This window comes from Leopardus geoffroyi, chromosome B1 (genome assembly GCF_018350155.1).
Source record: "Leopardus geoffroyi isolate Oge1 chromosome B1, O.geoffroyi_Oge1_pat1.0, whole genome shotgun sequence".
In the NCBI taxonomy this organism is placed as follows: domain Eukaryota; kingdom Metazoa; phylum Chordata; class Mammalia; order Carnivora; family Felidae; genus Leopardus; species Leopardus geoffroyi.
In genome coordinates, this window is record NC_059327.1 from 1,904,800 (window position 1) to 1,976,888 (window position 72,089).

At 42.7% G+C, this 72,089-nt stretch overlaps 1 long non-coding RNA gene across 1 annotated transcript; it reads left to right on the forward strand.

Annotated features, from left to right (window-relative positions):
* The first annotated feature begins 13,202 nt into the window (after window positions 1–13,202).
* On the forward strand, window positions 13,203–28,651 carry LOC123584179. Its single transcript, XR_006705218.1, has 4 exons — window positions 13,203–13,550; window positions 14,979–15,171; window positions 15,941–17,287; window positions 27,243–28,651. It is a non-coding gene; the product is annotated as an uncharacterized LOC123584179 (long non-coding RNA).
* The last annotated feature ends 43,438 nt before the right edge of the window (window positions 28,652–72,089 follow it).

A 72,089-nucleotide genomic window follows, 5' to 3' on the forward strand; every position in this document is an offset into this window, starting at 1 on the left:
TGGTGTCTGCGACATGCGTTAGCGTGCCTTTGATACTATAGTCAGTATAGTTCAGTGGCCATAGTTCAGTGGCCATAGTTCAGTGGCTCAAGGGAGAAATTTCTTTTTTTTTTTTTTTTTTAAGTTTATGTATTTATTTTGAGAGAGAGAGGGAGAGACAGAATCCCAAGCAGGCTCAGCGCTGTCAGCACAGAGCCCGACGCGGGGCTCGAACTCACGGACCACGAGATCATGATGGGAGCCAAGATCAAGTGTTGGACGTTTAACTGACGGAACCACCCAGGTGCACCTCAACAGAGTAATTTCGAACCCGAAGAAATACTTTAATAGTCTGTCAGTTTTATTTCCATTTCTATTATGCTCCTGTATCTTTTCTGATATTTAAAATTTGTTTTCACCCTCCCCTTGTTCTTTGAACATCTCCAGCCGACCCCACCTGTGCCTCATGGGGTTACCTGGCATGTCCCGGGAGGGACAGCAAAGTAAAATCAACGATTTTGCTTATCGGCATCATCTTTATTTTCTACCCCAGGAAACGGGGGCTCAGGGGAGGTTAGGAAATGCCGAAGCACAATCACAGGGTTTCAGGTGGACGTTCCGCACGTCAAGGGATATTCTTCTGTCCTGGGGTCTCCGGCCCGAGCACCACGCTGACCCTCTGCGTTCAGGCTCGGTTCAGTGACTCCAGCCTCTGCCACCTTCTGAGCACCTTCCCGCCCCTGCCCGCCACCTGCCAGCCCTCCCATTGGTTGCACGCTCTTCCTCTGCCAGCGCTTTGGGGAGAAACCAGACTAGGGTTGTTCTCAGATGCCCTCAGTCCACGGTCTTGTTCTGAAAGTATCCACATCAGGCAGTAGGTGACTTCCGTTTTGATTACGAGTCCGTATCCCGTCTGACCCTAAAGGAAAAGACTGACCGGAGAGCATTACAATTAATACCTTCCCTTTATCAAAAGACACCACTCAAGAAGTAAAGAAGAGCAGGGCAGAAGGTACTTGCTGTCAACACTACCCAGATAAGGCATAAATCCAGAGTATGACAAGAACTGCTACAAATCAGTCAGGACGTTGTCCTCATCACCATCCCTACTGTCCTCACGGTCGGCACGCCCAGAGAGCGGGCAGGGGAGCTGAAGAGGGACCGCACAGAAAGGGTATCCCAAACACACCCCGTCGGGGGTGCACGGCGCTCCTGGGGGTACCACTGCATCTTCAGAGACGCAAACACATGGGGACGTCTTCCAGAATATCTCTGAGCGGGAGATAGATCTATTACCTATAATAGTATATAGATATATTTCCTATATAATATATAGATATCTTACCTATATACCAGGGGTATATTCAGACCCTGAGTTGGTGTGGCTGGAGCATGACGTGCAGGCAACACGAGGGACTGTTCTCTGAATGGGTTTCACGAGAACGCTTCGCTTTCAGCCCGTCAGACCCAGACCCAGACGGACTCAGGCTGCTTCTCCCTCGGATGCCACGCGCAGGGAGGGCATCACATCGGACCGTAACTTCCCAGGTGAAGGGAGTAGTATTTGGTCCTTGCGGTTTCTCGTCATGTGTAAATAGAGCCATTTATCCGGGTGGAGAAAAGCCTTTGTGGATGGCTTTGACCTACGGGGCTAATGAAAGGAAAAGAGGGAGGGAAAGAGAGAGAACTTATTTTTATGATGCGCCGGCTCCTACTATTATTCGTGACTCCTTTGATGAAGTTGCACAATGTAATTTTCACACTAGATAAAAAGGGTGGTGGGGTTATGAGAAAAATAAGATTGTGATGAGTGCTGATCTTCTGAAGATGATCATAATAAGACGAAAAGCAGACAGATGCCAGCCTGGCGTGGATTCCATTATTGCATCCAGAGGTGCTATGTGTGTTCACGGTGAGAGATTTTACTAAGTCCGATAGTTTACCCTGGAAATTGATGCCCCTTTTTGGGGGGGAGGTAATGCTTTATTCTCTGGGAACATTGGAGAACATGGTGTGTGTAAAGAAACAACGGATTTATAAAGAAAAGAGCAAAAGCAAACAGAATGCCTACCTTGTAAAGTAAGTTAAGCACTTCCATTTCCACTAGTGGCTTCTAATATTTGTTCATCAGAACATTCATTTCTGGGTTGGGAACACGAGGTCAGCCCCTGAGACCGGACATCGGCTGGCGGTGGGTTTCGGTTACGGACACGCATAGGTATAAACAGGGGGCAAAAGAGAATGGGCGCAAGAATCCGTGTAATAAAGTGGATTTTCCAGTGTTTTCTCTTTTTCTGGCCACGCTAGAAAACTTAGCATGATGAATTCATCTTGAAAATAAAATGCGCCTATATTGATAGTTTTATATTTGGGAACAAATCCACACCATCCAATCAATCCTTGTGTGTGTGTGTGTTTATTTTTTTTTTTATAAGATAACTGAGACACAGCATGGGTGTTTGAGTTCCTGGTAACCACACCACCTCTTTTCTGGCAGAGCTGGGGCCAGTTTGTGTCTTATTTTCTTAGTTCAATATTCCGATGTGTCTAAATTTGTTAGATGCATGACTACATTACGTTTTTGCAAGTTGATGGCTTAGAAGTTGATGTTGCAGGAGTGCATTCGAGTCCTGCAAGGTTGCAGCTTTGTGTTGGTAGTTGCCTCTCGGGAACTCACTGAACTTCCCGGAAGCCTGGGGGGAGCCCTGGCCTGATGCTGTGACCCTGCCTTGATCTCACCTACCTGTTTCATCCCCTTAATGTGTCACGGGACATATACACCCTAGCATTTTAGATTTTACCTGCTCCAAAAGAAACTACCAATTACAATACTCAAATGACTGCAACCCTCTGAAATTAAGGTTTCAAAAGAGAAGAAGGCAACTGACATAAGCCCCAAATTAATAAAAATAATACTAGAAGGGGTAGTGGTAATAATAACAGTGATAGTAATAGAACAAGAATTCCCTTGGTTTATGAGTCAGACACTGCTCTCACCACTGCCTCGGCCTTTTGCCAACCACGTTGGGGGGGGGGGTGCGTAGCTGTCATGTCATTGTACAGATGAGAACATTGAGGGCAGAGCATGTAAACACATTGGCAAAGTCACATATTTAGCTTCGGCAGAGGCAGGTTTCTACCCGAGGCATTTTGATGGCAGAATATGCTACACGTATCCCAAAATATCAAATCTGTTAGGTCCTCATTAAAGTGAGTCTGACTCCACAGGATAAAATATGGCTAAATTTGCAACCACAGCGTTGATAGCATGTCCCGTCTGGTCCACGCACGTCCTCGCCCCTGCCCGGGTACATTAGTTCTCCCCAGACTCCTTTGTGGAAAGGACTGACTGCGTTTTGTTGGCGTTCTTTCCTCCCAATTCCAGAGTAGACATATTTTGGAATGACGAATAAATGTGGAGTAAGGCAGCTTACCGGACGAGAGAGGGAAAGCGTGGACAAAACCAGAGAAGGATACCAATAGACATTTCACACAAATAATAACTTCCGAGAAGCCTCCTGAAACTTAGGACCCACGCATGGGTCGTTTTCAAGCATGTCTTCTTAAGAACAGTTTGGGATAGAAATAAAATGATTTTAGAATATTCATAAGACTTGCAAATTAAATATAGTCCCTCTCAAAGAAAAATTAACATTTGTTTTTCACACGGGCACCTGCTAATTTGAAATTCCATTGTAAAATAAAATGCCTTTTTTCCCCCTACGGAATTGGGACCCCTGAAGGATCTGCACGTGTACAGGGGCTTTAGTTTTGACTTTTGGAAAGCAGCTCTCCTTGGGAATTAATTTCCAGAGAGGGGAATCTCTTTTCTATGATGAATTCCAGAGAGACAGACATTTGGCTCCAAACTTTTAAAAGTTATTAGATGAATCGACAGCCGCACGGTACACGCTGTGAGACTTAACCCTCTGGCGTAGCATCCAGGCTACGGGCCCCGGGGCTGTGTGCCATTGCACCAGGCGTGCGTTATGCAAAAGTTCTGGCCTGCTGGGGACATCACGAGGCCTCCCCTGACCCTGGACAGTCAGGTTGATCCTCACACACTCAACGTGTCCAACTAGGAAATAAGACATTGATATCTGCCCATCCTTATCTGGCAGTGCGGTTGCAAGGACCCGGCGTTATGGTGTCTCGGAAAGGCTTATTAAATGCATCAATGACCAAATGTTTGTTGTCGTCAAGCGATAAGAAATTGGACTTTAAATCGCAGCCATGCTGTGTTCATTGCCCCTAATGTTTACCACTCAGAATATACACTCAGCGGCAGGGCATACATGTAGGGGTTGCTCTCAGACTTTGCCGAGTGTAACCAGAATCCGTCCCCAAATCAGCTGGTGGAGTCGCGCTACGACTCATCCGAGTATTTTGTCTGTGCCTTTCTTTTCTGATGTGAGACTTACTCTGAGTTTCTTGTTTGCAGTCCTCCGAGAGAACAATACTAGACAGTTGTCCAAAACATCCCTTGCCACGGCCTGAGAGCAAAAGCCTCTAGACGAAGAAGTCTGGGCATGCGTGTAGGTTTAGCAGGGAAGGTATGGTGGAAATCAAAGGTGGCCAGGCTGCTTCCCGATGCCCTGGAGATCCAGGAGAACCAAACAACACATCTGCTTGTACTTTTGGTTGGCTACAGGACACATCCTATCTTCCTAGAAGAGGCTGTGTGTGCGTCTCCCCCACCGGGCAGGACGGACTGGAGGCTGGTGCCCCTTACGCACCTGTCTCCTCCCAAGCTTTGTTCCAAACGGTGTTGCTGTGAAAACCACCCATTAAATGATTTTGCTCTAAAATATTGATACGACGATCTTCGATGCAGACATGTAGACATTCAGAAATCCCCCCAACATTAGAATAGGGAAAAGCTACCTCACTGGTCAGTAGATGGCGAACTTGCTACACGGGAGAGGAGCTTCGTTTTTTCTGATAGACCCTTCACTGAATTTTTGTTGCAAAATGTTTTAAGAGCTGCTTTAAATTGGCAGTATATTTAGTTTATTGTAAAGCTGACCCTTCCCTCTGAGACACGTGTGCATTCATATCAAAGTTCCTGTCTTTCAGGTACTGTAGGCAAGGGCCCTAATTCGTGTAAACAAAGGGCACCCTTTCAACCGACAGCGTGTAGCAGGGTTTTAATTCTTATTTTCTTTCAAAATATGCTCCCCAGCAGTTACCACACATAACAGCTCCACCTGAAAGAAATACATATGGTCGCTGGAAATAAAATGGAGAGCCCGTGTCCATGCTATCATTCCCTCATGCTTACGTGTTACTGCTTTAATATTTTGTGACCATTGGGCGCCTGGGTGGCTCAGTTGGTTGAGCGTCTGACTCGATTTCAGCTCAGGTCATGATCTCACGGTTCGTGGGATTGAGCCCCGCGTTGGGCTCTGTGCTGACAGCGTGGAGCCTGCTTGAGATTCTCTCTCTCCCTTTCTCTCTGCCTCTCTCTTGCTCGTGCTCTATCCCTGTCTCTCTCTCTCTCTCAAAAATAAATACACAAAAAATTAAAAACAAAAAAACCCCAAACCTTTAAAAGAAGTCACAGCAGAGAAGTGGAGAATCGCAGTGAATAGGGAGCTAAGTAAATATCCCCTCTCGTGGGACATTGAATAAACACTCCGAGTGAAGCCAAAGGTCCAGCTTATCTATTTTAGAGCCACCCCAGAGCACAGGGGCGTGACAAGATTTTGTCACAATCGCGGGTCACGGACGCAGGAAGGACTCAGCATGATGCCCGCCCCGTGTCCACCGTGGGTGGCGGTGGCTTCTCTGTTCACTGCTTGCCACTTTCCCTCTGTTGCGGCTGGAATGCTGACATGGTTTCTTTCTGTTGTTTTTGCTTGGTTTTCTTTTTTTCTCTGTGGTTTTGGTTTTCATTTCTTGGTGTTTCGTTCATGTGCTCTTGGCGGGAATTTTTACAAGATGGTGTAGCTATTATGGCAAACATTATGGAGGCTCCCCCAAAAAACAAAAATAGAACTATCATGTGATCCAGCAAGCCCACTCTGGAAGCATTCACTAATCACAATAGTCAAGCTATGGAAGCAACCCAAATGTCCATCGACAGATGTATCGATAAAGAAAATGTGGTTTATCTGCACAGTAGAGTATCATTAAGCCTTAAATAAAGAAGGAAGTTCTACCATTTGCGACGACGTGGACGAACTTGGAGGACGTTATGCTCAGTGAGATAAATCAGTGACAGAAGGACAAACGCTATGTGATCTCCCTTATATGTGGAATCTAAAATAGCCTCAGAGAAGCAGAGACAACGGTGCTTGAGGACAGGGGAAATGGGAATAAAGAGATGTTGTGCAGTAGATATAAAGTTTCAGTTTTGCAAGGTGAATAAATTCCAAATTGTCTCTACAGAGCAGTGCCTAGGGCAGCGAGGTTTAGTACGCTAAAATTTTGTTAGGAGCGTAGATCTCACGTTCGGAGTACTTAAAATAACTCAACCAACCCAATAAAAGAGGCAAAAGGAAACTTTCCGAGGTCATGGATGTGTCTGTCGTGTTGATGGTGGTGCTGAACTCACGGGTCTTTGTATACGTCCAGTCTCATCAAATGGCACACATTAAATACGGACAGATTTCGTATATCAATTATACGTCAATGAAGCTGCTTAAAAAATTGACCTTTTCGATCACGTATCTGGTGCCAGGGGCTCTCCATGTGAATTCTTTGTGCTTTCTCATAGCATGACGGTTTCCAGATAGTTGAACTGACGTAGAGCCTAGCTTCGCTCCTGGAGGCCTGGAGGGTGGGGATAGGCTGCGTATGACCTGGCCGTGGGAGTCCTGGGATCTCCCGTCTCCCATAATCAATTGGCAAAGAAAAAGCATTAAGTCCGGCCCCGGCTCAAGGGGAGGAAAATTAGACCTCTCTTCCTGGGGGAAGGCGTAGGAAAGGATCTCCAGCCATCTCGGATCTACCGAAAGAAGTACAAAAAGGAAAATTCAATGAGTTCATAGGGACATTAGGATTCCAGGGTAGAGCCTTTCAGCTTAATGCATTTGATAGTATAATTTTATATGGAAAATGGATGGAAAGGTTTTCCTGTGCTGCAGGTGCTGAAATCACGATGTGTTATAGCTGGAGGAAGGCTTTACAGGGACATACCGTTATCGCATGCGCATCCAAAGTTTGCAGGCTCTAGAACCAGATTTAATCAGCCACAGGCCTGCAGGAGGCATTCACCTCCTTCTCCTCTGCCTGGCTTCACTTTCTTACTGATAATAAAGAATTGTATTGCCTCCCAGGTTATGCAAATTGCTGTCTGTCCTTTTGTGAAATAAAGTGGCTGGTTTTGAAGGTGCATGCGTACGGTGTCATCGCAAATCTGTATCTGTTTCCATTCATTAATTTTAATCGTAAGGATGTTTTTGTCACAATATAATCTGACTGCGTCCTTCCTTCGTTTGTGAAAAAAACACTTCTATAAGGTTAGAAGCGTCCATCATCATCTCAGATCAAAGATCAATTACACAAAAATCCATAGAGTGGTTCGAGTGTGCTACACTTGTCCATAATTAATGACATGTCTCGTTTCTAACTCCCTTATGGGCCTTCCGGTAGAGGCCCGTCTAAGCAGAGTCTTATCTGTCTCCCTCTTGTCTTAATCTAGAATGTGATCTGTTTTTAAACATCAGGTATCTACTTGAGATGACGTTTATATTTTACACAGTCTTTTTCCCCCCCTAAGTGAGGACTTAAGAGTAACATTTTTTTTCCCTATCCGGTAAAATCCACATCCTTGTGAGCTTTGTTTTCAGGGGATATCATTTTAAATGACGTTGAGAACTTGCGGTTTCTTTTGATCGTCAATGCTGAGTGTCCTATGGAGTCCTTAAGCATTTGAATGTAATGGCCAATTATGGTAAACTACAGGTAAAAGAAAACACCTTTTAAAATATATCAAAAAAACATACACTCCTAGGACACGGAGAGCTCATTCTAAACTCTGCCGTTCTTTATTTTGGGACCACGGCACAGTGTAATTTGAGCGATTCGTGCAGGCTCATTCATTCAGTGAGAATGCATGTCGGTCACAGGGCTGGTCCACTGGAAGTCCCCACACTCTATATCTTTTATAAAAATATCTCAAATGTTTGGGAAGGAATTGGTAAAGCCAAACAAAAACTCAAGAGGCCACAAATAGAGTCGCAACGTTTTGTTTCAAGTTTTGTTTTCTATACGGTGTACTTTGGGTTCAAAATCTGGACAGTGTGCAAACCAATGAAGGAACGGCCTCAACTTTTGTGGATCGTGACTGGGTGTACAGCCCCAGACCTCAAAATGACCATGCACAGGCTTGAACCTATAAGCTTCTGGGCCATGCGACCTCATGTTCCCTCACACGAATGTCTTACGGTGAAATGACATCTACTTTCCCATGCATGTTCCAAAGTGATATCAAAATATGTCTGGTGAAAGTTAAAGAGTCGATTTACTGAACTAGCTAACGATCTCCTTCTCTGTGCCCTTCTTCCTCATTTAAACTATCGGAACGGATCAATGTAGGTTTAAGAAAATGTAAGGATGGGCATATGAATCAGTAGGAATATTGTAACATTTGCATCATGGAGATGCTTTCAAAGTTCATTTTATCAGAGTATGTCATGCGGGTCAGGGACCTTGCACCTGCTACCGGGTGACACCGGCTGTCACATCAGGAGATAGCCATCAAGAGCTAAGGACCAGGGACCTGGCCAGTGTGTTTTCACTCTGCGCTTGAACATGAACAAGTAGCTGCAAGTGTGTAATGTGACCAGTCAGCACGGGGGCCACACCCGTGGAAGGACTTGCCCCATGCAGGGGAAATGAAGGTTTGCGGAGGGGCGGATCCCCCCAAAGCCACCTGAACAACCCGCCGGCGGGCCGTGGCTCCCACTGCCTGGCCCACGCCCCCGGGACCGCAGGTGCTACAACACATCTCGGATCCCCACTTACTCGCCTCCCCGGCGGTTCAGTGAGGTCTGGCGTGCTTAATTCGGATACTGAGCCATCCCCGGGCATTTTCTCAGGTCTTTGCTCACGATACGGCCTCAACTTGTGAAAGCGTTAAGCGTTGTGAGGGTGTTGATTGTATCCATTGGGGAAGGCGTGGTCCGGCGCGAAGCTACTAATTTGGGGAACACGCAGGGCTTTTGAAAAAATTGAGCGACACGTTAATAATCACCATCCATTGAGCCCTTACTGAATCCCCTGCCCGGTGCTGACAGATTTATGGGCGCTGATCTCCTTTCATCTATGTGACAACCTCTCGAGTTGCGAACGTCCGTGAATCTCATCGTGCAGTTGGTGGGGGAGACGCACAAGAGCCAGAGCTCGGGTTTAATGCAGGACCCGTCAGCCTCAAGCGGTCTTACTGCTTGGGACCCCCTCACCAAAGTGTTCAGAAGTGGTCAGCTTGCTGCCATCTCATCACCTCTTCGGGGCACCCTGTTTCCGCAGACTCCCAGAAACCCGAACTCCTGTGCTTTGCTTTCTTTGGAACCGAGTAATGAGAATTTGGCAGGAGGCAGTCTCGGGCTGGAGAGAGAGCCCTCACCACAGTGACGGCCTCCACTGTATACGTGGGGGCATAAAACTGCGGGTCCGTGGATGCACAATCTTCTGGCCACATCTTCCAGTGAAAACAGTATCTGAGAGCTATTTTTCCCTTTGCTATTTTTTCTTTCTTTCTTTCTTTCTTTCTTTCTTTCTTTCTTTCTTTCTAATTTAAGGACTCATTTAATTTTAATTTTTTAAAACCCGTTTCATTTTCTCTTGCATGACAGAAGCAGGGAAGGAGACAATTTTAGCTGGAAATGATTATTCATTTGGATGTGAAAAAATGGAAATATGTTTACTCAATTCTAATAATGTGTGATCTCTAAATAGTGAAAAAAAATGCACTCTTGTTGCTATAGCAACTAGACATTTTCTTCAGTGTCTCTATTTTTTTTTTTTTTTTTTTTACGCTGGATTCAAACGCAATGGCAATTTTTATATTATGCTTACCGCTCGCAACGTTTCCCCTCCAATCCACCTTGCGTAGCTTTGCTCCAAAGGTCGGTGGGGTGACAGATACCACTCTGAGACGTCATAAGACCTCCTGGGATATGTATGAATGTATGGCCATGTGCGAATATGAAGACCTCCACGACATTAAGTAAAATGGTACGACAGGGTGGGACCCTCCAAAGTGATTTTTACCCAGTCACATTTAAGGCAATGGCAAGAAAATTGAGGGAGCTCTAAGGATTTGGGGTCAAGATTTTTTTTTAAAACTGTGGAGGAGGTCTTCAAGCATGAGGGGATCTGTATCATGTGAAAGAAATGTCCCCTCGCATTATTTTATTCTTTTTCTTCTATTTAAAATTCCTGATGGAACTGGCCACACGACCGGAAGAGATGACTCTTACCCCTCCTGCAATCTGATGTTCCCAGTGCCGAAGACCCCTCCGTGGACTGATGCATTCCTTTTAAGACGTCATGGGGTCTCTAGCCTGCGTCCGACGTGTTGGTCATCCTGAGACCACAGAAGCGAGCAACACTGTTGAGGTGACCACTCCTGAGAAGCTGCTGGGCTCTGCCCTTACCCTACCCTTACCCTTACCCTTACTCTTACTCTTACCCTTACCCTTACCCGCCAGCTGGAGCCCCCGAGCAGAGATTTGCTGAAAGTTCCAGCGATGTAAGTGTTTACCTAATAGGAATTGGTTATCGGCAACCTTTCCGCCCTGTGTCTCTCCGTTGATGACGGTTAGGTCACCGCTGGATGAAGGACAAACCCTGGGGATTACTGTGGCGCCGCGTCACGTGTATAACGGGAGGGAAATCAACCCCCGGATTCACAGAGCCCACCGGTGGTGGAGGCTGGCACCCAGGCCATGCTGTTTCTGACACACCAGCTGGCCTCCGCCAGGATGCCACACAGCTGAGCCCTGGACGCCGCTGAGGATCCGGTCTGCTTCCGTGTTCCTCAGTCCCAACCAAACCCTTCCCCCTCTGAGCCAAGGCTTGGAATAGACGGGATATGTTCTGAGCACTGCCCCGCATGCTGTTTGGCTCCTGAGCGCTCTAATGAGACACGCTTGATACACGAACAACCCGAGACACAGGGCAAAAGCAGTTCTCCAAGTGCGGCCTGTGGGTGGCCAACACTCTCATTTAGAGCCCGGGGTCTCTTGAGTCGGCGTCCTAGCGACTCAGAACCCTTGGCCTGCCTTCTCTTCAGGCCTCTTCCCATCTTGTAGCAGTTTCCACCAGGTTGGTCCTACTAACCGGAACTGATGGCATCTTCTCTCGCACCTGCTGGGATGATGACCGATGGGGATCCTGAAACCAACTCCGTCCACATCTGGCACTTCCTGCCCTGCGTCTACTTGCCCTCTTGACTCCTGCGTCGCGATGTGTCTGCTGCAACGTTTCACTCAACAGGAACACAAGCTATAAAAGCCCTCTTAACATAATAATTCAAAGAATCCTCCTTTGTCTCCAGGAACTCCTTTATGCCTTGCATCCTCTAGAGACTCCGGAAACTTCTCGGGACGGACTTCTGTAATAGCTGTGTCGAGCTCCCAGGTGAGGACGGTGGGCCTACGCACCTGAGCGTGGGTGGCCCGGGAGAATCTGAGTCCTTCTCATCTTAGAACTGCGTCCAGAAAGCTGTGATGCGTGGCTCTGCACGGAGTCTGGCGTGGCCGGGACACCTTACCCCGTGCAGCCTGCTGGGCAAAGGTCAGGACCCAGAGGTCACACGTAAGATGCCTGCTGGGGCCTGACTCCTCCGTCTGGCCCCGCGGGGCCAATCCAACCATCTCCTCCGCCCTCACTGGTTGACCCACATCATTCTCTCTGCTGGATTTTTTCCATCTCCCCAACCTAGAAACGCTGGCGTGCGGGCCCCCCAGGCGCTGACTTGGCTGCTTCTCTCTTCCTTCTGCGTCCGTGCCTCAGGTCTGTTGGAATTCAAGGACACCGGGCAAGGGGAGACCATGACACCACTCAGGCATCGAACTGGGAAGGACCATCTGAGTACTCGACGCAAAGGGAGCAGAGTAGATCCTTAGGCTGACGTCGTGTCAGCCCAGACCCCAGAGTCCACGAGACCTCAGGCTGAAGGTGCAGTGCGGACCCAATATCAGGGGGACCTCCAAGAAAACTAGAGAAATAAACAAAGGCCACCCAGACTAGAGCAAACTGAGGCTATTTCTGCCGAACTTGCCAGGGCCGAGGAATCACCGCTCGTGCCAGCGGAGACCCAGGCGGGCAGAGGATGGGGAGAGCTTCCCGGTGAAGAGGGACAGTCGGACGCATTTTTACTGCAGTCTGTCGGCCGGGGACGCCGAAAAAGGGTGTCCTCTGTCATCGGTTTGGGGATGTGTCTGGCTTTCTCTGAGTCGTCCTGAATTGTCGGTGGGGGCAAAAACAGAGGGAAGCTGGCTGTCACACACCAGGCTTTGGTGTTTCCAGGCTGGTTGCACAAATGGGGTGGGTCAGAGATCCATTGCCACATGTGGCCTGGCCACCGACCTTGTGTCAGTCAGTCTTTCCATCTCTTCCAGAATCCAGACTCACTTCCAATGTCCTCGCCACTCCCCTACTCAACTTCTCGACAGTAACGCGCTCAAAATTTAACCCCTGACTTGACGCTATCCTTTGAGACTTGTCCCTTTCCCAACCCTTTCTCTGCTCAGATGCCACCTCCCCCGACAGAGCTGCTTCGATCATGTTTCCCAAAGTGGTGCCCCCTTCCCCGCGTCTCGGTCCCCAGCACCCATCTGTACCCAAAATGCTGGTGTTCACCTCCAGCGTGACTTTCTTCATTGAAGATGCTCGCACGGTTGTCTCCCGATAGCATGGCACAGTTCGGTTTGTCCAAAGTCAGACTCCTGACGCCCCTCCACCCCGACAATCCAGCCATCTTTCTGCGTCTGTCCGCCCATCTGACGGTCACCCACCCCCACCTGTGGTTGTCCTGTCCACGGTCTGACTTCATCTGCACTGCCAGGGGCCGAGAGCTCTGTCCGAACAGTAAACACAAGGAAGTAAAAACCAAATAAATCCACCGTGCTGTCTGTTGAATGTGTGTCTTTCGCAACAAAGATGTAGAATGAAACAGAGAAATTAGACTGAGTTTATGCGTAGCTTTTGCTTTCAATTAATCTGAATGCTCCAGGGGGTTGCGATGTGACAGGAGGTCGAGCTGAGACGTGATGGGTCAAGTGCAGACAGCCGTAGTGTATAGACAGACGGACAGGCAGTCAGGCCCACTGGTGTGAAATGCTAGAGCGTTACTGCCTGGGGACCCAACAGGCTGTGGGCCAAATTGGGAAGAGGAGTATCCTGGCTCACTTGTGTTTCTTCCCTGTGGTTGGCATTTCTGGCTGCTCGGTCTTTGCTTTCGTCGCTCAAGAGCATGAAACCCTGGCTCCCACCTCGTTCGTCTTCACCCCACATTCCTTAGGATTGGAAAGACACGGACCCTCCCGCAGACTCACTGCTATGGTTGTTACAGTGATAACTGACTTATCAGCGAGCGTGTGGATAATGTGGAACTCAAGGTAGAAAGCTGGGTGATGGTAGCCGGCGAGGGGGGCAGCGATCTGGTAAAAGAGGGCTCCCCTGACTCCTCACTTCTTACAGGCTGAATCCAGGCTTTGGAGGGGGCAGCAGGGCGTGGGAGGGGAACCCCACGGGGCAGCTGGTGGGGGCCCTGGAGGCACAGCATCCCAGCGGTGAGCGCCATCCCCTCCATGGTTGACCGGATGGCCGGGCCTTCTCCATTGTGACCATACACTTGACACCCTTGGAAATATTTAAAAATAAAGGCTTGTTGATGTTTACCTTAGAGTACCCCTTGCGATCCATCAAAAAACTGGAAAGGTGCCCTAAGTACTCATTTTGTGGAAGTTAAACGTGAAAATGTTTTTTATTCTTCTTCTTTTTTTTTTTTTTTTCAACGTTTATTTATTTTTGGGACAGAGAGAGACAGAGCATGAGCAGGGGAGGGGCAGAGAGAGAGGGAGACACAGAATCGGAAACAGGCTCCAGGCTCTGAGCCATCAGCCCAGAGCCCGACGCGGGGCTCGAACTCCCGGACCGCGAGATCGTGACCTGGCTGAAGTCAGACGCTTAACCGACTGCGCCACCCAGGCGCCCCAATTTATTCTTCTTATTTAAAGGGAATGTCTTTGTCCCTTTATGTGAGTTGGCAATCTACAAATCTTATGTGCTTTTTCTGTAATCCTACACAGAGTTAAATCCCCAGTTCCTGATAAAAATCTCTATACCTAGAAACTTAGGTGAAAAACCCCATTTGAAACCATTAACCTTGCCTGAAATGGATATATTTAAGGAACAGCAGAACAGGTATCTTAGAAGAAAAGCTAATGAGTATTGGCTAAAAATTGATTTCAAACCCTTTTCGCTCTTTTTGCACGTTTTATGGCTGTAATAAAGTATGTGAGATAGAAAATATGCCTGAGAAATTTACATTCCTAAGGAATTAATTTTAATTCTTAGTATATCTGAGAAAAGGACAATTGCGTTGATTTTTTCCCCCTTGATTTTGGTTTCTTTTTAAAGTTCTTTCTTCCAAGGAATGAATGATTGTTTCCTTCTGATGAACAAAGCCACAAAGTTATATTCACTGCCTGGGTCAATGAGATTTTTTCACACGTGGTGTTTACATAACATTCGAGTCTCTGCCTTTTTGTTATGTGGCCGATATTTTTTTTTCTCAATAGTTCTGGAACTTTCAGCAAGTGGAGAGCAAAGCTGACTGAGGAAGGAGAGAGAAAGCAATGGAGATGGAGAGAGAGGGAGAGAGAGAGAGAACAGAAGGAGGAGGAGGGAGAGAGAGAGAGGAGAGAGAGAGAGAGAGGAGAGAGGGAGAAAAAAGAAGGAGGAGAGAGGGAGGGAGGGAGTGAAAGAGAGATGAATGAATGAAGGAGAGCATTAAAGACTTGGCCACTCTGAATCCCTTGCAGAAACCAGAAGTACCGTGGCCCCAGTTTGTGGAAATGTCCAGCTGGAACAGCATGGTGCAGACAGACTTCCAGAAGCCACAGAGGACAGATACACTCCCAGGAGACCTGAAGGACCCTAACAGAGTGCCTGAAGGCCAACATCTCTCAACCATAAGCCCCAATCCAACCATCAGAGGAACACATCTGCTAGAAGGTTTGCATGTTTCAAGGGCAAACATTCTTGGTAAATGGAGTAAGAATTTAGAAGGGGGCTGGGCTGATGGATTTTGTCTGTCCTGTTCTAGCAGTGAGGGAACAGTGTCCCCTTACGCTAGGGAAAGGAGGGGAAGAGAGAAGACATGAGTCTGGTGGTCCCCAGGTGAGACTGTTGTGTGCACAACTGGGTCTGTGAGCTCAGAGCAGTCGCTGTGGGGCTCTGTGTCCCGTACCCTCCGTCTCAGGTGGCGTTCAGAACCAGGGAGCCGAGGAAGGTCCCTGAGGTCATGGACATCAGTAGAAGACAGAGGGGTTCTGAGGAAGAAAGTGAAGAATAGAAACACTAAACGATAAGAAAAGAAATCTCACAAAATGTGGATTCAAAAAGGAATCAGTGTGTCGAGGATAACGTAAAAGATACTATCTCTAGGGGCGTCCGGGGGGGCTCAGTCACTTAAGTGTCCGACCCTCGATCTCAGCTCAGGTCATGATCTCACGGTTTGTGGGATCGAGCCCTGAGTCAGGCTCTGCGCTGAGAGGGTGGAGATTGCTCTGGATTCTCTCTCTCCCTCACTGTCTGCCCTTCCCCTGCTCACTCTCTCTCTCTCTGTTGCAACAGAAATAGTCATTTTAAAAAAAGGAAGGTACTTCTCGTGATCAGTTAAAAAATTAGTTTCACCAACAGACAAAACCTTCGCTCACGTTCAAGTCTAACATGTCAGCCGGATCCATTTCCGACGGAGACGTAGATGGCGGCCTCCATCCAGGAGCACCGACCACCAGACGCTTTCTTTCTACCACACAAGAAATGGCTTTTTCACTCAACAAAACAATCTGGGACGGAGTTTCTACCGTTAACTGCGTCATGCGACCCTGTCATTGTTTCCACGTCTTATCCCACCAAACCACTCAGGCCCCTCAAGGGCGCCGACTGTGGACTTGGTCCCTGTGTCCCTGGGTGTCCGCCCTCCCACCAACCCTGGAACGTGGAAAACCAGCCACACGCTCGGTCAGTGGGTAAACTTAAGTTGAAAACAAAGTAAGCTTAAAATCTCTTTAAAAGAAAAAGTTGAAAACGTTTTGAGGTTTGTCTCAAATGTGCAGATCAGAAGCCATCTCACGTCTGAGAACCTTCCTGTTCCGTCCTTTGTTTCCACTGGTTTAAGGCAAAGGATGTGGAGAGTCCCTGTCTCTTGCCTTGAATTTATCTATTTCATTTCTAATTAGAATATAGAGACTCACAAAGATTGACATTTCTCAGAAATTCAAAGTAAGAACGTGTTTCAGAGGTCGCCCGGGCTCACTCCCAGCTGGGTCCCTGGGTAACACTTGAATAATTTCTACAAAATATGAATCAGCCCCAGCTATGGGCCTCTCTTCACACGCTTCTATGCACCTCATTTGGCATTCAGGAAAATTTGAAATGATTAGAAAGTTCTTAGCCATCTTCAACCAGTTATTTTGATCTTTTTAACTCTTCCAGCGACTTAGATACAGGCATGATCTTCAAGATTTTTACTGAAGGCATTTTCTTTTCTTTCTGGGTGATTTGGGCAAGAACCTTTCACTTCCAACTTCTATATGCTGCACCCTCGGCGTTTGAAGCTCTCCAAACCTTAGTCAAGGCACGAAGCACAGACTTACCACCTCGTGTGGAAACGCGGGAGATTCAACACAAGAGAACTGAGATGTCAGAGATGCAAGGTGGCCTTTTTGTAGGAGCTGGACCTCCAGATGGCATCGGAATGTTGGAGCTTCAGTACTCTTACGAGGCACGGAGACTGAAAAGAAAGATTTGATTTTAAATCCTGAATACCCTGGCTTCCGACAGCCTTCCAAGTCTCGATAAAGGAATCGCCTGAGCAAGCAGGAGACAGAGATGGGTGTTGGAGTGTCTTTCTCGGCAGACCACAGGCTGTGTCTGAACAAATGCTCTGATTTCATGTAAACAAGTGGTTTAATGGGCTTTATGTTACTTTGTATCACAAATAGAAAGAAATTCAGAGGGCAAAGAGGCACAAGATAGCCTGTTAAAGACACTGTGTAAATCAATATTCCCATGAGACACCACTGAGTGCTTTTGAATCAACAGCCAACGTGGACAGAAGGCCAAGGTAAGGAACACCTAGGATTTTTTTTTGTTTGCTTTTTTGTTTGTTGTTTTTTTGAAGAGGGGCCTATAAATATGACAGCTTAATTTCACACAAAAAAGAGGACCTATAAATGTGGCAGCTCAATTTTAAAAAGTTAATGTACTCATTCAAATTTACATCAAAGGAAAGCTGGAAAAATATTCTAAAAAGAATATCTAATAGATAAACTCATAGAATAGTGTTTCTCATTAGGTAGGGACTATTTTTCGTGTTTCACATAGAATATCAAGCATTTAATGGTTTTTATGTCCTCTGTAAGAGCCACTCATTGAGCCATTGAGATAACCAATAGGCAATCTATTCCCTTCACTGTCTTCACTCCATAAAGTTGAACTTTCATGGGTTTGCTTAAATTAGTCTGGGGGAAAACCAGGGATGATCAGAAACTGGCAGGAGTGGAGATGTCACCTCACAGGTGCCCAGGTTTCGACCCTCCTGATGTGTCCTTCTCAGTTCAAACCTGTATTTGTAAATTTTTACTCTGATATAATTTGAAATGCATCAAAAGTTACAATAATAGTAAAACAAAGTCATATATTTAAAAAGATGTTTTTAACGTGTATTCATTTTTGAGAGGCAGAGAGAGACAGAGCATGAGCGGGGAAGGGGCAGAGAGAGAGGGAGACACAGAATCTGAAACAGGCTCCAGGCTCCGAGCTGTCAGCACAGAGCCCGACGCGGGGCTCGAACTCACGAGCTGTGAGATCATGACCTGAGCCGAAGCCAGATGCCCAACCGACTGAGCCACCCGGGCGCCCCCAGAAAATTCATATAATTTTAACCAGATTCATATTGACATATTTGCTTTCTCTCTTCCATCCTTTTCTCTCCTGCTCCTTATACACACGCACACACACACATGCACATGCACACACACGCAAACACGCATGCACACACACATTCAGCACACATACATATATACGCATGAACACAATACACTCAACATATACGTGTGCATGTATACATACCTGTGTGCACATATACACACTCGTGTGCACAAACACACACGTGCACATGCAAGCACACCCACATACACATAGGGGCACACACATTTTCTGAACATCTTGAGAAAAAATCGGGAACGAGAAGTGCTTTGTCACTGACATTTTTCAGTGTGACTTTCCTAAGAACAAGGGCATGACTTTCTGTGACCAAAGCACCACCATCAGAATATGGGAAGTTACTTTGATATAAGGCAGTTGACTCTTCCCTTTGATTCAATCATCTCAAAAATGGCGTTTGTGGCGATGACCCTGACCCTTACCTCCATGCTCCAGGCTCAGGGTCTAACTCCCTTTTAATTTAGGAAATGTCCTAAGCTTTCCTTGTCTTTGTCCTTCTTCATGATGATACTTTCGAGGGGTATAGATCATTAATTTGCAAAATGTGCTACAATTTAGATTAGTCTGAAATTTCCTCAGGTATATACAGAGATGATGAATTTTGGCCAGAAACCACCAACGTGGCATTGAATACTTCTTCATGCAACCCGTAAGGAGGGACAGACACTGTGTCCTTTTGTCTCAGTATATGAGATAGTGACTTTGATATCTTACTGAGGTGGTAAAAATATAATGTAATAATTTACCCCTTTTGATTAATAAGTAATTTGTGGAAAGGTAATTTGAAATGATGTAAGTATCCTGTTTGTTTTCAAATTTTTAGCTACTAATTTCAGACTTCACTGATGATCTTTTAAATCTATCATTCTTCCATATTTATTACATGACAATATCAGTATGGGATACTGGTTTTATATTTTATTCTGCTTCTATTTTGTATCTATCTTACTCAACAGGATAATCTTTTACTGTTATTATTTATTCAGTGTTCATATTTTCCCATATACGGCCACTGGGGACTGCTTCAGGCTAGTGCCCTGGTCTTTTTGACATGTCCCCAAGTTTACTGAAATTTTCCTCATTTTCTGGCACAAGATGTCGAAAGCTCATATTCTTAATGTTTCCATTTCAAGAATGAACCATTTTCCAAGAAACTGACTCCCTTTAGTGGAAAAGGCAATTTATATGCCAAGATCATGGGGTTAGAATGGCCAATGGCTGCTAAAAAGTCATGGATTTCAGGCTGTCTCGATGGACAGAGATAGAGTGATATGCGCGTGCAATGTGTGTGTGCATTTTCTGTACCCATCTCTGCCTGTCTACATATCAATCCGTCATCAATACCTATCATCTATTATCTATCTATCTACTATCTGTCTATCCATCTATCCATCTTTCGTATACCTATTATCATTATCTATCTAACTTACCAGTAACACTGGAGTATGTATGAATATCTCCAATTGTAATTTCATTCCAGTCTTGAAGGGTAAATTTGAGGATTCTATTTTTCTGTATCGATTCCCAGTCCCCCAGCAGGAAAAAAGAAAGGAAACAATACTACAGCCTCTTATTCTCTTCATTGACAATACTGGAGATATCTCGTCTCAGTCCTAGAATACAAAAAGGTAGTTTTAGAGTTACTAACCCATATTACAATGAAAGGCAAGATAATTCAAGTTCTCCTTAGAATAAGGTCAAGATTCAAGATTCTTTGTCCGGCTTTGGTGCTAGTGTGGCGCTGGCATCATAAAGGGGTTGGGAGTATTTCCTCCTCTTTCATTTTATGGGGTTGTTTTGTTTGCTTAGAATTGATATTATTTTCTCTTTTTAAAGGTATTTTAGACTTCAATAAAATCTTCAGGCCTGGAATTTTAATTGTTAATGGATTTTTTATTGCAAATTCTAGAATTGTAGTGGACAGGTTATCGATTTCCCTCGAGTGAATTTGGTGATGCAGGTCTATCAAGAAATTGGCCCATCTCACCTAAGGTGTGGAATTTATAGGCATAGTTATTCCCATGCTAGCACAAAGTAAAACTTTTTGTTTTTTCTTAGTATGGCTAAAAGTTTATCAGTTTTATTGCTCTTCTCAAATAACCGACGTTTTCATTGATTTTTCTGTCTTTTCATTTTTTCCTAAAATCATTGTCTCTTGCTGTAACCTTTATTTTCTTCCATCTACTTGTACGGGGTTTACGTTGCCCTTCTTTTTCTAGTTTCTTTAAGTTAACATTTAGATAAATGATTTGACAGCCTTATTCTTTTCTAATAAAGACACCGAATGCTGTAATTTCCCTACAGCCACTGGTTTGCCTGGGTCCTGCATATTCTGACGTGATGATTTTTCATTTACATTCCACTCATGGTAATTTTTGTTGTTGTGGAGACCTTCTCTCTGTCCTGTGAGTTATTTAAAATTGTCTACTTAATCCCCAAATATTTGGGGATTGTTCAGATAGTTTATATCATTGATTTTTACTTTAATGCCATTATGGTTTGGGCATGTTTTGTATAATTTTTTTTCTTTCAAATCTAAGAGGTTTTCCTTATGGCCCACAGTATGGCCAATCTTCTTAAGTCTTGTATGGAAATATTCTTGAAAAGAATGGTATATCCCACTGCTGAGTTGGGTGTTCTATCGATGGCAGTTGAAGACATCGGGCTGATGACACTGGGGACGTCTTCCTTGTCCTTGCCGATCTCACAGCTCATTGTCCTATGAGTCACAGACTGGAGGGTGCGGAAGTCCTGCACTGAGTGTGGGTTTGTTCCCTCTCTCACTTCGTTCCATATCTGTGTCAGGTGTTCAGAAGCTCTGTTACCGGGAGATTCAAGTTTAGGATTGTAATGTCCTTTTGGATAATTGACCCCGTTCGTATAATGCAATCCCAGCTTGTTTTTAGCCACGTTCCTTGTTCTGACACCTGTTTTGTCTGATTATAATGTGATGACTCTAGCCTCCCTTGTCTCCTATCGTTTTATATCAAAGTTGGTTTCCTGCAGGCAGGGGAAAGTGTCTCTTTTGTATGCAATCTGACTCACTCTATTTTTTATCGGTGTGTTTACAGCATTCTCATGTAATGCGGTCACTCATATGTTTGGATTAAAATCTGTCATCTCTTAGAGTGTTTTTGTTGTTGTCTATAATGGTTCTGTCTCTTCTCTACTTATCCTGCCCTCCTTTTCTGCCTCTTCTTTTAATTGTGAGTCCTTTTTGAATCCATTCTATCTCCTTGCCTCATCTATGAGGTACATCTCTTGTATTTATTTACTTTTTCAGGAGATCCCTTTGGGGTTACAACACACACCTCAAATGAATCAGAGTCTGCCTTTTATGGCCAGGACTTCACAATAATTTATGCTCAAATTTCCCATCACGTTGCTTGAACTATTTTCTCATAGTCCACTTTTGCATATGCTAGAAACACACAAGCTATTGCAACTATTTTTGTCTTGAATGAGTTATCTTTTAGAGCATTTCACACCAAGAAACATAACATTTAATTATACTTTTATTTTTTTCCATTTCCAGGGTTCTTCATTTCCCTGTGTAGATCCACATTTCAGTAGGAAACATTTTTCAAGTCTAAAGACTTTCCTTTAACATTTCTTATAGACTGGGTCTCCTGGAAATTAGTCCTCTCTCTCTTCCCCCGCCCCCCTTTTTTTTTTTTTTTGGTCTGAGAAAGACTTTAGTTCTCTCAATCATTTTCGAAAGACTTTTGCTGGGCATAGAATTAAGATTGACAGTTTTTATTCTTATAGTACGTTGAATATGCAGCTTAGTTATCTTCTGGCTTACAGGGGTTCTGATGTGAAATCTGCCGCAATCCTTATCCATTTTTCCTCTAAAAAAATGAACTATTTCTTGTTTTCCCCGGCGCCTTTCTCGATTTCCATGTCAGATAGTTGCAAAACGTGTGTCATATCTGAGCCGTTTCTGATGATTTCTCTGTTGGTTGGAAGTGGGTTGTTCATTCTTGCCTTTTATATGCCTCATCGATTATTTTGTCCTGAGCCATACATGTTGTGGAGGACAACAGTGACCACGGTGGGTAGTTCCTGTCTGGAGGGGGCACTACTTTCCTGGATGAGGCCTTCAGTGTGGGATTTGCACTGATGTACTTGGGTGTGTGTCTGAGATTTTGTGGCTACGGTGACCCTTCATGCCCACAACTTCCAAATTCTTCTAGAGACGCCATGTTTCTGGGGTGAGAGGGGGCTGGCTTTTTTCGATTCTGAGCCTCCTGATGTGCTCAGCAAGGGCACCTTTACAAGCTCTGAGCCTTTCTTGTCCCTCCAGGGGTAGTAACTGTTACCACACATTATTCAAACCTGTGGCAGGACAGACGTGACCTAATGTAAGAGGCTTAATTTCTCAGGTTGAAAAGAAGAGACTGCCACCCTTCTTTTTTCATCGGATCCTTTGTTCTAGAAAACCTAACCGTAAGCATTTTCTCCTCTTTTTGAAATATATAGGAGTCCTTTTATTTGTTTATTTTTTTAATGTTTATTTATTTTCGAGAGAGAGAGAGACAAAGCGTGAGTGGGGAAGGGGCAGAGAGAGAGGGGGATACAGAACCTGAAGCAGGCTCCAGGCTCTGAGCTGTCAGCACAGAGCCTGACGCGGGGCTCAAACTCACGAACGGTGAGATCATGACCCGAGCCAAAGTCGGACCCTTAACTGACTGAGCCACCCAGGCGCCCCTATATGAGTCCTTTTAAATGTTAGCTAGGACTTTTGTCAGTTTTGTGACCCAGGAATGAATGCCTGGGCCAAGGACCTGAGGGCCGTGTCACTAAAATGCCAACACCAGGCGAGAGAGATCCCCTCTCTCTCCCACGTTCCGTAGGAAGGTGGGAGCCTCACCCGGGTGGGCGCCTTGCTCCGAGTTGCCAAACTCCGTCCTGCCAAGAAGATGTGAAACCTGTGTTTCTCTCTGAACAAAGCCCTTTGGCAAACACGGCGGTCGCCCCAACTACCAGGGGACTGAGTAGGAGCGCGTTCTGACCCATGGTGCCTTCTCGTCCTGGTCCTTGAGGACTCGCTGCTGTTTATCATAATGATGTGGTGTGAAGCGTGGGGGTTCGGAGCTGACGGTGCAAACAGGTGGTTTTATTTATAAAGCTCAGGGACAGGACTCATGGGCAGGAAAAGCTGCCCTGGGCTTATGACTGGTGACTGGTTATTTACCTTCGGGTTGGGGAGGGGTCCGGGATTGTATTCCTGGCTGCACACGGGGGCGGGTCCTGCAAATGCAGTATTGACTTTCATGACAAACAATAAACCTATTTTGTTTTGGCATTTAAAAAATGTGACAGAACCTTAGAATAGTAACAAGTCTGTTCACAGCCTGTATCGGAGAAAACAGGTGTAATTACTGTCAGCCTTAACGATGATTGTTTCTTCAAGATGGCTTTTTTTCTGTTCATCTATCAATATTAAACACCCCCTACAATTCATGGGATTTTTTTTTCCTTCTTAAATAGCATAAAAGTCTTAGTTTAACTCATTTTTAAATTTCCTGAATAGGTGATTGCCATTAGGAAATGTGAGGCTAATTATTTTTAGCTCTGCAGTTACCTGTTTCCACCTCAACGCGGTTGTCTATTCGCCGCTTTCTTGCTGGTAAAAAAAGTGAATGACATCTTAGAGGAAGAAAAGCGTGCTCTCCACTGGTATCAGCAGGCTGTCCGTCGTGAGTTCTAACTTCAGTAACTCCGTTGGAATTTATATTTATTTGCAAACATGTTTTTAGCTTCTACCGATCAGATCTCCTTCCGTGTTGATGTTACGACGTCCCTTTTACAGTGGTTTCAATGTATTAAAGAATTCTAAAGGGGCGCCTGGGTGGCTCAGTTGGCTAAGCGTCCGACTTCAGCCAGGTCACGATCTCGCGGTCCGTGAGTTTGAGCCCCGCGTCGGGCTCTGGGCTGATGGTTCAGAGCCTGGAGCCTGTTTCCGATTCTGTGTCTCCCTCTCTCTCTGCCCCTCCCCCGTTCATGCTCTGTCTCTCTCTGTCTCAAAAATAAATAAACGTTAAAAAAAAATTAAAAAAAAAAAAAAGAATTCTATAGTATTCAGTTTGGGAGGGTCTTTCTGATTTCCTGCTTGCTCTCATGCCCGGGCCCAGTTTCTTTATGGACTTCGTAAATGGGAATTGTGACAGTCTCGCAAGGCCGGGCTTGAGTGTGTTCTCTATCCCGAGAGCACTTGCCTTTGTGTCTGAGGATGCTACCAACCTGGACCCCTTGCAGTGAGGACTGCTTGGGGGTCCCCAAACCACTCGGGACACGCGTGTCCAGTCGCACTGGAGAGCAGGCCGCGATGATGCCTTACGGGATGGTGGGCGGTCTGAACCACGGACTGAGAGAGAATGGTCTCTTGTCATTTCTTGTGAGTCGGTTTGCTCTAGAATGTTCTCTCACGGAATGCACAGTCCTTCGATGGCCCTGGTTCTATTTTGGCGTCTCAATTCTTCATTTCCCGCCCTGTTATGGCCCAAAGTGTCATAAGTCCTAAAACTAAGCTTCTGTTCCCAGAGTCGGGCTTGGCTTGACCACAGTCACGGCCTCCATATCAAGCTGCCCGTCCAGGGTCTGCTAGGAGGTTCATTGTGTGGCCCTTACAGGTTTTTCTCACTTTTAATTTTTCCACCACACCAACCATTTGTTTTGCCATGGTTATGCTGAAACCTGGGTTCCTGAAAGTGATGGGCCCTTTATTGAGATATTTTCTATGTCTGTTCAAGTCTATCCCCCTCCAGCTGCCTCAGTTATAGGCACAGTTAACCTACGGGTGGGCCTCCCCTTTCCAAAGGCCTCTGCCCGTGGTGTCCTGGGTCCTCCCATATCGATAATCTCTGTCTTGCCTCAATTTTCCCCCCTTCCATTAAATGATTGCCTTTTCACTCTCCAGTACCCCTCTCTGATCGACTCTGTGTTACCCCTCCCCGAGGGACTCAACTTTTCTTGTGATTCGTCTCTAGTCTTGATGAATCGACTTCTAGATAATTCTCAACCCGTACTCAGTGACATCAACACGTGTGCTCAGCTGATCTGGCCTCAAAAGGTCGGTCCCATCTGACTTCATGTATCACATGTGGACACACTCATACTATATCTTACAATTTTCTCTTAACATTTGTAAGTATTGATTCTACCTCTCCCTTCTTACTCTCAAAACCCTTTCTAAAACTCTAGTCATCGAAAGTTGGGGGAATTGCAATATTTACGACTCAGCATGTTCATTTAGCCCTGATGACCCCTATAAATTCATTTTCTGTAAAGAGTTTTCATTATTCCACTACCCTGACAAATTTGTCTTAAAGCCTTACTGTTCAGCCATGACCGGAGGTAAGCATTCCACTCTTGGGGTTTCATCTCCCACATCCTTTCCAATCTACGTATGCAATTTTGCATCCAATTTCTTTCCAGAAGATTTTCTTTATACGAGGGTTAATTCCACTCTTGTTCTAAGAGCACAAGTTAATCCTTGCCCCTTTTTCCCTTCATGGTTTTCCCTCAGGTAGAATCTCGTGACTTTTTGAAATTACACAGTCCTCAAACTGCACATTCAATTGTACCCTTCCTGGAAAGACTTTTGTGGTTATTCTGATTCTCATGGAGCTATTTCTACCCTAAATACTTATGAGCCTGTATAAACTACATATTGTGTTTGAAATTATTTTCTTTGTATTAGTTCTTTTTCCCACAAAAACAAGTTTTTGAAGTCCCAGAAGACAAAGCTGTTCATGTAAATTGAATTACTGTACGTGAATTTTCTTCTATTTACTAAGGAAATTGGGGGATGCAATGATCGCAGATCTATTTGGTTAAGCGTCTGACTTTGGCTCAGGGCATCATCTCTCAGTTAGTGAGAGACTGGAGCCTGCTTTGGATCCTGTCTCTTCCTCTCTCTGTCCCTCCTTTTCTCGCTCGCTCTCTCTCTCTCCCCAAAATAAACATTAAAAATTATAAAACAGAACTAAACACAAGGAAATTTCCCTGTTAAAATTATAACAGGTCCGCATTGGTTTTACTTGAAAATTATGTACACGCATACATACACATATGTGGCACAAACACATTCATACGTACACACATGCATGCACATACACATAAACACATACGTGCTGGGGCTCCTGGGTAGCTCAGTCGGTTAAGCATTTGACTCTTCATCTCAGCTCAGGTCATTATCTCACAGATCGTGAGTTTGTGAGTTTGAGCCCCGAGTGGGGCTCAGTGTTGACAGCATGGAGCCTGCTTGGGATTCTGTCCCTCTCTGCCCCTCCCCTGGTCATGTGTGTGCTCTCTCTCTCTCTCTATCCCTCTCTCTCTGTCTCTCTCAAAATAAATAAATTAACATGGAAAAATAAACACGCATATGCTTACATACACACACTCATACACGCACATAGACATACACACAAACACATATAAATAATTTCTTTTTTTTTTTTTTTTTAAATTTTTTTTTTCAAAGTTTTTATTTATTTTTGGGACAGAGAGAGACAGAGCATGAACGGGGGAGGGGCAGAGAGAGAGGGAGACACAGAATCGGAAACAGGCTCCAGGCTCTGAGCCATCAGCCCAGAGCCCGACGCGGGGCTCGAACTCACGGACCGCGAGATCGTGACCTGGCTGAAGTCGGACGCTTAACCGACTGCGCCACCCAGGCGCCCCAATAATTTCTAACAATAGTAATTTCAAGCCATTCAGATCTTCCTTTTATTGAGAATAGGGGCCTCAATGTGGTGAGGTTGTATTTTTCTTTCAGACTGTTGCTGAAGCAAAAATCCCTTTTCATCACATTTCCTACTAAGGCTGTGATTGTGGTTTCTGAACTTGGAGGATAAGCTTTATGTGCACTAATTATTTGTTCTATTTGTGCTTTCCTTAAAGTGGATGAAGGAATGGCAGGTTTTCTCTAGAGACTACCAGTTCATCCTAGAAATGAAAATGTTAAAAAAAGGAAGCATTATTTCCATGGAATCCTGATTAAATGTTGAATTGCATTTTAAATGTTTGGCAAAAAGAATACCTGAGCTTTTGTGTCATATCCGTTGAAGAACTGTCGTCTGGTGGCTTCTAGGAGGAGTAGAATCCTGAGAACCTCTGCCCCCTGCCCCTCAGCGTCTGAGGCACCGAGGACAACACTGGAAGGAAAGGGCTTCCCTCACGTGGAGAAGAGTCACAGCAAGCTCCAGCGGGCCTCAGGCCCCCTAAAGTCCCTCCAGCAACGACACAAGGTCATTAGCCCACATCCACGCATCCTGCGCCTCAGATTGAAGGGTCCTCCCACGGGGGCGGACACAGCTGTGGGCTGGCCCGATGCTACCTAACACCGTGCTATGGGGTAGATGAAAATATTCGTGAGCCATGGATGGCATAAACATCTAAAGTTCAGTGTGTGGTAAGAACCCTTGCAAGCCAACAGTAAAAAGACAAGGGAAACCATGCTCCCCATCACTCTCATTAGCAAAATGGAAATCAAAATCACAAGAAGATCCCACTTCACGTGCACTAGGACGGCTGTATTAAAAAAGACAGGAAATAAATAACAAGCGTTGGCAAGGTTGCAGAGACGTTTTACCCCCGTGCGTTCCCAGTGGGGACATAAAATGGTCAGCCACTGGTGAAAACAGTTTGGGGTTCCTCACCACGTGACACATAGGGTTACCACATGACATAGCCAGTCCTGTCCCAGCTACGTGTCCAAGGGAATGGAAAACATATGTGCACACAAAAACTTGTACCTGAATGTTCATGGAAGCATTATCCGGAGTATCCAAAGAGCAGGGGAAAATCCGAATGCCTGGCAACTGATAAATGGGTAAGCAAAATGTGGTCTGTCCAGACAATGGCGTCGGACTCAGCCCAAACAAGGAAGGAGCTGGGAGACTGCTGCAACATGATGTACCTCAGAAACCCTATGCGGAGTGAAAAAAACCCCAAAAAACCCACCACATGGAAGGTCACATATTGTATGATTGCATTTGTATGAGATGCCCAGAAAGAGCCGACCTGTGGAGACAGAAGGTGGATGAGTGATTGCCAAGGATGGAGAGAGGGGTAATGGAATAACTGACACCTGACAGGTGTGGACTCACTGTTTGTGATGGTGGGAAATTCTGGGTGTAGACAGCGGCGAGGGTGCACAGTGCTGTGGGCGCTAAAAACCCCTGAATGACGAACTGTGTCTATGTGTAGATGCGGTTACGTGAATTATTTATAAAAGAAAAAATAGCAAAAATAAAAGAAAGCAGGTAAGACGGGTATGAGATACTCTATTGAAGCTCCTACAAAGTTTTCCTAAAAAGAAATATCAAGGTTTTACTCTATAAACTACATGGTGGATATTTGTACTTTGTGCTGAGAATTTAAATGTACTTAATCACATTGTTAGATTTAAGACGAAAATAAATACGTATTTTCCCATAGATGTGTCCTTGCAAAAATAAACACAACGTAATTTAAATCTTGGGATTAGCTTTTCTGTAGACGACTATTCCCTTTTTGTCTCTTTCCAGCTCTGGGTATCAACAGAGACCAAAACTAACATTGTTTCTTTATATAAGGAATCCAAGGGCAATTGATACGTCTGCACATGCATTTGAAACTGATTCCAGCATAAGGTGAATTTATCAATACATATCTTCAAGTTTTTAATTAATTTTCTCACTATATTGTGATCAAATAATAAAAATTTTAGGATACTGTTACACATTACATATTTTTTGATAAAGAGGATAGTGAACCTATAAAAGATTAAAAATCAGCTTTCTTTATATAGAACCAAGGGATAAAAATCAGCGTTGGCAATTTTTCATACTTTCCAACTTTCCTTGAAGTAAGGCATTTCTATTCATTAATGATTTTCAAAAGATTGTGGTGTGAACATTAAAACGTAGCATTAGCTATTTGTATACGTTGCTTTTTTTAAAACTGGCCCTCTTTTATCTTAATGTTTCTACCTTTACAATACTAGCTGCTTTTGCCTTCAATCTCCTTCCCACCTGAAATCCAAAAGGGAAAAAAAAAAAAGGAAGGAAGAAGATAAAATGTATGTTATAATTAATGAAGTCATTCATTCTTCGCATCAATTGCAAATTGAATATGTGAACTGTTTTACTTTTAATACAGTGTTTTGAAAAACTGTATTTATTACTTAGAAATATAATTAATCCATGGGCCGCACCCTCCTCTCTTTTCATAAATTAGATACACAGCTTAAAACAGCACTCCTTCTCTCCTCTAACTACCTAGTAGACCACTTATTTCTGAGTAATTAACTCAAAGCGAATAATGATTGTACTCTCCCCAAGAAAACTCACTCCTGGACCATTCATCATTAAGTTCCCAGAAAGGTTAAACATGTCCCAGGGAGGGTGTGGGTTTCAGCAATTCATCAAAAACTTTCTCCTTAGATGATTGAATTTGTATTCCATTTTAAAGCAATGATGGATGGGAAAAAGAAGGGAATAGCCGAATAATCGGCCTATAGTGTAGAACTGTGCCTTCGTGATTTTTCTTTTCTTCAACATTCAGAAATAAGTACATTGCCCTCGCCAGTTGGCCGCATCTGGGCTTTCTGTGTCTGTGTGGGTCTGTGTGGACGGGTTCTTGGTGAACCAGAACGGCAGCCAGCTAGTGGTCGGAGCCCAGCGCAGGTCACCACCGTGGAGCAGGGTCTCGCCCGGAGTAACTGAGACCCAAGACGACGGAATTCGGTAAGGTAGCGCGCGGCCTGGCCAGCTTCTATTCGCTTTCAGTGGGCCCTCTCTTCTACCTCCGTATTATACACTTGATAAAGAGTGCAACAGGGGTGCCTGGGTGGCTCAGTGGGTTAAGCATCTGAGTCTCGGCTTCAGCTCAGGTCATGATCTCACAGTCCGCGAGTTTGAGCCCCACATGGGGCTCTGTGCCGACAGCTCGGAGCCCGGAGCCTGCTTCGGATTCTGTGTCTCCCTCTCTCTCTGCCCCTCGCCCACTCGTGCTCTGTCTCTCTCTGTCTCAAAAATAGGTTAGCATTAGAAAAAAAAAATCAAAGGAAAAAAGAAAACTAAGGTTCAGTGATGCCATCTTGTTCAAGGATGTGTATATTTAGTAAATGTTGGATAAACTTATGTAAGTAAATATAAATTTATGCAAATAAATTTATACAAAACTAAATGTATTAGTTTATTAATATAAATATATATTTATGTTTATACAATAAATATTATTTATTACATAGAGGTAATAAAATTACATATACATAGATTTATATAAATACATAAATACACGTATACCAGGGTGCTTGACAAATTTTATGTTCTTTTCACTATTCTGCTTTGCCATTTGCCCTGGTCTTTCAGAATCAATTTTTAATATCTGGTTGGGGAGAGAGGCTCTACAGATTTTAGAAAAAAAATGTTTTTAACGTTTATTTATATCTGAGAGAGAGAGAGAGAGAAGGGGAGGGGCAGAGGGAGAGAGAATCCAAAGCAGGCTCCACACTGTCAGTGCAGAGGCTGAGGCAGGGCTCGAACCCACAAACACTTAATCGACGGAGCCACTCGGGCGCCCCTGAAAAAAAATTCTTGATCTGCTACTAGAGAAATGGTGAGAAAGGTAGAGTTGTAGTATAAAAATAGAAATGCAAAGTCCAATAGAAGGAAGGTGCTACCTTACATTAAATAATTATTCTGCACCAGATGCTGCTAAAATACATTGCATGTGTTACTAACTTTAATCTTCACTATGCTCCTGAGAGCTACAGAGGAGAGAAAGCAATTCCGGACAGGTATTAGTTTGCTAGGGCTCAAAGACGCTGTAAGTCAGAACTGTACTCTCCAGGGCACCAGGGAACAGTAAAGAACACTCTGGATGTTCCTGTGACGGCCTCTGGCACATCACACCGCCTGGGATCCTGTCCCGTGAGGTCCTCTTCCACGATGACCTCACACTCGGCCACAGGACTTGTTCTGGTCAATGTGAAAGAAGGGTTAAAGGGCCTGCATGTTAGACCTCTCTAGCTCCTGGGAGCTGTCTCCCTGTCACCTGGGTAAGTCCGGGCTGCTGGAAATATGTGGCCCGGCCAGCAGCATGGACCGGGCACATTAAGCAAGGCTGCCTCAGACAACCAGCCCCCCGTTGAGGTGCTGACAGTTCATTCATACAAACGACCCCAGGCACAACCAGTAGAACATTCACCCTACAGAATCCAGAGCAAATAGAATGGGTACTGCTCGAAGCCACTGATTGCTGGGCTCCGTTTGATGTGCAAAGGTTGGTGACTGATACAAAGTTAAAAAAAAATCCACTGCACATCAAGCAATAGAATGGATATTTTTTAGACATTTCATTGTATGTTATCCTCAGAGGGCTCACAGAGTCACATTTTAAGTAGAGGAAACTGAGGTTCAAAGAAATGAGAAAGTTTCTCCAGAGCAACGTGGATAGTAGGTCCTTCTGGAATTAGAAATGACGTCTGCTGATTACAAGAGCCATATTCCAGAGAAAAGAGTTTTAAATATACTCTGGCATTTAAGTGAGAAAACAAAATCTTTGACATTAAATTTTGCTAAATTTATCTGATACGAATTTGCAAAATCTGACATCTAGGGTTTTAAAAATCATGCCTCAGAAAGGCAAAACCCAATCGGGTAACGAAAGAGACCCACTTCCCCACTAAGCCCAGCCTTTGCTCATGTCCTGATGGTAACGGTGGAAAGAAAGCAAATCCTTGTCAGACTCCACTGTTGCTTGCTAAAAAACCCCCTCTGGTTTCTGAATCAAGAATAAATATCTTTGTAAAAGAATCTGACTTTCGGCGGTCTTCGGTCAGATTACCCACGCATTTTATCCAGAGCTGTCTCCATTTAATGGGTCATTCGTACGAAAGCACTTAATAGATTACGGTACTGGGAAACAACTTTTGTGATGAGTTGTTCAGGACTCTCCTGTCTGTGATAGAGTCTGAGCCATCACAATACGACAGGGGTACAACCAGCATCAGTTTGGCATCCGGAAGCCCTGGGGTCAGGTCTTATCGCTCCCGTCTCCTGGATGTTTTCTCTTGGGTGACTTATGCTTCTAATTTTGGAGGTTCTCATGTGTTAAGTGAAGGTTATAATGCCTCACTTGTATGACGGTTAACGGAATTGGAGACAGCGTAGGGTTTCTAACATAATGTTTCATTGATAGAAGGTACTTGATAGCTAGCATCTTTCTATTGCCAGCAAGAGTTGAGTCAAAATGAGTTAAAAGTCTACAATACCTTACATTTTCTTGCGTTTAGATGTTGTCGTTTATGTGCCTTCAAGTTATGTAAGTCACATGTCAAAGAGGAAATCGAGGCTGCTTAGAAAACCTGGGTCCCCTGGGAATACGTCTCATGGGCTTGAATTCCTGCTTCCTCCTTCAGCACCTGCTTATCCTTCTGGTTTCAGAATATATTCTACCTTAAAACTCCAAAATGTTTTTTTCTCCATAGCTTAAGGACTTAAGAAATGTCTGCCTAGGCCAAAATAAAATATGTCTTCCAGTCTCTTAAAACACCTTGCTCTTGAGATTACTTTTTCATTTGGAACTAAACTCTGGAATATCAGTCCATTTTTCTTTTGTGCGTATATGTAAAGATGAAAACCGTGTCCATATATTAATGTTCTAATTCCAGACTAAACGTCGTTTCTTCATTCCTTTGTTCTTGATGTCTCTTCTGTTCTGATGCGGACTTTAGAAATAAATCTAGTACTCTCTATGTAATTGACCTATGTCTCAGGATAAAGCTTGCAGTTTTCTGTCTTTTAGGCTATGATAGCTTTCTATGTGCACCCTGAGATCACAAGAAAACATGTTTAACAAGAGTTAACCAGGATCTTCAACTCTTTCCTCTTCTAAGTTGTTAATAAGATAGAATTCCCACATTTTCCTACAATAAACATATGTATATATGTGTATATATATACCCACATATATCTCTCTCTATATATAGCTATAATAGATAAGCTGATAGAAGCCGGAAGCTGCTGAATTGTGTGTTTGCGATCCCTGCTGTGGTAGGCTCCCGTCCCTAAGGAGAGGAAAAAGGAAAACAACAACCTGAAGGCAACCTGGCTATACACGTATGTGACAACATCCCTCACGACCTTGTAACATGAGACCACTTAATCAGACTTAAACGTGTTTGTGTGTTACCATATATGGGAGACAAAGAAATAGAAAATATACAAAAAACTACACCACGTGGTGTTCAGGGCTCAGTTCTCCAGGTCCGAACCCAACTGAGCGGGGCCGGCACGAATAAAGTTGCTTCCTGGGAAGAAAAGCCTCGTTGTCACGACTCTCTGTGTGAGAATCCTGCTACGCTATGGTCTGGCTCATGAGTTAATCAGTCAGTGGGGCAGGGCGACGTATCATTGACCAAATATGTCCTATATATGTGTATATACCTCTGGAATCCAAAGAGGTTCGACAGAGAAAATTTTAGGGTACAGGTCACAGCAGGTATTACTTAATCTCGTAGGTGGCCAGTGTGATGCCTTTTGGAGTAGTAGGTTGGCCAATATCTCTGTAGACCAGACAGCTGGAGAGAGGAGTTAGCCCTGAATTGGGACAGTGAGGTTGTACTGCTGGGCCATGCCAGATGAAAGCAAACCACTTCTGGAAGTCCTTTGTTAACAAGTAGAAAGGAAAAAGCAATTTCGAGATCAATGGCCACATGCCAGGGACCAGGACCGTGTTCATGTGATCCAATAAAAACACCACTTCTGGAACCGTAGCTGTATTCCTTCATCTTTGGTGTATTGACTATAGGTTCTTGCCTTGTGGTTCCCATGAGATACTCTTCATTTCCTGATACACGGCCATCCTGTCAGATGTTTAAAGTTCCCACGGGGCATGTTGGGAGGAATATTTACAGCTGTATACACTAAATACGGTTGCTACACTAAATATATACTTGTGATCACAGAATAACAGCATTCTTTCTCAAAATGGCTCGGATTCCTCCTTTCTTTAAGGATTTCTGGGTCTGTAAATATCCTCAGCCTGGAAATGGCGGCAGGGGGTGGGGTGGCCGTGCTGTGGCTCATTTAGGTCTCCGTTCGCCAGAACCAGAGTCATTAATTGCACCCATCGGGAAAGACGTTAGTGTATTCTGCCCTGCCTTACAATTTATAAGGGTACCATAATCAGTTAATAATGGACAGAAATGTTTCTGGGTCAAATTCCTCCTTCTTCTGCTCTGACTCTGCTGTCCGGTGGGAACCGTGCTCACATTGTCATTGGAAGTGAGTTTTGGTAGCTCAGCCTGTGCTGTCATGTGATCCCATCCTTCCAGGGAACTGGGGAAGTCACTTCAATGCCGACACCGCTAACGTCCCCACTGGCCTCCAGGGGACAGCCACGGGAGAACTTGGCAATGCCTCCCCTTTCCTCAGTGCTTCATGGTCCTCTGGGCAGACCCAGGGCATCACTGTCGGATGAGGGCAGGTAACATAGCAAAGCTACCCTCATATTTCTCCTATAAGTCTTTATTTTTATTATTCATTTTATTATCATTATTACTTTAAGTAGGCTCCGCGCCCAGGGAAGAGCCCAATTCGGAGCTCGAACTCACGACCCTGAGATCACAACCTGAGCGGAGATCAAGAGTCTGACACTCACCAGACTGAACCACACAGACGCTCCTGTCTTCTTTAAGTCTTTCAGAGCTTTCTCTATAGTATGCCATGGACATTTTTAATTTAATTTAATTTAATCTAATTTAACTTAATCAATTGAATTTAATGTAGGCCACACTGAGAACAATTTCCGTCCCCACCAAATAAAATTTCAAGTCACTACGAGCTGTTCAAGCTGCCACATCAAATTTAGAATCTCTTGCCAGGGTATCCATATAAACACGTTTACTTCGATCCAAGATCAACCTTTTTTCCTCCCTTATTTCTCCTAATGAATCATGCTCATACATTGTCTCTGTGTTTTTACGAACGCTAACTGCAAAGTTAGTGCAATTATTTGGGGATGGTAATGGCCTCTCCTGGTCAGTGGCTTTGTTTTCTTTCTTGGAATTGGCTAGAATTTGAGTCTAGTTATGGTCTGGAAACAGAAATGGTGGAACAGGCACGAATAGGCCTGGGACGATCGTCCTCTCTTTCAAGGCAACTATGTCAGCTGAGACTGTCGTGGGGCCGTAGGGCCGGGAGAAGCCTAACCCTCTCAGAAGGGGAAAGGATGCTTTTAGTAGTAAAAGGGGTTCAGCAGTACTTAAGGTATTCAATTATATTTGGTGTATACATTGGAATTTGCCCCAATATTACCCTTCCAATCTTCAGGATCCCTCTGTCTAACAGTGTTTCCTACACCAATTTAAGAGGCCAAGCCACGTTGTAAATGCACCCGGCCTCGTGATTCAGCTGTGGGGCCTGGCTCAGAGCTCGCTATTCAGAAAGCGTGGCTCCATGATGGCAAAAGTAACACGGCGTTTGAACACAAGCATGTATAAGTGTCTTGTCTGGATCTTTACCCATGGCCAGAGTTAGAGACAAAGTTTTGTTTATTTGCTTTTTGCAACGGAAATAAGCAGCACCCTGTATACCCCCACAGTACTTAATCCTTTCCTGTCTTGGGTTGTAGCTATTATTAGTAATAAAGAACAACGATACCGCTAGCTACTTAGTCTCCCCAAGGCTTCTCTGAGCACATGAAGCCAAGTAACAATTTCAATATCTGACATCAATGTGCATGCCTCGGATCCCCAGGGTCTCGTTTCTTCTCCCACTAACGATGAAGTCACTGTTCCCATGGCATATAATCATATCAGAAATCGAATTCCAGATTCCCATCCTGGTAGGCACCATAAATGTCCCCATAAGATGTCTGTACCTTAATTCCCAGGCCCGATGAAGATCACAGGAGGGACCTGGGAGTTTTACTGTTGTAGTGAGTCAGGTTCTACACCTGTTAGGAGAACTGGCAATGTGACGGCCGGAGAAGCGAGCTCCATCGGCCTCGGGCTGAGGCTGAAGCAGTGGTCCCTGACCACCACAACGCAGGAGAAGCTCTGGAGATCTCCCAGTCACCAGCTCCACCCCAACAGAGCAGTGGGTCCTTCTCGTAACCATGCCACCAAGCCCCTGTGGGCCTCTCGTCCAGAGCTCCTCTGAGAGAGCTGGACCTTCCCGTGGAGAACAACGGCCTCTCCTTCCAAGGGGGCATGCGGAGGACCAGAATCTGGGGACTGTATCTCCGGGCTTGTTCTCCACAGGCAGAGGTGACCTTCAAGGAGCTAGTCACGTACCCGATTTGCTAGCAGACAAGCTGAGCGGCCTGCCGGGACTCAGGAAGCTTTGCTAAGCCGTGCATTTCTCTCGGAAAGATAGCGCAGGTTCAGGAATGGTGGGGATTGCAAGTAAGGATCCGTCACTCAGAAGTTCTGCAGGCTTTCTCAACATCCTCTAACGTTCTGCAGGTTAGACCTCCTGATCTGTAAGGTGAGAACAATGGTAAGTGTCCTCATTAGTCATGGAGGTTTTGAGATTAAAAGAGTTAATAACTGTAAAGACTTAGACACGTTTTCTGAAAATGTGGTGTTTGTTATCACATTTCCTCTGCCAAAAAGATGAAATGCCATCAACGGAGCGAATTTAGAAACTGATGGTCAACACTGAAAACATAAGTAGAGCCTAAAGCTAAACACTCATGGCAATTACGGTTTAGAACAGGAGGAAAAGGCCATAGACCTTGTTATCCTTAATAAATATTAACCGTTGGAAGTAAAAATAAGAAGGGGGAGATATGGAGCACATCATGTTACTTACATGTCTCACAGGGATGAGTCAAAGAGGCTGTCTAAAGCTCTGTAAATCCTAGGAGCCCTTTGGTATTTTGTTAGGAGTTCTAAACACAAGAATAGAATCCTCAAAATACATTGTAAAACTTATAAGGCAGTGGAAGAAACACATATCCCCAAACATCTATGCAAACTAAGGAGATAGAAAATATATCGAAAAGCACTTGAAGAACACATCACAAATTCTACTGCTATAGATTTCCCCAAGAGAAATTAAAAGAAAAACCTACGAAGGTATTTGTAGTGACGTTATTCATGATATTCAAAAACTGGAAACCACTCAAGTGGTTATTAATGGTAGGCTAAGAAAAATATGGCATGTTCATGCAACAGATTCAACAACACAAAAGGAATTAACTATAAATATATACAGCCATAGGGAAAATTGTTACAAAGTTGTTAAGAAAAGGAAGGCAGGGGCGCTTGGGTGGCTCAGTAGATTATGTGTCCGACTTCAGCTCAGGTCATGATCTCACGGTTCGTGGGTTCAAGCCCCGTGTCAGGCTATCTGCTGACAGCTCAGAGCCCGGAGCCTGCTTCGGATTCTGTGTCTCCCTCTCTCTCTCTGCCCCTCCCCCCCTCGCTCTCTGTCTCTCTCTCTCTCTGTCTCAAAAATAAATAAACGTTAAAAAAGAAAAAAGAAAAAAAGAAAAGAAAAGAAAAGGAAGGCAGACACAAAAAATTGGAAAGTATCCAATCCCACGGTGGAAGTGTGCAGAGCTAACTGGCCACGGGAAAAATCTAGAAGTGGTTTCCTGTGGGTGTTGAGGTTGGACAAAGAACAACATGAGGAAACCGCCAGGGGTCTTGGAAGTACTTTATGTCTTGAAACAGGTGCACATTTCATCTGACAAAATCGCCAAAAAAAAAAAAAATTAACCAAATACTTCTATCACTTTATTGTTTGTAAATGACACTTTGAGGAAACACAACCACCGAATTGAACTTACAGAAAGGTTGAATGCAGGGAAACTCAATTTTTACGTGAATGGAATTGGCCGGCCTGTCCCAGAGTCAATTACAACAACATACAGCCGACAGCATCTCTGAGCTCTGTGAGTGAAATTCTGAGAATAACTGATATACATTTAACATGGAGGAGAAGCAAATCTATTTGAAGAGTTACACAAAAAGCTTATGGTACGTTTTGAATAGCAAAAGACGGAAAAGAAAAAATATCAACTAAATTATAGTAATTTCCCATGTCGAAATACAAAGTTTACATTTTATAAAGTTTCTTTATTTATTTTGAGAGAGGGAGAGAGAGAGAGGAACAGGGAGGGATAGAGAGAGTGGGGGGAGAGAGACTCCCCAGTAGGCTCCATGCTCTCAGCACACAGCACGATGCAGGGGTTGAACTCATAAACCGTGAGATCATGACCTGAGCCCAAACCAAGAATCAGACGTTTAACTGACTGAGTCACCCAGGTGTCCGAAAATACAAATTTTAAAAAAGAACAGATATTTCTATGTGATTTCTAAGTATTTTATAGGATGCCTCCTCTTATGTTAAAAAAAATGCATATTCACAAAATATATGAAAGAGCTAAGAAAAATAATTCAGTTTACGCTAGAAACTTTTTTTTAATACGAGGTGGTGAGAGTTGAATCTGGTGAGAAAGCCCACGGAGGAAAGCTTATATCCTGAAAGGAATCTGACCAATAGCGTGACAGTTGTGCAGGAGAGGGTTTTGAACTGCCCCTTTTCTGCATCACCCTTTCCATACTGTCGACTAGACCGGACTCGGTGTATTAATTAAAAGTCAGGCACAACTTTGGGTGGAAAAGGTAGTCTGGCAGAGACTTACTCTAACCTTGCAAACGTGAAATGCATTATTTCCTTCTGCAAATTCTTTGATAAATCCTGGATGGAACAAAGTTACATCAGGTTGGTAAGCCTGTAAAACCGAAGCCAATTTAATGATGGCAGACATTTCACTGAATCTGTCCAGGTAATTAACCCTCATTACTTTCATTTTCATTTGGCTAGCAAGCCAACTTTTTTTTTTTCTCACCAGATATCCAATTTTGCTAAAATTTGGAATTCAATTTTCTACTCTTTTTTCCCCCCTCTTTTGGGGAGCGGAGAAGTCATGGGGAATCCACTCGCCATGTATTTGTTCCTGCATCTTTCTTTGGGTTTTCCGTAGGTGGAGTTATATAATAAAGTGAAACCTGACTTGCCAAATGTATATTCAACAAGGCATTCTCCCCCAACCTGAGGCGTAGCAACAGATTTATCCTGTAGGTAAAACCTCAAGCTTTCCGTCAAGTATCTTATACAGTCATTGTCCATTGTTTTACACAGCCATGTGCGTGGGCTCATTGTTTTGTAATGGAGAGAGAAGAAAACAGACTTGTTTTTTGTTTGTTTGTTTGTTTGTTTGGCTGGAAAAGTATGGAACGGCAGCAAGGAGGTGGGCTATTGCTGGAATCAAGTCTATTTACCACTGAGGTGTTTGAACTCCTAAAAATGGAAGAGGGAAGAAATAAACCAAAACCACTAGGAGAATCATTGCGAGACTCTGGACCCCACAGCAGCTACTTGGTAGTCAACATCGAAGTGCACTGCAGTGTCGTGTCGGAGGACAAGAACTCGGCATCAGTGGAGGATGGGGCTCCCCCAGGGGTAGGAGCATTGGCCATTTTGGGGCAGGAATCCACCCCACCCATAGAAGGGTGTCAAACAGTCAAAGTAAAACAAAAAACATCTAACAGAAAGTTGTAGTTTGGGGACTTACAAGTTAACCTGGGGGTAGTTTGTGGAAGAACAAAAACTGGTGGCTAAAGACATACTTCGAATAGGAAAATACACACGATTTTTCTTATCACAATTCAGTTGCTCCTAATATTTCCCTAAAATGGTTCCTGGCAAGGTTAACAGTGACCAGTTGCTAAATCCAAAAACCGATCCTCGAACCTTATCTTAAAGGACAACTCGGAGGCATTGGTCTAGTTCATTAGGATCCCTGTACTTGAAATGCCTTCTTCATTTGCATCCCAGAAGCATTCGGTCCCATAGTTTTCTTTCTGCCTTATCTGGTGTTCCACCCACGTATCCTTTGCTGATTTTTCCTTATGTTCCTCTTCTTAGGGCTCATTGTTTGTATTTATGTATTTGTTATTTGTTTGTTTGTTTGTTTGTTTTAGAGACACGGAGTGCATACAAATGAGCAGGGGAGAGGGAGAGAGAGAATGAGAGAGAATCTCAAGCAGGCTCTACACTCAGGGCAGAGTCCAATGCAGGGATCAATGCCATGACCCTGGGATCACGACCTGAGCTGAAATCAAGAGTCTGAAGCTCAACCACTTGGCCACCTAGGTGCCCCTACCCTTGAGGTTTTAAATAGTATTGATACGCTAATGAAACACAGGCTTAAACTCTAACCCAGCTGTTCCCTGAAAATCAAACTCATAAACCCAGTTGCCCAAGAGACAAGTCTCCTGGATGTAGAACACGTGTCTCAGAGTTTTCACCGTCTTGTCCAGACTTTCCACTTACACCCCACTGACCCGTCTCAGTCCTTCTCAAGTCAGTAAGCCTCAGCCCTGTTGGGTTGTGAGGAGCTTGTTCTGTGAGTGTTCCACAAGGCATTTCTAATAAATGTTAACTTGATGAACGAGTGATGTCTTGCAATACACGTGTCACATGATCACAATGAGCCAATGGTTTCTGAAGTTCGTTTTAATGAGTGCTTTGGAGGAAAGCCTGTTTTTTCAGAACGAATTATGCTCGCAAACCAAGGTTTCATTGTACTTCTGATGATCAGGAAGTAACCCTGTTGAGACTTCACATGTGGTCCGAGTGCTCACGTTGACATTTAATGCACACATTTTCAATTTCTTCCGTTTGCTTTCCCAGGTATACAGAGCAAAAGCCAAATCTCTTAAAATGACAGATGATGTCATACCTCTTCTGCCATTAACTTTCTTTCTTTTTTTAATGTTTATTTTTGAGACAGGGAGGGAGTGAGAGCATGAGTGTGGAGACAGAGGATCCCCAGCAGGCTGACAGCATGGAGCCCAATGTGGGGCTCAACCCCACAAACCCGTCAGATCGCGACCTGAGCCGAGGTGGATGCTGAACCAACTGAGCCGCCCTCTGTCATTACCTCTCTGACCTCAACCACCCTTAGCTGTCACAGCTACAGTGGCTGCCGTGTCCACTCTTGCTCACAGAAGCCAGACAAACCCAAGCAACCCTCTGTTTGCTACATCCTCTGCCAATGGCTGCTTCCCCTAGAATCCACGTGATTTAAATGTCCACCAACTTGAGGTTCCTCATGGTAGTAGTTATCTTTACTGCATAACACATCATTCCGTCGTTTGTTCGAGTGGCCTAAAGCAAAAGAGATTTCACAGATTCTATGGTTCCGGAATCCAAGCATGACACAATTGCCTGTAATATCCGGGTTTCTCCCATGGTTTCAGCCGCATGAGTGGGTGTTTCACAATCTCCTCTGAAGATTTAACCAGGGGAGAACTGGCTTTTAATCTCAGGCATGTGGTTGCTGGAAGACCTCCAGAGTACCATCACAAAAGATCTGCTCCCTTCCTCAGGAATGCCCCCCCACAAGGCTGCCTCAAGATATACAGCCGACTTCCCCAGACAGAAAGCCAGAGAGAGGGCTCAACCTGAAGGCGTGACCTGTATAAGCTAATCCGATAAGAGACAATCCATCGTGGTCATATTTAATGTGTTAGAATGAGTCAAACTCCAGTCTACATAGAAACGGAGGGCCTTATATGAGGATTTCATTACAAGGATGTTGGGATCATTGGGTGAACACCACAGGAGTCAGTGAACACATGCATTTCAGTCTCTTTAAAATAGAACAGACAGGGGCACCTGGGTGGCTCAGTCGGTTGAGCATCCTGCTCTTGATTTAGGTTCAGGTCATGATCCTGGGGTCAAGAGATCGAACCCCGAGGTGGGCTCCATGCTGAGCACGGAGTTTGCTTAAGATGCTCTCGCTCCCCATGTCCCTCCCCCACTGTGAGCTCTCTCTCTCTCTAAAATAACAGAACAAAAATAGAGCACAAATCTCAGCAACATTTTTCTGTTTTATTGTTTCTTCACCTAACAGATTTTTAAAACTGTTTTTAATTTTGTTTTTTAAATTTTACAACCAGAACGTAAGGTCCATGAGAGTAGGGGTTTTCATCTCCTTTGCTTACTCCTATATGCCTAGGCATTCAACAAGCGTTTAGTGACAATTGTGCATTTGTTGACTACTTAACATTTGTTTCTTTTTTTAAAAAAAATTTAATGTTTATTTTATTAAAAACATGTTTTTTTGATGTTTATTTATTTTGAGAGAGAGAGAGACAGAGTGTGAGCAGGGGAGGGGCAAAGGGAGAGACACAGCATCCGAAGCAACCTCCAGGCTCTGAGCCATCAGCACAGAGCCTGATGCCGGGCTCAAACCCATGAACTGTGAGATCACGACCTGAGCCAAAGTCGGACGCTCAACCGACTAGTCACCCAGTTGCCCCCTTGAAATTTGTTTCAATGCAGCCTCAGAGATGCTATGACTTAACTAAACAGAATGCTTAGTTGTCAGTCACCCATTCTTTTTAGAAAATATTTTCTATTATTGAATGGAAGTCTATCTTGTTAAAAAAAAAGAAGGAAAAAAAAGATGGTAGTGTCTTAGGGCACCTACCTCGAATTCTATCCTCATCTTTCACAGTTCTAAGATTTTCCACAGTTCCTTCCTGGGGAATCTATGGTGAATTTGCTTACATTCCTAATTTCTCTGTCAGGCATATATTCCACTATCCATTACCCCAGTCACTCACAAATATCCATGACCTACTTATCACATTCTTCCTCTGTCCAACAAATTCATCTCTCATTGACTCAACAAAGTTGCTACTCTCAAATAAGCCTGTGCTGGCCACTTAGAACTTCTTTTTATATTCAAGTATATATGACTTGCAACAGTCCATTACATTCAGGGGTGCGTCACAGTGATTTAACATTTTGATACGTTACGAAATGCTCACCAGTTCATAAATCCAGATATGTCCACTTACCATCTGTCACCACACAGAGTTCTTACAGTATTATTGCCAGTATTCTCTATGCTGCATATTACATCCCATGACCTAATTACTTTGTGACCAAGAGCCTGGAGCTCTTAATCCCGTTCACCTGTTTCACCTACCTGCCCCCAACGGTTTCCGTTTCCCTCTCTGGTAACATATCCATGCATCTGGTTCCGAGTTGTCTTGTTTTGCTTGTTCCTTTATTTTGTCCTTAGATCCCGTGCATGACTTCTCAACAAACTCTTCTACATTGGAGGGAACAGAAATATCCACGGTCTGTAGCCTTCCATGGCCCAGGAAGGCAGTTCTCCCCAGAACAAGACCCAGCTGGCGCCTTGATCTTGGATTCCCAGCATCCAAAACTACAAGACATAGATTTCCGTTGCTTATAAGCTACCGGGTCTGTACTAATGTGTTAGAGCAGCTTGAACTGACTGAGAGAGCCTCTGTTTTGATTTTCTCCTTTCTCCCCCTGTTCACAGATGAACCTGGAGAAGCACAAGTTTGTGTTCCTGCATCCATTGCCCACGACGCCTTGAACCTCGCCTCCGTGCATCGCCCACCACGTCTCAAGCACTGGCTCCACTCCCCACCGTGCCTCGCTCTCAAGCACTCGCTCTGGTTTCCCCCCCAAACAGTCCATAGTTGTGTTTTCTTTTTTTTTCTCAGCGAGGTCATAAAGGATTTTCTTATTCATAGATATAATAAGCGATCTCAGTCGTGATCTTAATGATTGTCCCAATTAATGGCAGGCAGCCCGCTGGCACCAAAGCCGCCATTACTTTGACTTTGCACTTCTGAGAGGGCACACTTCCTGGGGCTTCTATGTCCAGGGCTTCTGGTTTTCCTCGTACATCTTGGGATGCTCCTTTGGCCTCAGAACATGGGATTTTATCTTCTAATCTTTTTATCACGTCACACACTCTTACAACTAATACCATTCGTGAAGACACATTTTGCTTTGATTTCTAAGTCTACCTTCATCCCTGGCTCACTCCTGGGCTTCACGCCTCAATTTCCAACTGCGTCTTATAATTCAAATCAGTTATCTTGCCTTTAAAGTTGTGGACCATACATACACTGAATGTAGTATGAAAGTGGAAACAGTGATTGAGCTATAACGTTCAAACATTAAATGATGAACACATCAAGTTATCCTGAGTTAATTTAAACGATCAAGATAAAAAGATAGGAAAATATTTTATAGCATCAATTGTAATTACATTATGAATTCTGCCATTAGAAATTGTACATTGAGAACAGGAACTGATGGGGCACCTGGGTGGTTCAGTCGGTTAAGTGTCTGACTCGATTTCATCTCAAATCATGATGCCACGGTTCATGAGTTCGAGCCCCACATCAGACTCTGCAGCCGGCTGTGTGGCACCTGCTTAGGATTCTCTCTCTCCCTCCCTCTCTGCCCCACCCCCACTCACACTGTCTCTCTCTCTCTCTCAAAATAAATAAATAAACTTAATTTAGAAAATTAAAAAAATAGGGGCGCCTGGATGGCTCAGTCGGTTGAGCGTCTGACTTTGGCTCAGGTCATGATCTTACAGTTCGTGGGTTCGAGCCCCGTGTCAGGCTCTGTGCTGACAGCTCGGAGCCTGGAGACTGCTTTGGATTCTGTGTCCCCCACTCTCTCTCTGTCCCTCCCCTGCTCACGCTCTGTCTCTCAATAATAAACAAACGTTAAAAAATAAATAAAAAATTAAAAAATAATAGGAACTGATTATGAAAAACAGCGACAAAATGTGGGGTTTTTTTTTTGCCCAAAAGGAAAGAAATTAGAAAATCAAACCAATATTTGACTTCAAATAATTCTATTTAAAAAACATTTTCTATATGATTTTGTGCACAGTCTCCTTTTAATAAGTGAATGCATGTTTATAAATTCAACTTTCCTTTTCTAAAGAGCTCCGTGAATAATACATTATTAGTATAACATCCAATTAACGTCACAATCAAAACCCAAGTCATTATGCTATGAAGGAATGAGAAAATGCCAAGAGAGTGATAGAAAATAAAAAGTTATTTATCAAAAACCTACCACTCAAAATGCTGTAAAAATACAGTAAATACATGCAGCAATAAAAAAGCATTACCACAAATACTTAAGAGCTTGTTGTTTACAATCTCGAAATAAGATAAACTGTTGATTCAAACTAAAGACTGCCCAAATCCCTGGAATCAAACGTTAAGACTTACCTGCGAGAGCCCATATAATTCCAACTCCATCACTCTACAAACACACCCACTGGAGCTCAGGAGCTTAATGGACTTTTACGTGGCCACCTAGTGACGGCCTGACTTCCACCCCATGCCATATGAGCCTTCGTTGACGAACTCAGGAATACGACCTTGAACACACTTGCTTCTTTGTGGGCTTAATCCACTCCAACCCAAGAAACAGAACGATGTGGAACAAAATGGTCAATTTTGAGACCTGCATTAGTCCAGTGTGAGGCACTGAAGAAGCCAATGGGAAAAAAAAGGATCTGGAGATAAGCTCCTAGTTGAGTTTGCTAAGGATTTCAGCAAGGCATTGATTGGTGGGGGGAGGGGGGTGGGTCACAGCAGTTATCCCAGATGTGCCAGATGTATACTGAGTCAGACATAATTTGTTCCACAATGAACAAATGTTTTATCTTACCCATTTTTCCTTATTAGTTTATGAGCCAGCAAAGGAAACCTCAGGTATGAGGGGGGGACCCTGGTCAAGAACGAGATCCCTGATGAGCTCATTTCCCTAGTTAAGAATGAGATCCATGATGAGCTAGTTTGATCATCCTGTGGTCTCTGAGCAAGCCTGTGTCTGGTCTTGACTCGTGTCCAGAGCTGACCGATCTCTCTGTGGACCTCCTGCGCTCACATCTGGTCTCTATTTCTCCCTGCAGTGGGTGTGAGGCACAGCACAAGTTGGGGGTTTCCTGGGCCCCACTTAGGCAATCTTTATCACCAATGGGAGAGGAACAGGAAACAGATAATGGCTGAGAGAGAGAGAGAGAGAGAGAGAAAGAGAGAGAAAGTCAGAAGAAAGGACCGCCCTCAGAATGAAAAGCACATAACATGTTCCCCCTTGTCACGCCTTGTCACTTGAAAACCTCCAAACCCTGGAGTTACAGAACTGTGCCTGATGCTGATGTGTGATGTGACCCGCGTCCTTGCCCTACATGCACATTCATGGAAATTCAAGAAACTTTGAGCTCAGTAGGTGGGGGCACTTCAAGGCTTAACACATTTGTCATGGGGCAGGGTCTAAGCAGGGTCTGTTTTGCCACCTCAAAGTAATGAAATGTATTGGGAACATTGGCAAGCACTTATAGATATGGGCTGAGGTGAGTAGTTACACACACACACACACACACACACACACACACACACACGGGAATATGTAACCATATAACCCGGGGATTTAAATTTTTGTGATAAGCACACAAACAGCAGAAGGAACCCACACCCTTTCCCTACATTTAGCGTCTGATTTTAGAAGTACAACAGATATTAAATATGACAAGTCAAGTCTGCAGTGAATTCTCATGACTTATGTTATTAATTTGTAATCCACCAAAAAGCCTCCAACCTGTGTCCAAGAGTGTGGTGGAGAGCTGTAGGTTAGGCCAGCACATCTAGTGGATTCAGAAAGTGGTTTTTTTTCCCAATAGTGTAAAAAAATTCTTTGACCCAATCCCCGTCTTAGCCGGATGTCTCTCTTGATCAGCGAGAAGTCTTGGTGACTGATTTTGCCACATGAACCTTTTCTTCTGAGAATTTTCATGGCGATTTCATCATTCCATATGTTGATTACCGCTCGAATGATCTCATATTTCAATATTTTAACCATATTTTAATATAGGTAAGTTTGACAACCTGTATTATTGCATAGGATGGGGACTTTAAAGACATAGGGACCATATCCTGAAGGCAAGATGGCAGGGAAGAGTTATTTTTGCACTATTTGGATTAGTACTCCGTCCACTTCATTCACGTATGCGATTTATCAGGTGCCACAAAGAGAAGCACTACGATTAAGTTAAGCTTTTTTGTTTTACTATTTTTCATTTGTTTAATTAAAAATTTAAACGTTTGCTTATGCCCAGAACTGTTAAGTGTGCGTATGGGCATATAAAATCCCTGCCACAAACCTGACATTCAAGTGTCACCGTTTCATTGTTTTAAGGCGGAAGGAAGAGCCTGCCGCTTGGGGAGAAGAAGGCGTAGCAGAAGGAAGTTTCACCTTCAGCTCTGCTGGCCTCCAGAGTTGAATAGTGGAGTCAGCTTCTGTCGCCAGTCGGGGAGGGTTGTGTCCATTCGGTGTGGCCAAACACTACCCAGTTCTTTCAGAGGTACTGAAACAGTAGACTTGGAAAGGTTTCGAATCAGGGCTCACGTATGCGGCCAACAGCTGGGAATTCAGTAGCGTCGCTCGACCTGGAGAAGGCAGCGTTAGGGGCCAGCAGCTGGGTTGCCCAGGGTCATTTGGCACGCTCTGCCTGAAGCCCCAACGAGCACGCGTGTTGGCTTGCAGACCCAGCATCTGCCAGGAGCCTCGGGGCTTGTCTTTTAGACATGAGCCTTGGGCATCTCAATGGAAGTTTGGGTGACCTCCAGTTAAGGTGTTCCCTCAAGCGCTCTTAGCGTTGTCTTCAAATCTAAGAAGTGAATAGCCAGCACGCTTTGCCTCTTTCTAGATCAGGCCAGTTGTTAACTCAACCAGAGCAGTAAAGTGGGGCCATGTCCAAATGTTTGCAAGGAGGTGAGGGGTGGTGGTGAGGGGTTGGGCGGGGGGGACTGGAGATTCTGTCTTGAATCTTGAGTGCCTTGACACTTTCTGTAAAAGGCGAAGCAGTTATGTTATGTTGGCCTAATCTCAGGTTGTATAGTCTCTTATTCACAATGCAAATTCAATGAATCAGAGCAAACATTATTGTAGATAATTATTTTAATAATAGCAAACATCATTCACTCGGATTATTTTGTAAAATGGGGGACTCCGAGAATATCTTCAGCATAAAAAGACTGGAAATGGAGATTCCACAAAAGCAGTCCCACTGTGACAGGGTGATTTGTTATTTTCAGGTAATGATAGTTCGGTGAATGGTGACTCATAATTCAATGAATAACCGTGATGAAAAGTACTAGCTGTATTCCACCACTGATTTCTAGCTCTCAGGTTTTCGGGATGGATGATGATTTACTTTGAAATCCAAGCTGTAAAAATGAAGAATATGCCGAAACTTTTATAAGACATTTATAAAACTTTGTATTTTTGCTTCATATGCAGCTTCTGCAGCTATAACATTTATTAAAACACCAAATTCTTTGGAGACTTTAGGCTGTTGAGAAAATTCTTTCATACACAAAAGCCATAATTGCCTGTTTGATCCCAATATGTAGTATCTGCATATTCATAGGTATATAAAGTATGCTATTCTTTTTTTAAAAAATTAGGATCACATTCTATATGTTGTTTTAGTAACATTGGGATGTGTCTTATATACCAAGGTGATGTACATAATGTAGATTTTCTGGCTCTCACTTCGAAGACGCATGCTTTGGGTATCTACTCTCGATGTATATTTGTGGCAAGAAATACTAGGCAGGAATGCAAGTCTGACCCACCGAGGCATCTTTCTAAAGGTAATAACCTATATTTATGCTCCAGCCACCGAGTTTTTATCAGAATCTCCAGAAATAACATCAGGCATATGAATTTTGAATCATTCAAAGGTGATTCTGATACGCGTCGTGGTTAAATCACAGACTTAGGAAGGCAAATGTTTCCAAGAGAAGGAGAGAGAAAGGGATTGGGGCGGGAGGGCTGAACAAAGGCATTTTGTTCCAAAATAAAAAGGGTTTAGGTTAATAAGAAGATTTAAAAAAGGGAAGCCGTGATAAACAAAGCCAAGATTTCTCAAAATTATGGACAGCGTCCCCAGGAGCCCTCCAGTGCAGTTGTGTGTAGAAGTTCTGAGGGGCATCCTTGGGATTTGAGTCCCCATGTCCTAGCACCACCCCCTGAGAGCAGCCGAGGAATGTGGAGGCCTGTCTTGGAATGGAGCTGACGTTATTGATTTGAGGATAGCCCTGGCAAAGCCTGGCTCTAGTCGGAAGGCATGAATTGTGGCAGAAATTTAGTCTTCAATTGTCTGTAGTAAATGACATAGTCTTGGTGTTAAGCATGCATGAGGGATGCTAGACAAAATAGCAACTAATACTTAAAGATGGGGTCTGGTAAGCAATCTACGCCTGTGATTTCATTCAGTCCTCTTTACTGCCCGTATTCACTGAGCGCTGGCTCAGCGGAGGACACTGTGAGGAATTTGCTAACTTGACATCCCTCTGGAGGAGCTGTTGTTTACAGTCTCACTGAACATTTGAATCCTCTCATGGAGCTTAGAGAAAATAGCAGTAACAGGTCCTCGTGTCCCATATTCTAGAGTTTCTGATTTCTTTGGTCCGCAGTGGAACCTAGGTTGTGGTAATTGTTTCAAGTTTCCCAGATAGCAGAGGAGCACACAGGCAATAGCCTTTACGACACAGGCTGTAGCAGCTTCTTTTTAGATATGTCCCTTCAGGCAAGGGAAATAAAAGCAAATCTAAATTATTGGGACTCCATGAAAATAAAAAGCTTCTGAACGGTGAAGGAAACAATCAACAAAACTAAAAGGCAACGTATGGAATGGGAGAAGATACGTGTAAATGACATATCCGATAAAGGATTAGTATCAAAATATATAAAGAACTTCTAAAACTCAGCGTCTCCCAAAATGAATAATCATCCAATTAAAAAACGGGCAGAAGGCATGAACAGACATTTTCCCCAAGAAGACATACAGATGGCCAACAGACACATGAAAAGATGCTCACCAACAGTGGTCATCAGGGAAATGCAAACCAAAACTACAGTGAGATATCGCCTCACACCTGTCAGGAGGGCTAAAATCAACAACACAGGAAACAACAGGTGTTGGCAAGGATGTTGCACTGCTGGTGGGCATGCCAACTGGTGCGGGCACCATGGAAAACAGTATGGAGCTTCCACAAAAAGTTAGAAATAGAACTAACCTACGACCCAGCAGCTGCACTACTAGGTATTTACCCAATGGATACAAAAATACGAATTCAACAGCATACATGCACCCCTATATTTATAGCAGCATTATCAACAACACCCAAACTATGGAAACAGCCCAAATGTCCACTGACTGATAAATGGATAAAGCAGATGTGATACACACACACACACACACACACACACACACACACAATGGAATATTGCTGAGCAAACAAAAGAATGAAATCATGCCATTTGCATTTACATGGATGGAGTTAGAAGGTATTATGTTAAGCGAAATACATCAGAGAAAGAGAGATACCATATGATTCCACTCAAACGTGGAATTTACAAACCAAAACAAATAAGGGGAAAAAAGAGAGTGAGGCAAACCAAGAAACACTCTTAAGTATAGAGAACAAACCAACGGTCATCAGAGGGAAGGGGGGAGAGGGGTTGGGGGAAATAGGTGGTGAGGGCACTTGTTGTGATGAGCACAGAGTGATGTAGGGAAGCGATGAACCACTAAAATTTTCACCTAAAACTAATATAATACCATATGTTAACTAACTGAAATTCAATAAAACTATAAATAAATAAATAAATGAATGGAAAATAAGAAAATAAATAAATAAATAACGTTTCCCATATTACTCTAATGCTGAATTGGGAAATTCTTATCTAGAGTGAAAGTGATTTTATGTCAAGATTTTAGAGATATTTGACAAGATTAAGGAATATGAACAATTACAAAATATATACTAAAATGAAGCTAGTTTATAGTTCACATAGATATCGAAATATTATAATGTGGTTTTCTCTGGCAATGAACTTCAGTAACAAGAATTAATCCATGTTTGAGGGAGAAGAATTTGTCTCGTGAAAACAGAGAAGAGAATGCTAATTCGCAGAGACAACACTCCACACTACGAGACAGAAAATATAGCATAAAATTAATAGGTTTGACATTTAGGGAGGCAATCTTGCCAAACAAGAAGGCAGGTTTGTTCTGAATAACAATAGATAATTTTGTGTGGGTTGGAAGAGTATGAAAACCAACGTGAGAAAATTAAGACACACACATGCGTGGACACATGCGCACACGCACGTATTTCTAGTTGGGTCTTTGGAGTTTGCTTGTTAATTCTAGAGCTGATGCACAGCTGGGTGACAGTTAATTAATACAGTTAGCGACAGGTGGGAAACCTTCACTGGTTATAAGACATCATACTTTCGCCTCCCATTCCTATTTGAGGAAAATGATAAACACATTAATCATAATTCAAATCTTAAAACCAAATAGTTATTTCTAGATACAGCATTGTTACTTTGCCTTAAAGTTTAAAGGGTAATTTTCACATTTATCATTTCAACATTGTCATGGCTGCTACGATGAAGGAGATAATGGATGTGAAAGTGTTGTTTTAATTCCTCCTTGCTGTCTTCTTTGTGACGGTAGCCAAGCAGATGTTATTTTCCTCACTTGCCAGAAGAACTGGATGATGTTAAATGATACATTCAAGGCAAATTATGAACAGAGTATTATTTAGATAGGTCTACTTCCATATTTGAACTCTCCCCATACCTGGCATCCCCTCCTCCAAGTGCTCACACTTATGCACGCCTGTGCGCACGCACACACACACACACACACACACACACACACTCACCCCCCCCCCCCCCCACTTTTACAAATTACATGTGCCTATGCGTATATTATACCTGGCCATACCTATGCCTGCACGTGTTCACATCCATGCATATACCATACTTACGATGTTAGTATTGATGTGTTTCACCCCCACCACCGCCACCACAACGAAAAAGCAAAAACAAAGAGACGCTACAGGATGGAGGAGGAAGTGGAATTTTGAATTCATCTGATTCAATGGGTCAGCCAAAGTCACATTCTCGCCTACTGAATCAGGTGTCTGTTGAAATTCTCTCAGTAATGGGAAGCTGGCCTGTCACAGGACGCTTAACGATCTCTCCACGTAATAAATGTACCCCTTTCATATTTATACCAGCATTTTGTTCCTGAGAGAGGTCAAGCTTCTGACGTGTTCCCTGAAGCTGGACAGATCTATTTAAGGCCGGTTCTCATACATATCCTCCTGTGGACAGACGAAACTGGCAGAGGGTGGGGGGAGGGGGGTGAGAACTGTACGTGCTACCTACCATATAACGTGCACTCTACGTGCACTCCAGTGTCAATCCTCGTACAAACCTGCCAGAGGTGTGTTTTTATGTTCTTTATAGACGAACTGCAAAATCAGCCATGGGAGGTGACATTCTACACAGCTGTTGAGAGCCACGGCCCCACTGACACCTTGGTTTCCCTGGTTCAAAGGCACATCTGCTTCCCTGACATCACAATCCCCACTCAACCCCAAGATGGAGAGGAATTTGAAATAGTTCCACAGATTTTCCTGACACATCAGGTTTCATTACTTACAGCAAACCACATTTGGGTAAGTTGCTGGAAATCTGACTTCCTACACATCTTTCTTTGACGTTTAGGATGTTTGGTCTAAGAGAGTGGGGAGCACACAGCAGGTGGAGACAGACTGGCAGGAAGGTGAGAAATCTATGAGAAAGTATAAAGAAATGACTCGATTTTTATACCCTACTGCATTGTACCCACATCTGCCACTCCTGTTCATCCACTCTTGATGAACCTGACAGGATCTCATTGTGTTTGGCCTGTTTGCCTGACCTTTACTTCCTCCTCCCGTCTGGTTTGGTTCAGTACTGCAGGGCTATGTCAGGAATCTCTACTCCTAGGGCAAACCCAGGAATCCCCCTTCAGGACATTGGCTGCTGGCCTCCATTTTCCCTGGGGCACTCTTTCTGGCAAATGCAATGAGCAGTATCTTTCAGATTATGCATGGAAGGGCATGGATAAGGCTGGAGGCCCCCTCTGCTTTATTTCTGACTGTTCAATCCTTCTTCACAGGTTCTCTATTTCTTCTATAGCTCGGAATATATCAGGGTATCCCTCTATGTATGCAGAATATAGCCTGAGAATATGACAAAGAGGAACCCATCTATCAAGTCAGTAAGTGAAGCAGTTTCTTTCCTCTCAGTGTATCCTCAAGGGAAAATTTTGTTACTTCTGACCCTCCTTAGTTTTCTGGCTTCAGCGATTCAGTGTAAGAACATGTCGCAAGCATAGAACATTCTGAGACCTCATAAAAAACTGAATATCCCTACAATGAGAGAAAAAAAGAGAGTGGCTTCAACTTTAATTATGTATCTACAACAACAAAGAAAGACACACTTTATAAAGCACTGAATTTTATTCAAAGCAACATGCTCAGGTCTGGTCCTAAAGAATAAATAATTCCTGTCCCAGAGTTTACAAAGCAATGCTTTCTTCCCATCTCTCTGGAGAAACAGCATGTTTTATCTAACTTGGGTTTCCACATGAATAAGTCGATCTCCATTGCAGCATATGAAAATAGAAGTGTTTCTTGTTGGTTACTGTGTATTTGCTGAATGACTTTTTTTTCTTTAAACGGTGCTGCGTTAATCAAAATATGCCTTCCAAGCCAGGCAACATGTGACATGGCCATTTTCATTTTTCCACAGCTCATCCCCATTTTACTTTCACACCCGAAGATTGAACATTCATTCCTCAAAACGATGCCAAGGTGATGGATATCATACTGAAATTCTTTCTTACTGGCAATTTACCACTTTGGAGTATTTGCTTAGATCGTTACAATGAAAGGGTGATGGGCCCAGGCGCAATTCAAATCCTCATGTAACGAGAAGACTTCATTGAAAACTCACCTAAACTTACCGGGCATCTGAAATGTATTCAAAATAGCAATATGCTTTACCTTTGAAAACATGTCAGTTATAAATAGACAAGAACAGAGAAAAATATCACATTTAGATTGCTCTCGAAATCAGTGAGGGAAAAGAACAAAGATTTAAAGCAGCCCATTGGGGCCTTAGCTATACAGCTAAGCCCCACGGGTTTTGCTAAGAGAAGGGGACTCAGATGGCTGATGGGAACCATTGAGACTAGGGCAGATTTTCTTTTTTTTTTTTTTAAATTTTTTTTTTCAACGTTTATTTATTTTTGGGACAGAGAGAGACAGAGCATGAACGGGGGAGGGGCAGAGAGAGAGGGAGACACAGAATTGGAAACAGGCTCCAGGCTCTGAGCCAGATGGCTGATGGGAACCATTGAGACTAGGGCAGATTTTCTTTATCCAGTCATCTGTCAATAGACACGTAGGCTGTTTCCATATGTCGACTATTGTCGACAATCCTGCGGTGAACGTGAGGGCACGGGTATCTCTTCAGGATAGTGATTTTCACTGGGATGTATACCAAGACGGGGGATTTCTAGATCACGTGGTAGTTCTATTTTTAATTTTTTGAGGAACCCCCATGCTATTTTCCAGAATGGCTGCACCAATTCACCGATTCACCAATCCCCACCAACAGTGCACGAGGGTCCCCTTTCTCCACCCCCTCACCAACACCTGTTGTCTCTTGTCTTTGTGATACTAGCCATTCGGACAGGTGTGAGGTGGTATCTCAATGTGGCTTTGATCTTTATTTCCCCGATGAAGAGGCTGAGGATCATCTCATGCACCATTGCGTCATCTCATGTTGGCCATTTGAATACCTTCTTCGAATATCTTCTTTGAAAAAGATACCTAGTTAGGTCTTTGCCCACTTTTTAATTGAATTATTTGTGGGTGTTTTTTTGCCATTGAGGTTTTTGAGTTCTTTATATAGTCTGGATATTAAACCCTTATCATATATATGATCTGCAAATATTTTCTCCCATTCATTAGGTAGACTTTTCATTTTGTTGGTGGTTTTGTTTGCTGTGCAGAAGCTTTTTAGTCTGATGTATCAAATCATCGTGCTGAACATGTTAAGCTTATGCAATGCTATAGGTCAACAGTTTTTTTAATTTTTTAATGTCGATTTATTTTAGAGAGAGACAGACAGAGGGAAAGAGCACGAGCAGGGGAGAGGCAGAGAGAAGGAGACACAGACTCTGAAGCAGGATCCAGGCTCTGGGCTGTCAGCACAGAGCCCGATGTAGGGCTCAAACTCACGAACTGTGAGATCATGACCTGAGCTGAAGTTGGACGCTTAACTGACTGAGCCATCCAGGTGCCCCAAGGTCAATTATTTCTTGATAAAACTAGAGATAGAGAGAGAGAGAGAGAGAGAGAAGAGGTAAGAAAGTCAAGACAATGAACTTGGAGCAAGTAGGAGTGACCTTAGAGCCACAAAAACAAAGCAGTTACCTACAAAAGCATGATTCTACTCTGACAGGTGCTTAAGGATCTACTGAAGACCACAAGGCCAGGCGCCCATACAGCAATGCAATACAACCTTTATGTTTTGACGGGGCTCTGATAGAGCCTTCAAAGAGTCTTACCAGAGGACGCCTGGGTGGTACAGTGGGTTAAGTGACTGACTCTTAGTTTTGGCTCAAGTCATGATCTCACAATTTGTGAATTTGAGCCTCCCAGGGTTCTGCGCTGATAGTGTGGAGCCTGCTTGGGATTCTCTCTCCCTCTCTCTTTGCCCCTCCCCTGCTCATGCTCTCTCTTTATCTCAAAATAAACAAATAAACTTATATAAAAGAGTCCTACTGGAATATGCAATCGCTCTTTTTATTCCAGCATAGAGAATTAAAACAAATAATTCCAGGGGTTCCTCAGTGGCTTAGCGTCTGACTTCGGCTCAGGTTGTGATCTCACAGCTCGTGAGTTCGGCCCCGCATCGGGCTCTGTGCTGACAGCTCCGAGTCTGGAACCCACTTCGGATTCTGTGTCTCCCTCTCTCTCTGCCCCAACCCACTCACATTCTGTCTCTGTCTCTCTCAAAAATAAAACACAAAAACAAAATAATTCTGTGAAAGGAAGCATTTTGAAGGTATTGGCTCCCTGTGAAGTATTAAAAATATGTTAGATCAATTTATTAGTGCAAATTTGAAAGATAATATAACCAGGCGCATTTTCAGTCAATGCCTTGACTTTTGTTTAATAGTGGATATTTGCTTTAATGAAGGAAAATGTAGAAGAATATTTCATTCTTTTGTTGTTGGTTGGAGGATGTATTTTGGGAAGACCTGGGAATGAGCCTAGATAAGAAGCCTGGGGCAGAGGATTAAAAGGAAGCTTTTTGGGGGGACATGGCTTAAGTGGATTTGATTTGCTTCATCAGCAGTAAGATAGAATTTGAACGTGATGAAGAAAGAAATCAGCACATCATGTTCTCATAACCAGCCTTCCTTTGTTCGGTGTAGTCTGTCTGTTGGGAGAATCCCACCAGGATGGAAGAATACATTGAGCAAAAGCCCAACAGTTTTTTCCTGTTATATAATTAGACTCAGAGAAAGTCATATCAACACTGAAGGATCCACTTCCAGCTCTATAAGAAAATTCATACTTAATATTGACAAATTGAATGCTTTCCCACGAGGATTGAACGCCACGCAAAGATATTCAATCTCACTACTCCTATTTAGCACTGTAATGGAAGTTCCGGCCGGTGTCATGAGGCTTGGAAAGAAAACTGAAGCACAGATGTCATAAAGGAAGAAGTAAAACTCTTTATCCCACACGTGACATATTCTATTTATAAAAAATCCTCTGGCATCTAGAAAGTAGTATACGAGTATTATGAATGAGCTTAGCAAGGTTGAGGATACAAGATTAGTATACAAAAACCAAATGCAGTCCTATATCCTAAAATCCTGCAAACACAACGGAAATAAAACAGTATCATTCACAATAGCATTCATTTTTAACAGTCTTATCGAGGCTGCACGTATTTAATGGGTGCGGTGTGATGAGTTCAGACACATGCATGTACCTATGATTCCATCACCGCAAGCAAGGTAACAGATGTATTCAACATCTGCCGCTTTCCATGCACCTCCCCATCTCTTATTCAGAATATGTTTCATGATGTCTACATATCATGATACCCTCTTCATGCGTTCTGAAGCACACAACGCTGTGTTCTTAACCATAGTCACTATGTTGTAGAGCAGATCTATAGAAATTGTGCACCAGCACAGCTGAAATTTTAACCCTTTCGGTAAAAACTCCCCGTTCCCCTCACCGCTCAGTTCCTGCAACTACTGTCACAATCTCTACTTCCATGACCATGACTATTTTAGATACAGAAAATAAGTGGAACCTTCTGCGACTGGCTTATTTCCCAGAGCATAACTTCCTCCACATTCGTCCATGCTGCTGCAAGTGATGGGATTTCCTGGTTTATAAAAGCTGCATAATATCCCATTGTATGTGCCTAGCACATTTCCCTTATCCATTCATCTGTCGGTGGATGCTTGGGCTGTTTCCATATTTTGGCTCTTGTGAATAAGCTTCAGTAAACATGGGGGTGCAAATATGCTTTGAGATTCTGATTTCAATAGTTTTGGGTATAGACTTAGGATTGGGATTGTTGGATCATATGCCAGCTCTATTTTGAATTTTATTGAGGAATATGAGTACTGTTTCTCATAGAGGCTACTTCCTTTTCCATTCCCACCAACAGCATACAATGGTCCCAATTTCTCCACAACACTTGTTATCTTTAGTGTTTTCAATAATAGCTATCCTAACAGGTGTGAAGTGATTCCTCATTGTGGGTTTGATTTGCTTTCCCTGGTAACTGACGATGTCAAGCATTTTTTCATGTATCTGTTGGCCATTTGTATGTCTTTGGAGGAGTGTCTGTTCCTGTCCTTTGTCCATTGTTTCATCAGGATATTTGTTTTTTGTTTACTTGTTTTTTGAGTTTTGTTTTTGCTCTGATTTCTAGTTTCATACCGTTGTTTTTGGAAAAGATACTTGGTATAAGTCTAGTCTTCTTAAATTTGGTAAGACTTGTTTTGTGGAACATGTGATCGATCCTGGAGAATGTTCCATGTAAGTTTGAGAAGAATCTGTGATCCGCTGTTGTTAGCTGGAATATTTGTAAATGTCTGTTAGGAACATTTGGTCTATAATATTATTTAAGTTAGTTATTTTATCATTGATTTTCTCTGGACCTGGTTTATCCACTGTTGAAAATGGAATATTGATGTGTCCTATTATTATTACATTGCTGTACACTTCTCCATTCATTACTGTTAAGATCTGTTTTATGTATTTTGGTGTCAATTATATATACATATATTTTTATAAGTTTATTTATTTATTTGGAGAGAGAGAGAGAGAGCATGAGAAGGGGAAGGGAGAGAGAGAGGGAGCCAGAGGATCACAAGAAGGCTCCACACTGTCAGCGCAGAGCCTGACGTGGGGTTCGAACTCACGAATGGTGAGATCACGACCTGAACTGAAACCAACGGTCAGACGCTTGACCAGCTGAACCACCCAGGTGCCCCCGCTTCATATACATTAATAATAGTCATATCATCACATGAATCGACCCTCTTATCATTATTTGATGTCCCTTTTGTCCTTTTGACAATGTTTGACTTCATATCTATTTGTCTGATGTAAGAATAGCCATCTATTCTCTCTTTTGTTTACCATCGGCAAGACGCATCTTTTCCCACCACTTCACCTTCACCTTCGTATGTCCTTAATCCTGAAGTACGTCTCTTATAGATATTACACCAAAGAACGTCTTCTAATGGTTAGCCTGATCATATGAGAAAAGGCTCAACATCACTACTCATTCATGAGATGCACACTGAAATCATGAATCACAACTAGACCTTGACTAGAATGGTTTTAATGCAAATGATTGATACTAACAAGTGGTGGTAAGAGCATAAGAAAGATGGAAGCCTCTTATGTTGGTTATGGGAATGTAAATTAGTAAAGCCATTTTGTGAAACATTTTGGACAAGTCCAAATAATGAACTATATGCTTCCCCTATGACTCAGCATTTTATTCCTATATAAGTATCCAAAAAATATTTTCACAAAACGACCATCACCACAATGTTTTGAGAAGCTTTATTTATAGAAATCAGTAACTGGAAATAATCCAAGGAGACATCAAAGTGATGAATTGAGAAATTGTGACACATCCATACAACAGAACACTACTTGGCAAAGAGAGAGATGAACACCGCTACCTGCTGCAGTGTAGACGAACAGTACTCGGCACTGAGACGGGCGAACACCACTACCCGCTACCGTGTAGGTGAGCCTGAGAAACACAATGCTAAGCAAGACAGAGAAAGACTGAACATTGCATGGTTCTAGTTATAAGATATGCCTATAAAAACAAACTGATGGAGACACAAAGAAGACAGGTATATGTCTGGGACTCAGGATGGAACTAGGATTGAGGACAAAAGGGCATGAAAAAGCTTTGTGGGGTGATGGAAATGTGCCTAAAGTGGCTTATTGTAATGGCTGCACAAGACCCACATTTTCTAAGCATCTTTGACCCATAAACCCACAATGAGCAGATTTTATGGCACCTAAATTGTACACTAATAACATTATTTAAAAACACAGAGGGATATCAGAAAATGATGTAAAGGGACTTGAGCTTTCTAGAATCAATGGATTTATTCTCTTTATTGTCAGCCATCCAACTCACATTTTTATTTTTTACTACTATATTTTCATAAAACACTTTTCTATGATAAGGTCAAAGCTATAATTTAAGAATTAGTGGGACTATTTTTTATATCTAAACCCAAAATATAAGCACTAAAAATGCTTTAAAATATCAAAGAACTGCATCGATTAAATAATGCTTAGACAGAAAATGATGGTGTTTTATAACTCACCAAATATTTTTAGTAGCTTTCAAAGGTTGTCAGGATAAACCGCCATTTTGTTCCTTCCCTGGAAGATAAATAAATGTAACAAAAAATAAGATTTAATACAACAAGGATAAGTAATTTATGATGTCTAACTTAGAGTGGAATGCATAGGTGACATTTCTGTAACAAACGCCCCAAATCATAGTGGGGTAGCCAATAAAAAATGTGGTTCTCACTTACACAAGACTTTGACAATACAGGATAACTTCCCACTCTGCACTGGTTCAGAATCCAGACTGCTTCCATCGTTCACTAACTGTGTATCAATGTGTGTTTTCCAGATGAGGTCAAGTGGTTAGAGTTGGTAGAGGGGTCAAGTTCCAATAACGAAATGCGTCCTCCTAAGGGAAATAACAAGTGTAGCTTCTATTTGCACTTCATTGGCTGGAACAGTTCACTCGGATTTCCCTAACTTGGAAAGTTGCAAAAGGGAAATTTCCCATAAGCCTGGAACAGAAAGGAACCTCATATTGGTAAAGAGTCCAGGAGATCTCCCCCATGGAAATCAGTTCTACAAAATCAGTATCTGTCTATGCCGTCCTTTCCATGCACTTTCTTTAAGCAATCACCTCCACGCTTAGGAGAAATAAACCCAAAAGACAAGCACACGAACCCAACATTAGTAGAGTGGACTGTCACTCCGGGGTTGTGAGCGTGAGTCCAAGGATGGGGATCTTATTCCTTCCACTGTTACTCCATGGCTGGGCGACCCTGACAAAGTTAAGGCATCTCCTCAGAAGTCATTTCCATAAAGCCTACTACCAGCGATGTGTTTAGGATGCAGTTAGAACAAAAACACGGAGGTTCTCAGCATAGTGTGTCATATATTGTCAGCTTGTTGTGTCTGAATCATTCTCTCTGGACCTTCGTTTATCTAATCCAGATGCCAAAACAAAATCAACATGTTCAGGGCTGAAGTGTTTGTAAGCTGTTACATTTTAATTTGTTATGCTTTATTAAATAAAGTCCATTCTCCAAGCAGTAACAGAATTTAATAGTGTATGAAGTAAGCTTTGGGCTATGAGTTGGTTTCCATCAGTTGAACAATCGCCTTTCAAATGCTCAGTGTCATGAATCCATAAACAAATGTTAGTGTTTCTAATGAAATAAAAAGAAGCCAAGAATCTGTCATTAGGATAGGATAGTGTCACATTGTGTTATGATGATATGCGTTTCTGAGTGCTTAATTTTGGGCTCCATTCAGGAATTGCCCTTGATTTACCCCAGGTCTTCCTTCCCATTAATATTTCCCCTGCTTTTTACCTCAGTATCTACAGCAAAAACAGCTTTCTGATCACAACTTCTTAGTCTAATCTTCCCTTCTAGAAAAGACAGCACAAGGTGAAAACTTAAAAACCCAACAAAACTTAAAAATCCATTGTCTTTGGATGGAGCAGAACCTCATCATAAGCAGGAATCCCAGTGCCCAGAAGTCAAACTTGCCACGACCCAGGTGGTGTCACGCCATGGGAGGAACAGGTCAGGAAGGTCCACCCAGCTGTGAGAGGACTTGCGGGGCATTTGACTAAATAGATTGTAGATATTTTGAGGAAAAATCCAATGGCTGTATCATAGATGGTAAGTATAAATAAAGTGCAAGCAGAAACGCATAGTTTGAATGTTCTTTTGATGTGACAAGTGAACTTAGGCCGACATCTCTAGAAAGCAAAGCCTTGGGGCACTTTGAGGGGAATTCCCAGGGCACCCGGACTTTGGGAGAAGGACGAGTCAGGAAAGAAATCAAGCTAGTCATAGATGTGGGATGTCTTCTTTCAGGACACAGGGAGAGAGTATAGTTCCTTATAAGTATCCATCTGGAGAAGAAAGGAAGAGAAATTTTCTTGCCCGATTCTTTGGTCTTCTATGTCTCGTAAGTCAAAACTAAATCCAAAGGACGTTAAACCCCGTCACTCTTTAGGGTGCGTGACCTGGATCCCAGGCCACACTGAGGAGGCAACGCCACATGTACTATGTGGGTAGGTGTGAAGTTAGGTGTTTTTGTAGAAGCATTTGTGGGTCTTCCTGGCTGCACTGGACACCAGAACGAAAGGTTCTTCCCCACCAGACCAGTTAAAGTTCTGCGGGGTCTCCACCCAAAGGGAAGTAAAAAAATCCAGCAGTGCTCAGAGATGAAATCATTGGCATCTATATTTGAGAGTCTTCTGTGGAGCCAGCAGCTGAGAGCTTGGCAGGTAGGTGCGATTGAGGGCATCTAGGAAAAAACACGGAACGGATTTGATATCTGGGTTACCTCTCGGAAAACATCAGTTATTTTGATTTGCTCCAAAGGCTTTGCTCCAATAGTCAGAGGAGGCACAGTGGATGTGATTTTGTCTATAATCTTGAGTGATCCCTATTACAGTGACGTGTGTCGGGTTAGCTGGGAAACAATTGCAAATATAGTTCTATACTCTAAGAGTTATTCCTTTAAAATATATGACATAAATCTCACAACTTCACCTGTAACCTCCACGCAGCAAACTGATAAGATTGGGATGATCTCTTTACTGGACGACATGGATTATTATTATGTTTTATTTCCGTGATCTTAGTTTTTGTGTTACATGTTACAACTCACATCCTTGTGATAATCGTCACTCAAATGCAGGTCTTTTATGGATGCAGGGGAAGTCAAACTAGGGAATTTGGATGCTGTGGGAATTCCTTTTGGTTGGCTATCACCTAAGGTAGCCACTTAAACTGTAGGTCATAGAGAATGAGGATAGGGTATTGACTGTGAAATTCTAGATAATTTTTCCCTCTAAGCAAGGGCCTGAGAGATTCTCCAAAGCAGGCATCAACCCCGCAGTTGAAATTATAAGAGGGCGGAATTAGTAGACCAGAGCTCATCGGCAGAGTCTCGCTGGCTCAAATATTGAGAGAAGCATCACACAGTAAGCGTGTTCTATCGACCCATAGTCCAATCGAGTAATACTCATGTTCCAACTCTTGGAACTAACCCACAACTTAGAAATGAGTTAGTTTTTCCTGCGAAACAATTACAATTCACCATAAAGGTCTTTGGTTTAAATGCTCCAGGGTAAAACTCAGGGTTTGATCACAGCCTCACTGCTTTTCCCACACACTCACGGATTCTATTGAACACCTGAAAGACTAAATACAGTGAATCACAGAAATAGAGCTTCATTTGTCTTATGAATTAAAAAAAACAACCCTGCCACAGCCTATTATTATTATTCATAAATGTGAGAATAATGGTGACGATGGTTCTAATTTGTTCTTTTTATTAGTTGTGCAGAGACATCCATGCTTATATTATGAAGTGTTCTAATGGTTCATATGGGTATTTAATACGATGTGACAAACGCATTAACCTTGAGGAAAAAAGAACGACTAAAGCAAATTGTATAATTTTCATCTTTATCATTAAAATGCTGTTTTGGGGAAATAATTTCCTAATAATTTCGCCACAGGAGCAGCCAAGCAATAACATGAGGATCACTAATTCTATATTTAATACGGAACTCAAAATAGCTCTCCTACATGCTGGCCTCACATCCCTCACCATTCGATTATTCTCAACAAGTAGACGCTGATAATTAAACCAGGACACTTCATGGGAGATGGGATAGTGCCAGTTACATAAAGCAGCATAAAAGCTGGCAGAAGAGATCATCCCAGTTTATTATCCAATCAGTGGACAAACGCTGGCATCCATGTGAGAAAACTTGAAGAGAAAATTACATATGCCCTGAGCTGGGACAGGAAAGCAATGGACTGATTGTCTTTTAATCTTATGTGCCCCAGTCCTACTCTGCATTTAAGAACAGAAAATAATCATGTGTTGGTTTAAAACACATATGCAAGTTCTTTTGACATTTCTCTCATCAAGAGGAGGAGTTTGCATGCCTTCTCTTTGAACGTGGAGGGGATCTGCAACGGCCTTGAAGAATGTGAGATCACAGATACGCCCCTGTGTCATGTCCAAAGCTAGATGAGGCCGGGTAGCTCCTGCACTCTCCATTGGGACCCTTGCTATTAGAACAAGTCCCTACAGTGTGAGGAAGGCCAGACCACAAGGCTGGGCCGTGGTGGTATTCCAGACAACAGTGCCAGCTAAGGTCACAGCCGCCAGCCAGTGGGACGGGCTTCATGACGACTTTAGCTCAGTCGCTTTCTCGACACAACCTCAAGAGAAACTGAGAACCAGCTCCTCAAGCCATCAGCCTGTCCGACCATGCGAGATCGCAGAAACACATGATCGGTTTTGCTTATGCCACTAAGTTTTGGGCGGATTGTTACGCAGCTGTAGACAACTGGTACAAGTCGCTTTTGCCTGCTTTAGTGACAGGAGTAAGAGGTGAGCTGTGGGTGACTGGGCTGTAGGCATTCCACCCAAGTATTTATTTTTGTACATGGATGATTGGTTTGTTGACTTCTTGCTTTGGGGAAACATATGAGTCTGCTCTCTAGGGACCATCAAGGAAAATGGCTAGCAGACTCCTCTCCTTCAGGGGTGGAAAAATGAAGCTGCAATATTTCTTAGAGAGTATCTAGTTCAGCTCGCTCAGACAGGTTAGAAAGGATGGATTTCAGTAGAAGCTTTTCATAAAAATTCTTCTGAATCTGGCAACATTCTACTCACCCTTCCTACATTTGTGATGGTTGGAAGTAAACACAACCAATGAGCAAACACATTTGCGAGCATATACATGTTCTATCTCCATGATGTACTCTGATTTGAATGGGTTCACACACGTATGAAAATGTGTCAGAGGAGTCCCGAGACTCGGGGACCCCATCTTATGGTAGAAAAGCAAAAACTCTCATTAAGAAAAGATTTTTTTATAGGAAATATAATTTATTGTCAAACTGGACTCCATACAACACCCAGTGCTCATCCTGCCAGGCGCCCTCGTCAATGCCCATCGCTCACTTTCCCCTCTCCCCCACCCCCCAGCAACCCTCAGTGTGTTCTCAGTATTTAAGAATCTCGTATTTGCTGCAAGAGATCTATGAGTCGGATAGGCTTTACCTGAATCAAGGGACATTCCAAGGGATACAGTAGACTTTAATTTTCTCCTAATTGAGCAGGTGCCTTTAATGTAGAATTTGGACTTTTGGCCAGTCTCGTAATGCAGAGCACAGACTGAAAGCAAGTGGTGAGACTCACAGAAAACAAGTGGTGAGAGAGCCTCTTCCTCCTTTCAGCTCACGCAGGTGTGTGCAGCACTCAAGATTTGGAACTGTGGTGCAGAAGACCCAAGAATAAAACCAGAGCAGCTTAGACGCTCCGCAGGAATCATGAGCGGAGAAAAGGAGAAGTCAGGTTGTTTGGAGGCACTTTCTTCCTCAACACTTTTCTTCCAATCTCCCTAGCTGATTCATTAAATTCTGAGTTGTGTCTCAGTCTAATATTTCTTCTCCTAATCCAGGGAGTTTGAATCCCTGACCACAGTGATTTTCTGGTGCCTGAAACTCTGTACCGTAACTTTCTAAGTACAGAAACTTACTGGTTTCCCTCACATACATTACCTCCCAGAGCAGCTGCGGGATAGCAGGCCTCGGAGGCCAAAATAAATGTTAAGTTGAGGAACACAGGTATTTCAAAGCAGCAACACAGAGGATTAAAATTTCATCAGCAACAGGTGTATTAAAATAAGGGACAAGGATTTTAGCATCCCTGTAATGAACATGTGAATAGATATAACAGAACATAATAAATCATGAGTCAAAAATAAGAAAACAAAAATAAGGGCCCATGCATAAATGTTTAGTTTAGAAAATGTAATGACAGTTGAAACATACACAACGGATGAGGAAACTGGTAATACAGCTGCCATAGTCATACAAAAATATCTAGAACCCAAAAAGGTAAAATTTATAAGGCCTACCATCCAATCAAAGATGTCCAGACATGGGTAAGAGCAAGAAAATATTACTCAAAATAAGGTCAAAATGGACCTGGAAATGTTTATGACCCAGATGATAGAATTAGCAGAAAAATACACTAAAACAGTTATAACTTTATCACATATGTTTTATAAAGAAAAATAGAGATGAGGAATATATTTAAAAAACTGAATTTCTACAGATACAAAATACAAAGTTAAAAAAAAAAAAAAGCTACACTGGAGGAGATTAATGCCATTTAGACCAAACAGAAGAAAACGCCTGTGAACTTGTAGGCATAGTGATGGAAATTATCCAAAGTGAAATACACAGATTAAAAGTAACAATGATATTTGGGGTCCCTGGGTGACTCCGTCGGTTCAGTGTCTGACTCTTGATTTCACTTCCGGTTATGATGTCACAGTTCATGAGATGGAACCCCGCATCAGGCTCTGCACCCAAGTTGCTTACACAGCCAAGCCTGCTTGGGATTCTCTCCCTGTCTCTCTGCTCCTGCCCCACTCGCACACATACTCGTGCGTTCTCTACCTCAAAATGAATACATAAACATTTAATCATGATAGTAATAATAATAATATTTAAACACAAGATTGGAAAAGCGATGAAGTGCAGAACAACATCACACAACCAAATGTACACATAATTTGATTCCCTTAGGAGGACTGGAAGCAGACAAATATTTGAAGGAGCGATTGCAGAAAATTTTCCAAAGCGAATGAAAACGATAAGCCTACCAGTTCAGGAAGTTCTACAAGCATTAAGTAGCAAAACCATTTAGAACATACCAGGGCATATCCGACTTAAATTGCTCAAAATTGAAAATAAAAGAGAAATTCTTAGAAGCCATTACAGAAAAAAAAAAACACATTCCATACAGAGCAACAAAAAACAAGGATTGCAGCAGATTTCTCTACTGAAACAATAACACACACGGTCAGAAGACAGGGCGGAAAAAAAAGGTTAGAGTGGGAGAGAGCCAAAGCATAAGAGACTCTTAAAAACTGAGAACAAACCGAGGGTTGATGGGGGGTGGGAGGGAGGGGAGGGTGGGTGGTGGGTATTGAGGAGGGCACCTTTTGGGATGAGCACTGGGTGTTGTATGGAAACCAATTTGACAATAAATTTCATATGTTGATAAAAAATGCGAAGTTTTGATTACTTACCAAAAAAAAAAAGAAAAGAAAAGAAAGACAAGGCGGAGCATCTTTAACATGCGAATGAAAGGCTCTGTCCACCTAGATTTCTACTTGGCGGTCATCATCATAAAGCCAGGGTGACATAAACACTTTTACAGACGTATGGAGTAGGATGATTTTGTCATCAGCAGACCCATACTATTGGGAACATGAACACAACTCCTCCGTGGGGAAGTGAAATGATATTAGAGTAAACATGGGTACGCATCAAGGAATGAACAACTCTGGAATGACAACTGCATGAGTAAATGCATAAAGTCATTTCTAATAAATCACATTTATTTTAAAGGTAGATGTTAAAATAAAATAATAATGAGTGTGAGGCTTATACCACATTCCAAATAAAACATATGAAAAAATAGCTCAAAGATCAGGAGAAAAGAGAGAGTGCCATAAGTTCCCTTACTTATATGCAAAGTGATACAATATCACTTGAACATAGACCAGGAGGAGTCAAAGACGCATACAATCGATTCTAAAGAAACTACTAAAACACTCAGCAGTATGTTATAGCTAATAGACCAAAAAGACATTAAAAGTAATTGTAAATTTATACATGAAATTTAATAGGGTGCCTGAGTGGCTCAGTCAGTTGTGAGTCCGACTCTTGACTTTGGCTCAGGTCATGATCTCACGGTTTGTGAGTTTGAGGACCAAATGGAGCTCTGTGCTGATAGTGTGGAGCCTGCTGGTGATTCTCTCTCTCTCCCTCTCTCTCTCTCTCTCTCCCTCTCTGCCCCTCCCCCACTTGTGCTCTCTCTGTGTCTCGAAATAAACACATAACCTTAAAAAATTTTTTCATACAGTTTAATAGAGGACCAAACAACAGATGGGATATGTAAAAGGTAGGTAAAATGCAATAAATAAAACAAGATACATATAACCTAACCATATCAGCAATTTCACTAAATGTAAATAGTATACATTTTCCAATTCAAACACAGAGATTGTCAGGTTGCAGAAACTAAGACCCAACCGTCTGCTGCCTAAAATAAACCCTTCTCAGTATAAAGACAATAAGTTAATAAGTCAAAAGTGAAATAACTTATCAATAAGCAATTCCTTTTTAATACTGAGAAGTATTCCATGGTATAATATACCATACTGTGCTCAACTATTCACCCATTGAGAGACATCTGAATTTTTTCTAGTGTGGGGCTATTACAAATAAAGCTTCTATAAATATTTGTGTACAGATTTTTGTGGGAACACAGACAGGTTTTCACTGACACACACAACAAATGGGATGGATCTCTAAGTAATCATGCTGAATGAAATAGGTCACTATACATGACATAACATACAGAAAGTTTTGAATTACTTTTTCTAGAGTCACAGATTCAGAAAAAAGTCCAATATTTCAAAAGTGACATGTCTTGCTACATATTTTTTAAATAAAATAACGGTTGATAAAGTTGATGGAGACACATTTCGAAACTCCATTTGCCATTTCTTTTATAAAATGAGACATATATCTTCACGTTTCATTCAGTTTTTGAGACATAACAGAAGAAACTATCATTCGATTCATACTGCTACTGTTTGGTCTTTTCATACAGTTATTCAACAATTTAATAGTTTTTAATTTCTTAACTGAAAATACACAAAGTTTTACCTAGGGCATCACAGACCGCCATACTTTCTGCGTTTCGAACCAGTTTCCTATTCCTTTAATCTACTAGCCCTGGTTGTGGGAAAAGGCTACATTCCATATTCTCACCATTTTTCCACTTTTTACCTTCTCATCTGCTTTATGCATGCATACTTTCTGTCTTGAATCCATTGCCCATCTTCATCGTAACAAACATGGCTTGTTTTTCCAGAAAGAGACTGAAAACAAACCCCTCTCTTGAGGTTTGTCCATTGATCTCCGTCAGTAATAATCTGTCTACGTCATTCACGCAGCATAGGGTGCGAATCTCAGTGTTCTGCGTATTAGCGTACTTGCCTAGAAGCGTCCTGTATATGTACTAAGAAGTGTCCTGCATACGAAAATGCACCTGTTAAGTGAAAGGCTAAAACGCTAGTAAAGTCAAGTCAAAGTGTAAGGAATTTGTAAAAAATATAAAGCTTCTTTTCTGAGAAATTCATGGCCTAAAAAATCTATTTAGGCTCTGTGGGTTTGAAATAGAAACATAAAGGATGACAACTTTGAGCTAAAGTTTCTGTATATAAAAGTATTGAATTTCCAGAGCTTTTCATTCTAGTGAGAAACTGAATGTACAAAAAAAGATCAAACATGCCTTTTTATCTGAGTTAAAAAGCAAACAATGGGAAAATTGTGACTCTGAGTTTAAACTTTTAATAATGAGGAACACTGTGTTCCCTAATAAGAGCTGAGAATTAATAATGTCCCTAACCTTAATAAGCCGAAGCTGTTTTCAAAACTAGTTTTGACGTTGACATTTCAAAACCATCCTACTTATCAGAAGTAAACATTTATTTTTTATGAGCAATGCTATATTAAATCAGAATGAATCAGCATCCCTTATAGTAAATACCATCTTTGGATGCATTAAAATTAGAAAAGCAAAGATTATGTGCTGCTTTTCAAGAGACTGAGCTTAACACTATAAATTGGATCCAAACTTCTAAGATTAGAAGGACAAAAGAAGTTCATTTAATAAACATTATGCTATAAAAACATTTCAAGGAGTTTTTAGTCTAGAATAATGGAACTGACTTGATAACTTAGATGAATCCCTCTGAAAAATTTTGAAAAAATTTGTAAGTATTTCTAACTCACCTTCCAATGATCTGTCCTAGTAAATTATCTCAAATGTGATCAAAGGACATATGTTTCTCTAGGATGATCTACAAAAACCAAACTGTATTTCTACCCTTGGGAATAATAGCCAGAAACTTCCTCCACAGGCAGTGAGTGTGAGCATTGCATTTGCTGTTAATTTCTTTTTTTTTTAATTTTTTAAATGTTTATTCATTTTTGAGAGACAGAAAGGGACAGAGCATGATTGGAGAAGGGTTAGAGAGAGGGAGAGACAGAATCTGAAACAGGCTCCAGGCTCTGAGCTGTCAGCACAGAGCCCAATGCGGGGCTGGAGCTCACCAGCTGCGAGATCCTGACCTGAGCCGAAGTCAGATGCTCAACCGACTGAGCCACCCAGGCGCCCCTGCTGTTAATTTCGTAAGGACCCAGAAACTAACACACACAGGCTTGAGAAGAATATGGTAAAAGAGAAGCCATATTTAAATTGTATTTAAGGGTGAAAAACAATTTTTGCACATAGTTATGTAATCACTCCATGGGTGTTTACATCCCTATAAATAGTTCTCTCACAGTGATCAGGAATGGGTATATTGGGATTATAAATCGCAAATTGGGAAGGTCCCAAATTTTGATTTTCCTCTAAAGTTGGACCCTTTTTAAATAGCAAGAGCATTTGATTTTCTAAAATGTATTTTTTGTAGGAAGGTATTTTTTATTAAATATGTACTTTTGCATGAGTTTCAATCGTTAGTAGCTAGAAATGAGGCTAAATAGTTTAATGAATTCCACTTCCAGAATTCTGATAACGAAAAATTCCCAAAACTTGATGAAATCCTGCCCAAACTGTATTATGACTTAGAAACAAACTCACAAAGTGTGGAAAGAATGGCCCCGGGGAGAAAAACAAACACACAAAGAGGAGGTGTTTCTGAGCAGAAGCTCACACTGGAGTTGGGGTGGTGGTGTTGCAACAACGTGTGCCCCCTGGAATTGTGGCTGCCTGCCACGTGGACAAGGGTCATGACCTTAATATTAGGTCAGTGAGGTGGGAAAGGAAAATGGAGATTCTCCATCTTGGGAAATGACATCTGAAATGATAAATAATAAGTAAAATAATGGGCTAGGAAAGAAAAGCTTTTACCCAAGAACGTTATGAGGCCGTATGTGACGATTCCTTTCGTGTGGTGCATAACGCGAACTGCACGATGTAGTCCTATCCTAAGAAAGCAAATTCTTCCTGCAAGAAAATGCCTTCAATGTATGGGAAACCTGAGTTACTTTATCCCTCTGTCTGTCTCTGTCCTTCTCTCTCTCTCTTTCTCTCTCCCCCACGCCCGCCCCCGACACACGCACACACACGCGCACACGCGCACACACACACACACACACACACACACAGAAAACAAATGAGGACAAAAGTCACCATGAGCCAGGATCACCAGAAAGAACCCCCAGGAGACTTGAACCCCTGCCATGTTGGAATTTTCAGATGCAGAAAGGCAAATAATATTGTCTCCACTATGTGCATAAATAAAAGGAGAATTTAAATGTATAAACATTAAAAAAGAATTTTTTAAATAAACAAATATTAGAATGTTTTAATATTAAAAGAAAGACACGAAGAAAGCTGAATCAAAAGTGTGTTAGTTATAGCTTTTAAAGAATTAATGAACTAAGAAAATAGATGAGAAGATACATCACATACACATAAATCTAAAATATGAAACGTTAAGATATACAGAGTAGAAAACAAAAGAAAATAATATCTAGTATATGTGATGTGGTATATAAATGATAATTTTTGTTTATTGCCCTTACATACTTTTCATTCATCTGAAATCCTATAAAAATTGAGAAGGATTAAAATCTCATGGTAAAAAAATAAAACATTTAAAAAACCATTTTAAGAACTATAAGACAATATTGTCATGATTTCTGAATACAGGAGACAGAAATATCCCCAATTAAAAGTGGAAATATTGCTAGCTTTGGCTATTAAAATGTAATACGTGTGTAACAGAACAATGCAAAAAAATGAAGTTAAATGAAAAATGCAGAAACATGAGGTTAAAACACAAAACATGAAGAACTAACGTGAAGAACATATTTTTTAAACCTTGCCAATCACAGAACAAGGTAGCCTTTCTGGCCAACGATTACATAGACGTATGCACCATCAGATAGTAACTCAGCAAATGTGTAGTAGAATAGTTCTTTTTTTATTTGATAGTTGTTTTTATTTTATTTTATTTTTTTAATATGAAATTTATTGTCAAATTGGTTTCCATACAACACCCAGTGCTCATCCCAACAGGTGCCCTCCTCAATACCCATCACTCTCCCTCCCCTTCTTCCCCCCCCCCATCAACCCTTAGATTGTTCTC